General features: G+C 36.2%; 4 protein-coding genes across 4 annotated transcripts; 2 read left to right on the top strand and 2 right to left on the bottom strand.

The window, feature by feature from the left end:
* Window positions 1-3,015: 3,015 nt before the first annotated feature.
* LOC138714761 (transmembrane protein 177) lies at window positions 3,016-13,852 on the bottom strand. Its single transcript, XM_069846873.1, has 5 exons — window positions 13,625-13,852; window positions 12,904-13,132; window positions 6,572-6,862; window positions 5,188-5,328; window positions 3,016-3,334 (listed from the first exon to the last, which is right to left on the bottom strand). The coding sequence occupies exons 1-5, from the start codon at window positions 13,780-13,782 to the stop codon at window positions 3,128-3,130; spliced, it is 1,026 nt and encodes a 341-aa protein (XP_069702974.1). The 5' UTR covers window positions 13,783-13,852; the 3' UTR covers window positions 3,016-3,127.
* A 153-nt stretch (window positions 13,853-14,005) lies between these two features.
* Eaf (ELL-associated factor) lies at window positions 14,006-24,032 on the top strand. Its single transcript, XM_069846874.1, has 4 exons — window positions 14,006-14,559; window positions 14,700-14,931; window positions 18,610-19,142; window positions 23,746-24,032. The coding sequence occupies exons 1-4, from the start codon at window positions 14,424-14,426 to the stop codon at window positions 23,841-23,843; spliced, it is 999 nt and encodes a 332-aa protein (XP_069702975.1). The 5' UTR covers window positions 14,006-14,423; the 3' UTR covers window positions 23,844-24,032.
* Window positions 24,033-33,621: 9,589 nt separating this feature from the next.
* Window positions 33,622-52,645, bottom strand: Chpf (Chondroitin polymerizing factor). Its single transcript, XM_069846872.1, has 9 exons — window positions 51,717-52,645; window positions 49,915-50,066; window positions 49,557-49,712; window positions 48,182-48,424; window positions 45,902-46,068; window positions 42,788-42,968; window positions 39,422-39,697; window positions 35,417-35,603; window positions 33,622-34,079 (listed from the first exon to the last, which is right to left on the bottom strand). The coding sequence occupies exons 1-9, from the start codon at window positions 52,393-52,395 to the stop codon at window positions 33,772-33,774; spliced, it is 2,349 nt and encodes a 782-aa protein (XP_069702973.1). The 5' UTR covers window positions 52,396-52,645; the 3' UTR covers window positions 33,622-33,771.
* A 236-nt stretch (window positions 52,646-52,881) lies between these two features.
* LOC138714759 (polycomb group protein Psc-like) lies at window positions 52,882-67,402 on the top strand. The gene is made up of 6 exons (XM_069846871.1): window positions 52,882-53,166; window positions 53,660-53,807; window positions 58,786-58,938; window positions 59,622-59,785; window positions 62,140-62,322; window positions 63,533-67,402. Exons 2-6 carry the CDS (start codon window positions 53,696-53,698, stop codon window positions 66,917-66,919), a joined length of 3,999 nt encoding a protein of 1,332 aa, XP_069702972.1. The 5' UTR covers window positions 52,882-53,166; window positions 53,660-53,695; the 3' UTR covers window positions 66,920-67,402.
* Window positions 67,403-68,951: the final 1,549 nt, after the last annotated feature.

Here is a 68,951-nt window from a genome sequence, read left to right as displayed (position 1 = left end):
ACTCATCACAGAAGACCTGAAGACTAAAGTGAACGAACAGAATCTTGCAAGACAGGCGCACATCACTCGACGAATTGCATATTGCCTTTCCTGACATTTCTCGTTCTTTGCTTGGTGAAACTGTGTCGCAACATCTTGGCTACCACAAAATCTGTGCACGATGGGTTCCACGGCAACTGAGTGACCAACACAAAACTCAGAGAATGGCCTCAGCATTGACATTCTTGATGCGATGTCACACAGATGGAGACGCCTTTCTTGATCAAATTGTGACTGGTGATGAGACCTGGGTGTCTCACGACACCCCAGAGACCAAGCGCCAATCACATCAGTGGCATCATCCCTCATCACCCAAGAAACCGAGAAAATTCAAACAGACTCTCTCAACACAAAAAGTCATGGCTACTGTCTTTTGGGATCGTTTTGGAAGTGATGAAGAGTTGAAGAAGACAGTGAACACCTGGCTTAATGAACTGGCGGCAGAGGAGTATAACACGGGAATTCTAAAGCTAGTGAACAGATACGACAAATGTTTAAATGTAGGTGGTGATTATGTAGAGAAGTAAAGGAAGCTTCAGTTATGTAACACTTTGTTTTTTCAAATAAATATTTTTTTTTTTTTAATTATTACAACAAAATGGTCGTTATTTCCTGGATCCCCCTCGTATAAAATGAAATTCGTACAACGGCATCATCAGTTCCCTAAAGATGGCTACAGAGTCAGTAGCCGAAAGCTTGGAGTATTCCACAACTTTAACTTGGCTGATAGCCTGTGAATCATCATTATGAATCAATGCCGAGAAAGCCTGAAGTCATACAAATAATATAATGTTCGGTATATCACACATGTTAGTTACTAGTTATGTTAGCCTTTCCTTCCCATTTTATGTAAACCCTCTTTTAAAGAAAACCCTTATTTAAGGGGGGGGGGCGGAGGAAGTAATCCCTCAGAGATTCGTTAAAAAGGTTATACTGTATGCACTTGACAGTTATTTGCGTTGGCAATCCTTCTCATAAAAATAAAATGGATGGTGCGCAATAGCCTTCTGAACAAATCAGAATGTAGCATTTTCTAGCTTCTGCTGCTGCTGTGTTGTCTGTTTGGTACATGCTGTTACTATCACATGCATAATTTGTGAGTTAGTATTATACATAATTTGTAATGCTGGTGTGAAATGTGGCAAGAAAAGACATAACTCGAAGACTAATGATAACTCATGGAATAAGACTCCTTTTGTTTAATGGCATAGCATTAAATACCGTATTTACTCGCGTAATTCACGCCATCGCATATTTCACGCACCCAAATTATTTACTATATAATTTAATAAATTAATTTCCTCGTATATTTCACGCATTTAATATTCGTGAAATACTGTAACAAGTACATACTGAAACTTGAAGTAATGAGGTGTGTTATGTCGAGGAGCCCTGAATGTATGGTATCTTAAATGCCGCAACGAGAGAGTGCATAGCGGTATTTGGGACCGGACAGCTACCTGTTACAGGCGCACCCTTCTCGTCTATGAAAGTCCTTTAAAAATAGGGTATTGACCTCCCCCTACCATTTGAATGGGGGTGGTTTGAAAGCTTTGTGTTGGATCGCATCAGTTGAGTTTGAGACTCGAAAAGGGAAACCTGTCAAAAGTCGTCTGTTAAAAGTTTTAACAATGAATGGTAAATCCCGATATTCGAGTCATACTGCGTCCTTCAAATTAAAAGTTATTGCGTATGCAGAAACACATGGCAACAGAGCAGCTGGACGTGAATTCACAGTTCCAGAAATTTAATATTCGCTACTGGAGGAAACAAATGCATCAAGGAAAGCATTTCGTGGGCCAAAAAGTGGAAAATTTCCTGATCTTGAAGACAAGTTACTAGGATATGTAAGGGAACTGCGTAGTTTTGTCATTTTTACCATTAAAAATATCAGCTTGTGAAATTCCTCGCTTAATTCACGCACCCTTAATTTATATATCGAAATTGCGGGAAAAAAGTGCGTAAAATATTAGAGTAAATACGGTATTCGGCCATTGGAATTGGTGCGAAGAATTCGTCAGCCATTGTGTCAGTTCTCCAGCTACCAAAATTATGCAAAACTGTCGGGTGTATAGTTAGTCATACCTAGAGCAACTGAACACTATTAATTCTAATATACAGGGTGATTCAGACCACCCGTAACAGTAATTTATTTCGGAAACTAGTGCATTAAAATTTTCGAGAAAAAAATATTTTATTACTAAACCACATGTGAACTTTCACTTGAGCTTAATTTCATCAATAAGTTCTAACAGGAAGTAGGGTCAGTGGCGTATCACTTTAAAATTTCAAATGGGAGTATGGGTCAAATAGGGTACCGTTTGATAGAGCGCTTCAAAACAAACAACTTTCATAGAACACGTTTTTATTAATTCCTATTCTTTCAATGAGAAAACGTACGAAAAGGCAATGGGTTATTCGGACCACACGTAAGTCATTTATTTCGGAATCTAGTGCATTAAAATTTTCGAGACAGAAATATTTATTACTAAACCACATGTGAACTTTCACTTGATTTCATTAATCAGCTCTAACAGGAAGTAGGGTCAGTGGCGTATCACTTTAAAATTTCAAATGGGAGTCCGGGTCAAATAAGGTACCATTATTGATGGCATTATCTTTTCGTACGTTTTCTCATTGAAAGAGTAGGAATTGGTAAAAACGTTTCCTATGAAAGTTGTTTGTTTTGAAGAGATCTATCAAATGGTACCTTATTTGACCCGGACTCCCATTTGAAATTTTAAAGTGATACGCCACTGACCCTAATTTCTGTTAGAACTGATTGATGAAATTAAGCTCAAGTGAAAGTTCACATATGGTTTAGTTATAAATATTTTTTTTCTCGAAAATTTTAATGCACTAGTTTCCAAAATAAATTACTGTTACGGGTGGTCTGAATCATCCTGTATGCTTCACAAAATTGATTAAATAAAAAAAGAGACTGAGTTGTGACTGTCAAAATTGAGAACACATAAACCAGTTAGTTAATAATATATATTTACAAATCCTATAACATGTTATTACTAATTTGACACAGTTTGTGCTTTGACATACATTTGCTCGTTGACTACAGAACCAACTTCACATATCACGCAGGGGCTTGTATGTTAGGATCTACACCTTGTGGAATATTTTGAGATTTGCTGTCACTAGCACCTTTCGTGGAACCTGATTCAGTCTGCTTGTTTAGTTCGTCAAGCTGTAGCTTGAAGTATTCCATGCGGTATGTTAGTGGCATGTGCTTTTGCCTCAGCATGTACTGTTCATTTCCTGTTGTCGTATATAGCTTCTCTCCCTGAAAGTCAATCATCACATACATTAATTCAGATATAACATGAAGCTTCGCCTTGACTATCATAATTTCCACTAACTGTTGTTCACTATTTGAAGAGCTATTATACAAATCAAATTAAATCCACTTTTAACTTATTTTGAGCTGAATATGTCATCAACTTCTTACAAACGAATTCCACCACGTGGTAAACCGTATTTTTCAAAAGAAGTTAATTTCACAGCTCTGCAACGTATTCAAGATGTGTGTTTTGGCCATACCACTTTAAATTCTTCCTTCCGTTTGATGCAAAACAAATTAGTTCCTTTTCCAATCAGGTCCAAGCCTGAGGCGCGCATGCTTATTGTGCAGGTACCAACTCGGAGTTTTTAAGATTGGAATTTCACGTTGTGAATATATTTAAATGTTTTTGGAGCTTGTATGTACGTGCGCTTATTATTATTATTTTTTTTATTGTTCATATTGTTATACGAGTCCCGTGCCGTGGCCTAAGGCATCCCGCCTAGGACTCGCGTTACGGAATTGCGCTGGTTCGAGTCCTCATGGGGGAAGAAATTTTCTCATGAAATTTCGGCCAGTGTATGGGACCAGTGCCCACCCAGCATCGTAATGCACTTGGGGAGCTACGATAGGTAGCGAAATCCGGTTGCGAATACCAGCTATAACGGCTGGGGGGGATCATCGTGCTAACCACACGATACCTCCATTCTGGTTGGATGATCGTCCACCTCTGCTTCGGCATGTGGGGGTGAAGCCAGCAGCCGGCTGGTCGGTCTAGGCCCTTCATGGGCTGTAGCGCCACGGATTATTATTATTATTATTATTATTATTATTGTTATACGAGTTAAATATCTAGTAACTGAAGATTGAATAACGAAATATTTAAATTAACTATTTTATTAATTGAAGCTACTCTCGCTGATCAAGTTTATCACTCTGAACATCCTTCAATATGTAAAAATGGCTCATCAAGTTAATATGCGTATTGACGATCAAAGCAATAATATCATTGAAAATAACACTGTGACAATTGGAGAAGTAAATAGAGGATCATGTAAACATAAGCGAGGAGTTTCAAAACAAGCTACTTTGAAGAGGAATCGTTACTCTGATCCATATGGTAAAACATTTATGTGGAAACAACAATGTATACATGGACTTGGACGAAAAAAACATTTCTGTTTTTCAGTGAGGATGATGAGGAAGAAAGAAGCGGAAACCCAGTACTCGCATGTAGCTTACTCCTATCGAATAGCACCAGGGGGCTGCCAGACTTAATGTTCCTGTTCGACAGACGAATCACTATCAACAGTGACATACACCTTCTCTTCATATGCACTGCGGAGAGATTTGGGATTTAACCCAGGCATATTGGTGCACAATCTAGTGATTAGAAGCTGTGCACTGCCACCTCTCCTAATTCCGTGGTAGAAATTATACACGAAAATCTCTGACCCCACTGTGCTTCAGTGGCTGGTCATGATAATATCTTTGAAAAATATTGGAGTGCAAGAGGTCAAATGACTTTATTGTCAAACGCCTGGCATTAGAAAACAACAACAACAACTGGGAATTGAACCCTGGGTCGCTATCACAGCTAACTCAGTGGACCATACTTTTAAAAATCTTGAATAAAGCATAATAACATCGATTTTCATTCTGAATTCTAATGCCAATTTCTTCTTTTGCATTGTTAATTGATTTTGTGTCCCTAAGTATTTAATGTGATCAACTCTTTCGAATGTATTTGTGTTAAAATGTAGGTGATGGAACAAAGGTGGATTTCAACATACTACCACAGAGCTAAATCACTGGACTTTGTTATTAGAATGTGGATAAGAAAGTGTTTTACGTACCTTCTCGCCCATGAGCATCCTCAGAGAAATATTTCTGTTGAGTAGCTTTGTATAGAATTCTATTCCACCTTTAATGTAATTTTCTCCCAATGCACAAACTTCTTTATCCACTTGTGCCTCTAAACAAATTGCTGTGAAATCCTGCAATTAGAAGGTTCAAAATGTATTAAGTCATTGTACACAAACACTAAATTTAATTCTTTGAAATTTGTCAGTATTAATATTATATGTTTGAGAAAATGTAAGTTCATCTTCATCTTTTATTTAGGCATGCATTTATTTTTATAGTTTATCTGCTGCTGATTTATATCTGTGTGTATAGGGTCACAGGTCCTTTGGGAGGATTTACAACTTATCACTACACATTTACAAATAGTGGGACTTCTTTGTCTCGCGGTAGGTTGGTAAGAATGACAGAAGATCATCCCCAACAGCAGACAACATAAGGAACATATACTTGTCCAGCATTGAAGCAAGCAACACTGATTTGGCCTTAAGGGGAGTTGGAAGTTATCGCATGCAGAATAATGATAAAAATAATCTATCTTCATGCAGTCCTAAATATAATACTATTTATCAGAGCTCTTTCATTTTGTAGTGATGTGTGTATACACATTAAGCTTTAAAATTTAAAAAAAGAATGGTTGCTCTAGAGTAAATCTTTACCCTTAAAATAATTTTTTAATTCAAACATAATTTTTTTATAAATTCACTACATGCCTGTGATTAGGTGCACTTTATTCATTTATTATAGCACACAGTGATTTTAAATTTTAGCCACTTACTGCTAATAGGTACTAAAACACACCCTACTACAATTATTAATATATCTGCAATATTATAGGCATAGGGTCTATACCAATCTTCACCATCAATAAATTTAAAAAAAATTTGATTGGTACAAACCCTATGCCTATAATATTGCACATATGTTAATAATTTTAGTAGGATGTGTTTTAGTATCTATTAGCAGTAAGTGGCTAAAATTTCAATTCAATGTGTGCTATAATAAGTGAACAGAGTGTACCCTAATCACAGACATGTAGTGAATTTATAAAAAAAATTATGTTTAAATTTAAAAATTATTTTAAGGGTAAATATTTACTCTAGAGTAACCATTCTTTTTTTTTATTTTAAAGCTTAATGTGTATACACATGTCACTAAAAAATGAAAGAGCGCTGATAAATAGTATTATACTTAGGACTGCTTGAAGACAGGCTATTTTTACCATTATTTTGTGTGCGATAACTTCTAACTCCCCTTAAAGTATGTATTCATATGAATCTTACTATAGGTATATTTCATTTAAAAACTTTTCAGTAATCCATGGCAAATGGTCACCTCATATTGAGTAATGATATATTATCATAGTAAATCTGTTACCTTCATAAATGCCCATGATCCAAATCCAAAGAGACCAACCAAGGTGTACAAGACCACTCTCATTGATAGGGGCTTATTGAACAAATCCAGTCTGTTATTGCAGTTGTTGGTAAATGCGTATAAGAACGTAATAACAGCAACTGGAAATATACTATTGTAGTACACGTATTGTGTCCGAACGTATGCAATTTCACGGGCTATAGCAAATTTCTGTGCATCTTCACTCAGAATCACAGCATCTAGCAACTTCTTTCCTGCTTGGGAGTTCCATGATACTTGATCCATATTCACCTAAGAACACACATTTTACAGTTAGATTCAGCTTACAGTGAAAAGATCATCTAAAATTAGCAATTTTATGGGGTAAGCAAAATATGTAACATACTCATGTTATAAATACTGGGTGTTCATTTCAAAGTGTGTCATGACGTCACTGTTGTGAGTCAGCGATTTGAAGCGAGTTTCAGCTTTTATGTCAGAGAAGTTACCTATTAATCAAGGCGTTCAATCTGAACTTGAAAACGTGTACGGTATAACTTGAATGTGGTAGCAACAGATGGCGGTCTGTGTGCTACCATAACCTCTTTCGAACTGTGTTTTGCGCGGGCAAGTCGTACCCAGGGTATTTGTTATCATCAGTTGCTTACAGCAACATTCCTCAACACAAATGAAATGCTCCGTGTCCATGTTGACCGTCGAAGTTAATGTCAACAAATACTGTACGTAAGTAATCATCTTAACCCTCTCCCCATATCCCAACAGTAAGAAAAAAACTCACCTCAGTACGTGTTTCCAAACAGTTCACATTCCTGCCACTACCGGCGTTACGGTATATATCGGTAAGTACTCTCCTGAATGAACGCCGTACTTGCCAGGCAACTTCTCTGGCACATAGGTAATACACCTCTGCGGAAGTGTAGGAAGATTGAATTCTCTAGGCTCATCAGCTAGCCACATGACGAAATATAGCAAGCCATGACACACTTTGAACTGAACACACAGTAGTTGACTTCACATAATTCTTTTCTAAGTAAAGACATTAAATGTCGGATGATGATCAAAGTGGGTATTACCTAGCACATGCGCTAAATACATGCCTGTCAAAGTCATGCTCCCAAGGCGCAAATGAATACGGAGGGGGTGTTTACTAGTCTCCTAACTGCTACATGTCCCTTGCATTGACTCAACATAAGTTAGGACCGGGCTTGTGAACATAAACAGAGCTGTTGTACTAGTAACAGTGGCGGCTGGTATCATCATCGTTTTTCTCAGTAGGCCTATTGGTCTGTAAAATGTATACAGGGTGATTCACGAGGAGTTATCGCCACTTACAGAGCATATTTCCGAAGACATTTTGAGCAAAAAATGTTATATAAACATGAGACCTATTCTCAATATTTTCAGAGTTACACTAATTTGAAGTTGTTTAAAAAATACCCTTTTTCTTGTTTTAAGAGTGAAAAAATATTACAATTAGAGAATGAACTATTCAGAAGTATAATTTCTTTAATTGGCTAGTGTTCTGAAGCTAAAAGTGTGTTGTTAATTCCATAGTTGCTTTGTACAGACTTTTTTTTTTTTTCAATTTTTAACTAAAAATTACATTTTTCTTACACATTTATCACAACAAATATAAATCACGTCATACTTGTACTCTCTTTAAGACTCTATATTAGGATGCAGAATTGAACTGTGAAGAATCAAGTTGCTAGAAGCCGTGTGATCTGTAACAACTGTTGTGATAAGCATGTAAGAATGTAATTTTTAGTTAAAAATTGAAAAAAAAAAAATTGTACACAGCAACTAAGGAATTATCAACACATTTTTAGCTTCAGAATACTAGCCATTTAAAGAAAGTATACTTTTGAATAGTTCATTCTCAATTTGTAACATTCTTTTACCCTTAAAACTAACGAAAAAAAAAAAAGTATTTTTAACAGCTTCAAATTAGTGTAACTCTGAAAATATTGAGAATAGGACACATGTTTATGTGGCAGTTTTTGCTCAGAATGTCTTCAGAAATAAGTTCCGTAAGTGGCAGTAACTCATCGTGAATCATTCTGTATACATTTTATGGACCAATGGGCCTACTGAGAAAGACGAGGATGATGATAAAGTTATTACAGTAATAAGGTAAAAAAGGTAAAGGTATCTCCGTAACATGCCATGAAGGCACTTGGGGGGCATGGAGGTAGAGCCCCATGCTTTCCATGACCTCGGCACTAGAATGAGGTGGTGTGGTCGGCACCACGCTCTGACTGCCTTTTACCTCCTGGAAAGACCCGGTACTCTATTTTATAGGAGGCTGAGTGAACCTCAGGATCAAACCCCAGACCTTCCAGTTTGTAGCCAGCTGGTCTACCAACTGAGCTACCTGGCTGCCATTACAGTAATAAGTATATACCAAAATATATACCAAAATAATGAGGCAACAGTGAAATGAAAATAGTAGGGAAAATGAACAGTTTGGGAAAAACGTGTTTTACAGGCAATACTGTTGACAAACTGTCGTTTGGTAAGTCATCACTAGAGCAACTAACAGCTGTAGCTGGGCAACATATACTTAAACAAAGACTGTGAGGTTGAGTATCAGCATGATCTCTTGTTGTGAATTCTGGAAAAGATAACAAGTGTATTTAACATATGTCATTATCTTCTGTTATTTATTTACTAGCCGTATCCGTGCGCTCCGCTGCACCTGTTAGAAATAAATATAAAGTAATTACATAATTAAAATAGGACGTTTGATCCAGGGAACAACTTTTACAACAGCGCAAGATAATCTGCTTCGCTCATTACCCAATTTTTTTTTGCATTGCATTTATTGCATATATATTTTATGTATTTTAACACGATTCAATTGAGCATAGTTAAAATTTGAATTATAAAATAATGGATTGCTAAGCTAACGTACTATTACTGCATACTAAATCAATACACTCTCGTTGTTCGTTAATTCTCTGAGATTAAAATGAGTGTACATAAATATTATTTTAAGAAATACAGAAAACGAATGTACAAAATAGCCTATCATATTTCTGTGCATAAGAAGCTATTTTAATCTTATCTGTCCTCGATTTACTCAGACGTTACTGTAATAACATTATAGCATAATGTCCATCTAGAGAAACTACACTTTCCAATGGTGAAATAATAATTAATTATACAAATCGGTTAATTTAGCTTCTGATATTACTTCATGCAAACAAAAACATTGTCTGTAGGCTATGTTTAATAGCTTTCGATTGTTTTTGTCCAAGGCCCCTTATAGACGAAGTCATTTGTTTTTTAATTCATTACACGGCCTTAGATGGCAGTTATTTTAATTTTAAAACTCATTTATCTCATTAAATATCAGTCCTATCAAAATTTTTCAAAGAATAAAACTTATTGCAAATTATGTTTAAAGAAAATTTTGTTATGTATCATTTTTAACAAAAATCAATAATAAGCGAGATATTTCGATTTATTTAATTCAGGCCCCCTTATAACCCCCCTTTTAAATAATGTATTTTGAATGCCATATAGCCTAAAATCTAAGGGAACAACTGGATAATACGCACGGCAGACCAATATCGATAGTCGACTCTACTCGCTGGCCACTAGTCACCGGGCCGTACCGAGCCGTATCAAACAAAATATAATCGAAATGGTGGTAGTCAAATTCGCGACTATATTCTTAAATAATTCACTCCATTAGTCAAGTTCAAGGTTTTATGTAGTACAACGGCGGTTTTTTGAATGCATTAAAAGAAAATGAAGATGTAATAAGATAATAAACTAGGTTATCACAAGGAAATTAACAGGATAAAGGTGTGTTTCACGGAATACAATTAAAATGACGGAAAGTAAATTTCCGGTTAATGTTCGCCAAAGCGTAAAGTACGTAATTATGACGGCGTTGCTGTTTTATTTCTGGCCTATAGAAAAATACTTAGCCTTTTACGAAAAAAAAATTTAAGGACCATGAAATTATTCACCGCTTTCATTATAGGCCTATTATTTTTTAACCAAAGCTAATCTAACCTAACCTATCCTAACCTATCCTAACCTAACCTATCCTAACCTAACCTATCCTAACCCAACCTAATTTATTCTAAACTAACCTAACCCAACCTAACCTATCCTAACCTAACCTATCCTAATCTAACCCAACCTATCCTATCCTAACCTATCCTATCCTAACCTATCCTATCCTAACCTAATCTATCCTAACCTAACCTATCCTAACCCAACCTAACCTAACCCAACCTAACCTATCCTATCCTAACCCAACCTAACCTATCCTAACCTTACCCAACCCAACCAAACTTAACCTAACCCAACCTAACCTAACCTTCTCCCATTCCTCGACCTCATATCACTTATCACATGCGGCTCGCGACAGGATATTGCCTGTCTGCGCATGCGCGGACTTGGCTAATAAAAACCTAAACTAACCAAACCTAACCTTCGTATATCCAAGGTCTGTAACCGGAACAAGAAGGGATCTCAATCATTTAATCTTCAATGTACACGCGAAAATAATTTCAAGGATCACGCTTCCACTGCATGAGAGGTCCGCGCATGCGCTACAGCAAAACTGTTTCTGTCGCGAGCCTCTCATCTAAGCCACTCGTCATAATTTACCCGCAATATTTGCGCAAATACACCTTGTACCTAACAGTGGTGCTTAACATTTAATAAAAAAAAAAACAAAGATAGCAAAACTGTTTTGTCTCGAAACTCTCATCTAAGTCATGTAATAAGTTTCAAACAATTATAAAATACGATAATTTGGTCCAGGGAGCATCCGTTTTTGATGCAAAGATAATTCGTTTGGCTAGTTTCTTAAATGAAATTACGAAATGGCGTTCCTGTGCTTAAGTCACGTAATCTACTTGCAATATATTTGCGCAAATATACCTTGTAGCTAACAGTGGTGCTATCTCTCAGTAATGTTCAGAACGAAGGGGGCACAGAAAGAAAATAAACAAATTTCTCTCTCTAATGACGCCACACACCAACATCGTGTTCTTATGTTGGCGAGATTGTGTATTTAGTAAAATTTGGCGCTAAACGTAACGGCACGGTTCAATGATACCGTGGGAATTCTCCAGTATAGCGAATCTAAGTTACAACGAACTTAATTTATATTCCAATTTTCATCGAAATCCGTTCAGCCATTATCGCGAGAAAAGGTAACAAACATACAGACAGACAGACAGACATAGAAACAAAAATTTCAAAAAAGCGATTTTCGGTTTCAGGGTGGTTAATTATATATGCTAGGACCAATTATTTTTGGAAAATCGAAAATTACCAGAAACATTTCGGCTACAGATTTATTATTAGTATAGATTTATTTACGTACAAAAACTTCCCTCATTAATGGGCTGCCACATGGACAAGGTAGAGACAACTGAAATATTTTTAATGACAGAAGTCTAATATAAAAATACAAGTAATAGCCTTAATACATTAATAACTCGAGGGGGGAGGGGGAAGTAACATGAACTGAAGAATCTGATTTTCTTTACACAAAATCATGAAAAGTTATGATTTCTGCCAAAAAATGGTTTCTTAATATGGAAATGTGCAACAATTGTGGTACCTAAAAAATATGACTTGTCGATCTTGTGAAGCCCAAAACTGCACCAAAAATTTGGATATAATTTCTCGCGCCTCAGTCATTAAGCCAACAATGTCCATACTGTCTAACATGTATCTGTTCTTAAGTACATGACAGTAGGCTCATTATGCTATTCTCGGAGTCCACTTCCTCTGGCTGCCCTTCCTGAGTTTCAAAATGGACAGTAGGATCCAATAAAGCATTATAGTCTAGCATTATAAAATTCTGTAACAACGAAAATTAAAACATATTTCACTTGACGAAATGTATCAGAGGAAGAACATTTGTTTGTGTAGTCTGACTAGTGTAATATATAGCTAGTCGGCGATGTAGGCAATGAAGGGGGAAAGGAACTGGCCACCCTACCCCATTATCTCCTGGCCTAGTCGCCTCATAAGTGGTGCCTTCTTTTTTTTAGTATCACTTGTGAGGTTCAGACCTGTCTTCGGACAGTTGACTAAACAACAACAATGAAATAAAATTATATTGTAATAAAACCTAGAATAAACGTGAAAGTTTAGCTAACTTCACTTCTTCTTATAACTAGTTATATAGTAATATATATCATCATCATCATCACATCCCTCACATTAGACCCTGCAGGATCTGTTACGGTCTCATGTCGTAATATATATATAAAAGACAAATTTAGGCCGATTGTAATATTCATGTAACTTATTGCATTACTGGTAAAATTACGACAAAACCATTGTTATCTTACAAGAAGATGGTTTCGATCCACATCTTCAGGCTTTGAATATCCAAAGTTTGAGGGAATTCCCACAATCGCTCCTGATCTTGTTTGTAAGCATCCTGCATGAAACATGTCAAATCCAAACACTGTGAAGGGTCGAATAAGTTTACGTTCTTTAACAGACAATTTCATATCATTCATGACGTCTTCTATCCGTTTCTGAACTTTGCCTGGGATTGGAATACCTATTCCAAGCCTGTAAAAGAAAGAAAGTATTATTTTATACAACACTATTTAAAGAAAGCATATTGCACTGTCATCACAAATGGACTTATAACGCTTGTCTAATAATATGTAACTGCCCTTTATTCACAATGAAGTGTTAATTATGCTTGTAACCAGTAATATAAGTACAATTCTCATTACAATATGAAGTAAAAGAATTTCAAAAGTTGATGAATACTAGTCAACCAGCAATGATGAGTTTTGGCCTCCAAACTGTTTATTTTCTGATACTACTAAAATCAGTCCAAAAATAAATTGTGGAAATTTTGTATACATAAAGGAAATAGAATAGAAAATGTGAAGGAAAACAAAATAAACTATTATTCGAATTTTCTTTCTGTTGTATAATCTATGGGTCCCTAATCTGTATGTCATAAGTTTATGTTTTTATGTGTTAAATTTAATACTTTGTTGATACTATAATCAATCCTAAATACCAAAATAGATTCATAACCTCACTTACCCATACATTTGGACGATTTCTTTGTATTTGTTCAATAGAAATGTATGAGATAAAAAGTACGCTGATGAAATACCAATACCTAAACAACATACTCCCCCGAAAACAAATTTCCTTCCCGGTTCTGTGGCAAACCAAGAGACTGATCTCCGAATCTTCATTTTTAGTTATTTTACTCTAACCTCACACATCAACCATGCTGAATGATATTCGACAGTCTGATGTTTTCTAATTTCATGTTACCAATATAACCAACTACGGATGTATTTATTTTAATATCAGTTTGCATCAAAACAGACTTCAATACGGGTATTATTAATTTAATCCTAGTTTTTATTTAATTAAAACAATCAAATATATCAGTTTACTTCATTCCCTTTCTTAAATTGTTAAAAAAAATATTACTGAATGACAATACGGTTGGTATGAAGGGGAATGTAAGGTTTTGCGCAGTCTGGTACAGATGGCATGGTTTTTAATAATTGAGAAGTGTGCTTATCTTTGATCCTCTCACCTGTTAAATCGTACGTCATTTGTATTTCGTAGTACACTAATTTGCCGTTTTGTTGAGACCGTTCATGTGTTATTGTGTGAAATAGGTCATGGAATATGGAACAGTAATGAGGTACTTAGAGTGCTAAATTAGTGCTGTAAATTAAATTATAGATGAAGAAGAATCATAATCATCATCATTTATCAGAAGAGTTTGTTAAATGGTAACGTGTGGTGCTGAAAATACTTGTAAAGCTAATGTGATTGTCACCAGCCTTGCCACACGATAGGTATTAGTAGAGATCTATATATGCAGAAGTGCCAACTTAATGGAGTGAATGGCGATAATATGGCTGATAAGCTGGGCTTAGGGCGTGAAGTACGTGAGTTGAAGCTCGGTCCAAGCTTTACCAACAGCAGAGGAAATTCTTTTCACACTTTACGTTGTAAGTTATGACAAGAAAACTGATCAACCATATGACAGTTGAACTTGTAAAGTTTGGGACAATGTTTTTGTTGTAAATTGACATTTATCATTATTTTTATTTAAAATCAGATTTGTGATAATGTTCAACTCATTTTTCAGATGATTTTAAGCCCGCAAGTGTCGATGTTAGTAAGGTGGCCACTGTTGATGTTGGACAAAATCAACAAGTGACAGTAACTGTTCCACATCTAGATGGAGCTGGGACACCTCACACTGTATTCAAGGGTTCTCAACGCCCATATCACAAAGAATGTGTCCTTATTATCGACAGGGTGACAGGGGAAATCACCCTAGAGAAATTGAGTACCAATATCCAAGTCAAGAAAACAAGGTTAGTTTCCTTACGATGGCAACTTATAATCGTCTAAAGTTGTGGAAAGGAATGTATCTGGATCTTGAAAGGAATGTAATAGTAAACGAATTGGCTCAATGAAATAGGGGTGAAATTACATACTGTCAGTACGATAAACAAATGCGGTAGGTATACCATAACATTTTAATTTTTTGTTGTTATTTCAGTGAATTAAAATATATTTTTTCTTGAATTCTAGTTTCTTCTCTTAGTCAACTAGGATTCATTAATTTACGTCATTTTCAGAGTTATCAGTATATTAGAAAAATAGGTTGTATGTAAGAGTTTAAAGTTTATATAGCATATTTATATTTGAAAGTATTCTAAACGAATTGCATTTATTGTATACAAAGAGAAAGTAGCTTCATAATTTTCAGTAAAATATCTAGAGCAATTAAAAAGTGAGGCTTTGTGGCATTTAATTTGCTTTAATTTTCGATTTAGATAAATAATTATATAATTTAAGTTAATCACTATTTGAATTTGTTAATATTTGTGGTAATTTCCTAGTACCCGGTACTCGTTACATAGGTCGTTTTTATGTTCAACATATTTAGTATAACTTGTTGCTCCACCCCCTAAAGCCCCTCTTGGGGACTTGGCCCCCAAACCTTCATGCAATTAATTTATAATAATTAACCGGTCCATCACATTTGAGTTGAAGGTACCGGTACATTCTTTAATAAATCACTGAAAAACAAATGTGAATATACAGGATGTGGAGTGTGTACGAAATTATTATTATTTTTGGCGCATCATTTTTACGTAAATAGCGACAAATAAAAATTAACATGCCACATAACATTATTTTAAGAAATACAGGAAACAAGCATGAATAATATTCACCATTCTTAATGATCGTGGGATAGAAAAAAAAGTATGGAATAAAAATTACATACAAATATGCGTGTAATAAATAAGCAAACCATCTTCGATTAATCATTTCAAAACAACGTGAATATAGCGTGGATTGTGTAGGAAAATAATTTCTTATAATGTTGCTCCCAATGTGCATCATTGTTAACTTATGAAAACAAATTAAATTTAACATGGCATATAAACACTATTTGAAGAAAGATAGGAGATATTAAGTAATATTCATCGTTCTTAATGATCTTCGGATGGAAAATAACAATGAAATATGTACCAAATAGAAATTACATACAGGTGAGCATATAAAAAAAGAGTAAGTAGAATCATTTATTTGATTAATAAGCTTAAATTACTCCAGGTTTAGTGTAAGAATGGTCTATGTAACGAGTACCGGGTACTAGGAAAATACCATATTTGTTTCCTACAGTTACAACAAATTCGGAGTGAAGGTATGAAAACTTGCCACATTAAGTGTAACATAAGAATAAGAACAGCCCGTGAAATCCCGTAAGGGCAAGAGCAAGGGCCTTCTATAACGCTAGTTACAAAGCTAGCTTGATTACTCTCAATTTGGGAGCCAATCCAATTGAGACTTTTTTTCTGCTCTTCCTGCCTCTGGTTAATATCTTTCTCTGCGTTTGTGCATTCGTCTTTCATACTACATTCCATCCTCTTTATATTCGCCGTAATTGTAATATACTGATTGAAAAAGTTATTAACACAATAGACCTATTCAGAATTACCTTACTGATCAGACAAATATAGGATTCGTACTCTGTCACGGAGATAAACTACGTAGAAGTTTTTATGGCTGGCTATGTCGTAACATTTGTTGAAATTTTTGGTTGAAAATTTTCTTGTTAAGAAAAGTACCGGTATCTATAAATCTGTAAACATTTAAAGTTACTTATATAAAGTTTGCTAGTATTGATGCTGTCAAAAATTTTTATTTTTAATTTTGCAAGACAGTATTTTAAAAACTGACATGAAATTAAGGTGGGATGTCATTTGGACATCTGTGACTGCTAACTGATTTATGTGACAGTAACTTTTATCTCCATGTATCTACTTTGAAAATAATATAACGATTTTTTATTCACATGGCTTGTACTCATGGTTTTATCTTACTTTTCTTGTATTCCGGCTTATTAAAACAATTTTGCAATCAATATTAAGAATACTCATAGAAGACCTTGTTTAGATCATACTTTTTAGAAATAATACGCCAATTATTGTCTGTCCTATTGTACTGCAATTCGAGATTTTGCATGAAGTTCAGAACCTTCCTAAGCAGTATGTATTGTTCCTTCATTAAACACCTTTTCATCAAAGGGAAGATTTTATGAACTAAGATTTCACACTCACACACTGTGTGCTCTGTTGTTTCAATTTTTTCCATAAAGATTCCACAGATAGCCTACATCTTACTCATCTTTTTCAAACACATACACACACTCTTGTTCTTATAAGTGATGAATGAAAGGACAAGGTATTGTGTTCTCCATCTTTTTGTTTTAATTGGATTACTTTACGATGCTTTATCAACTGCGACTGTTATCTAGTGTGTGAGTGAGATGGTGATAATGCCAGCGAAATGTGTCCACCGAAAGTTACCCAGCATTTGCTCTTAATGAATTGAGAGAAAAACCCGGTAAAAATCTTAACCAGGTAACTTGTCCCAACCAGAATTTGAACCTGGACCCACTCGTGGCCAGACATGCTAACCATTACTCCACAGCTGTGGACCTTCTGTATCTCGATATTTCACAAAGACAAATACAGTAGAACTCTGTTATAACGACATCCAAGGGACCTTAAAAATTATGTTGTTATAAACGAGTGTCGTAGTAACCGAGATTCACATTATCAGTCTAGTGAGGTGGAAAATGAAAATAACAAACTTAATTAGACTTAGTTTAGATTTATGTATTGACTTTTAAGCCTACAATGAACATAATAAAATACACGTAGGCCTACAATTATAAATACAGTATTCTTTATTAAAACAGTTTGTTCAGTACTCACCAAACTACTTTACTTAGAAGTGAAGTAATCAATCATTTTACTCTGTTGTCTTCTACTTGCCCAATACACACTTTCTATGGCTAAACTACATTCTATGTTCATAATTTCAGTTGCAATTTCACTACTCCCTTCCCTAGCTTCATAGAACATGTTCATAATTCTAATGACTTCTAAAGTATCACTCACTTCTTTTAGTGGCCATACTGCATTAAAATGCGTGCACTTAGTGAAAACTTCCTGTCGAAACTGATCTAATACCGCATGAATTCGGGCAGGTTACAATGGGGTGGGGAATCTGCCTGCATTCCAGAGGTCTATGTCAGAAGGAGACTGTAAAGAGTTTATCAGGATCAGATTTCAACAAAATATTTCGTAAAATACTTTGGTTCTTAGAAAATCTTATTCCAAACTGAGGTTGAAAATGACGTTATATGCGAGGTAGACTCATATGCGTTTGTCGTATTAAGCAAGGTAGGAAAGCATATGTCTTATGGGGAATTAGTTGGGACCACAGAATATTTGACGTTATGGGCGAGGTGTCGCACAAAACGAGGTCGCTATAACCAAGTTCTACTGTACATAAAACTCATAATATAAATATTGTATGCTTATTTATTTCACTCTTTTTAAGTGAGCAATGCCAGTGCTTGTGAACAGCCTATCATTGATCACACAGCTTTCTTATTCTCATATTTCCTGTTGTTGGTGTCGAAGACATGATACTGGTATTACATGTACTGTAACAATTCCTTATTTCAGAATGGAGACTATCCACAAGTTGGCACCTCCACCACCATCGTCTTCACGTCCTTTGACTCCAGTGGACTCATTGATGAATTCCCATAGTAGAAACAAATTACCATCTCCACAACACCGCTCCAACAAGAAGAAAACTTCCCCTAAGCCGAACCAGCTGACGTCTACACTGGGGTGCATTCCACGCCATTCACCCTTGCATGCTTCCCCTTCATACCCCACATCCAGGTCTCCCTCGAGAGGTCTGCCCCCTCAGCACAAGTCACCGCCCTCACTGCCAGGAAGTCTTCCAGTAATCGGCCTTGAAGACTCGGATTTGGGGTTTGGGAGCTCTTACACTCCATCTCAGCCCCCACAGCAGCCAGACGTTCCTGACTATGCCCGACCTGCAGACGATGATGGAGGCGTGGCAAATGCAGAAGATACAGGAATCCTGTCGGACTCGTCTTCTGATTCTTCAGACTCTAGTGGGTCCTCATCAGGTTCTGATAGTGAGGCAGAAACACAACCAAGCAACAGTGCGGTTACCTCAAATGGTATGATTTGTATATAACTTGCAGGTATTTTGATCTTAAGCTAGCTTATAGATGAATTATTGACTTACACCAGAATAACCGTCACAACTACCACCACTGCTGCCACGAAAACTGCCATTGCTGACAACATAATCATCGTCATCATCCATAATGTAATAAGTGTTGGACTTTTGAAAGCTCTCCATTTTGTAATAATCATACACAATGAATTTATTATTATTTATTAGTGGAGTTAAGGCCATCAGGCCTTCTCTTCAACACCACCAGCAATGCAATACAACCACAGTCTAGTATATACAGTCGTGAAGCTTGGGGTGATTTTTTGCATTTCTCGCGATAGTTGCTAGCCGCTTGGAGCGTTGTGTGTACTAGGAACAATAGACTGTATCACTGCCATTGTGATCTAATCATCATCATCATCATCATCATCATCTGTGGTCATAGTTTAGCCTTGACCTTAAGAATTGTCGCCCAATCTTCCCTCTCTAGGGCTCTCCGTCTCCATCTCTTAATTCATCCTGAACATCATCCAACCATCGTAGTTTAGGTCTTCCTGCTCTTCTTTTACCACTTAGCGTGGCATCTAGTAATCTTTTAGGAATATTATTATTGTCCATTCTGATAATGTGGCCCAGCCACTCCAGCCGTCTAATTTTTATATCAGTGACAATACTTGGATCTTTATATAGTTTTTGTAGTTCAGAATTGGTCCTAATTCTCCACTCTCCCCTGTCATAAATAGGGCCATAAATTTTTCTTAAAATTTTCCTTTCCCACATATTTAAGATGGTTATTGCTCGTTCAGGTAGAGTCCAGGTTTCGCTTCCAAAAGTCACCATAGGTTTCATAATTGTTTTATAAATCCTCACCTTCATTTTTTTTTTAGATATATCTGGTTCTTATAATTTTATCTAATGCTCTGAGGCGTCGATTACCAATGGCTATTTTATCGTGATCTAATACAGGCCGTAAGGCAGACCATGTGACTCGCTTAACTCAATCATGAAGGGTGGCGTTTCAACCATATAAATTAATTGGAATGCATAAAAGTAACATATATTTCTCTAAAATGTAGTGTAATTGCATTAATAAAATTTAAAACAATGATTAGGAGACACTTCAGACATAATTCCTTGCGAGTTAAGGTGTAATATTATTTTTGGTGTGAAAATTACGTTGTTGATATGTGTAGTAGACATACCTGTCTTTATTTCGATTAAATATTGCGAAATTCTTGTACATTCATTTATGCACGATTCAATTATTTTCAGTTGCACCGCACGAATATTTAGACATGTTGAAATTATAGGTTATGTTTACTGTCCCAGTTGCCCCTTTCTGTCTAATTTTAGTGGTCTCCAATGCCCTGCCATTCATATGGAAATATTATAGGTTATGTTTGCTATATCTTATATTCCTAAATTCGCAATTATACATTATAATTAAGCATAATGCCATGTATGATACTCCGCACATTCAATTTGTATGTATTTTAACACTACAATTGAGTATTGAATTATTGTATTTATCTACTACCTAAGAGACGAAGTAACAATCGTACGTACACTAATTTCATAAGAGTGGTATGATAAATTTTCTGTCTTTATCAAGGAAGGTAGATGTGGTATATTAAAATCACAATATAAATTCTTTTTTATTAAACCTCAAAATAGCTTCCATTCTAAACTTAAAATGTTGATGCGAAAAGATTATGTTAACATGTAAAATTCTCTTCACATTAAAATAACACAGTTTTGTAATTATTTCTGCAATATATCATGCAACAAGAAGTAAAGGGAACTTATGGACACATTACACTAAATAAAACTTAACTATGATACGCAATAAAGTTATAATATAATAATTCACTGAGCTCCATACACTGAAATAGAAAACCCGAACATATATTCTAAATCGAAAAGGCATTGACTGTGCCGTATTTCGCATTGTTGTGAAAAGTTGTGTAAACTATCAAATGTTCGTTATCGGTTGTAATAACTGTAAATGGCTAAAATACAGTAATTTGAGTAATAGTATGGGACAAGGAAACGTTTGTTGCACTATAAATTCTAAGAAAAAGAGGTCAGAGTTATCCTTCCGAAAGATTCAGGAAGGTGAGTTTATAAAATATAATAAATACTTTATGAAAATAATATATAAACCTTATGTATTTCGTATTTCAATAGTGGAAGGAAGGTGTTAATTTTTCAAAAGAACACGATATCAAAAGTACAATACATTTTATCATCTGGTAGGGAAAGAGTCTATGATGAGGCGATAGTAGCGATCCTGGTGGCTAGCAACTATCTATGGATGCATATTTCAACTGTCTATGTTTGCATATTTAGTAAGTATTGAGCTTCGCAACTGTATATACTAAACTGTGATACAACTACAAGAAAAAATTATACATCACTGCAATTAATCTACTGTAATAACGAGTAACAGAATGAATGTGACATAAAAAAAACAAGTGAACGTACAAGTAGAAATTGAAAATAATAAAAATTGGTCTAACATATTAAATGATGTGAAAAAGAAAACATAAAGTAAAAAGTAAAACAAACACAAAATAACAGTGACACTCAGCATCATTATTATTAACCAAGGGACATTAAGCTGTTCTAGTATCCTGGCACAAAGACAAGAGAAAGGGTTAATCTAACAAAATGAAATTATTGTCAAAATATTAAACATAAAAACTTCGGCATAAATTTAGCAACTTCTCAGAAACGGATTTCATGAGATAAAACATACTTTTCTAGTTTACTTTTAAACTGTGACAGTGTCTGGCAATCCCTGACGTCACTAGGTAACGAATTCCAGAGGCAAGGCAATGATACAGTGTAGGGAAATTCTGTGACGAGGAGTAGAGAGGAGAAATTGATGCTGATTTCGTTAAGTAGTGTCCTGTGCATGTCCTGAATATTTTTTAATTAGTTCTTTTTCTGACAACGACCTGAAAGATGCATAAACATTAAGTCACTTAATCTATGATTGCGGAAAACTACAACAGCAAAGAAAATTGTTAATGGAAATGATCCTAAGAGTTTGCCATTGTCAGAAAAAAGAACTAATTCAAAAATATTCAGGACATTTCAATAAATTCATTAAAATAATGTACAAGGTGATGCACGAAATGTTATACCATTTCTTTTACACATAGTGCATATTTATTTTTATTGAAGTAGTATAAAAACGGTACAGAATTAATCGTTATAGTCTGGAAAATGTTTCCTAAACAATATGACCACCATTTTTCCTCACAACCTCTTGCAAAGGAATGCTTATGTTCGTCACCACTCTCTGACACAAATCTTCAGATAGCACATGGCACAACTCCACTATATGGATTCAGAGCTATACTACATTTTCTGGCTTCGTGTTGAACACTTTCTCTTTAAGAAATCCTCGTAAAAAGTAATCATACAGATTAACGTCCGGACTATGAGGTGGTCACATTTTGCAGTCCTCATGTGTTTCAGGAAACTGATGTGACATCACACGAACCATCAAACATCTCATATAGAAAATCAAGAACAGTGTTTGCAGAATGTGAGTGGGCTCAATCCTGTATGAACCACTGCTTTTGCATAGAGAGACATATTGCCAAGAGACTGGGAATAAAACTGTTTTCCGTCTACACCTGTGGAGTAATGGTCAGCGCATCTGGCCGCGAAACCAGGTAGCCCGGGTTCAAATCCCGGTCGGGGCAAGTTACCTGGTTGAGGTTTTTTCCGGGTTTTCCCTCAACCCAATACGAGCAAATGCTGGGTAACCTTCGGTGCTGGATCCCGGACTCATTTCACCGGCATTACCACCTTCATTTCATTCAAACGCTAAATAACCTAGATGTTGATACAGCGTCGTAAAATAACCCAATAAAATTAAAAAAAAAAAACAAAAACCGTTTTCCAAAATGGCTTTGTACCAAACTTGGTTGATGGTTTCATTCGAGAAAAATGGATGACTCTGTCCATGGCTCGAAATTGCGACCCATACATTTCTTTCTCTTGCAGTATGCGAAGATGTTCCCTCACCTAGAATCGAACATTTTACTTATTCACAACACCGTTTACATGCCGTCTGCTATCTGAAGACTTGTGTTGGAGAGTGATGACGAACATAAGGGTTTGTTTACAAAGACTGTGAGGAAAAACTGCGGTCAAATTGAACATGTTATTCCTTAGCAAACATGTTCCAGCCTATAATGATTAATTCTGTATCATTTTTGTACTGCTTTAATATAAATAAATATGTGTTATGTGTAAAAGAAATGGTATGGAATTTCGTGCATCACCCTGTATGTGCATCACATTTTCTTGAGACTACAAGAAGTAACAGATATCCTTCTCAATTGTTAGAGCATAAAATACTACAGGTTTTTAATGTTTTCAGTTTCCTACAATATTTGTGTGTTTCTATTTCTTTGTTGCATAATATGTAAGATAGAATTCTTCGTACCAACTCATAATGTAAGGATGTTTCGTCATAGGGATATATTTCATTCTGTTTATGTGATTTATACGTATTCTTGTTAAGAATTCTTCAATTTTCTTTTACATGACTCTTACATGATTATTGATTGATTGCTTTCCTGCAGGCCATATCAACGGGACCGCCTCTCCTTCTTTGTCGATGCCAGACCACCTCCTGTCAGAAGACCTGCAGTTGTCTGAGTCAGGATCCGAGAGTGATTGACTGTCAGAACATGATGCAGTGGATGTTGCGATATTGTGAGTACTTGTTGCGTCCAGTCCGGCAAAGTCTATGTCTCCCCTGAAAACAACCCTGCCATTCTACTCAAGGTACAACTCTGTGTAGGTTCATTCACATGCTGTTATTTACTCATATTTTAAGAATCGTTACTGTAAAAAAAAAAAAAAGAAACGAGAAGATAAATGAAATTGTGTTTATAAAATAAAATAAAACAATTATTGTGGTATATAAAATTTTGTGATCATTCTGTAGGCATAATAAACATTGCTCTGGAGGATAATGGAATACTGTATATCACATTGGGACAGTATACAGTACGAGAAATTTAAATCAGTAAGTGTGTGTGAAAGCTGTAACCTGCCCTATAGTATTACACAAGGCCCATGATTTGGATTTAGAGCAGTTAAATAGTACCAACATCATGATACTAGAGTTAATAAGATGAATTTCATTAGCGCAATGTGATGCTGTGTCTGGTTTGTTCAAATGGTTGAGTTAATTTTGTAAATTATGGCAGTACCATATTCATCATTAATAAAATGCATAAGTAGCTACTTTTAGTTTTAAATTTACCTTTTATTATGTTATTACACTATAAACAGTGATTGCACATTAGGACTGATTCTGTTAGGGACTTTCAGTTCACTACTTGGTATAATCTTTTCGCTGTAAGAAAAATCCTAATGTAAACAATAGCACGTGACTGAAGTGAGGCTTCATTGGCCACTGTTTGGCGCCATAGATTCTTAGTATATGTTCCTGCCCACTGTTGTACATTCTGTTTCATGTTAAACATTCCCCGTTACTCGTCAAGTAGGCCTAACCTCACTACTATGCATTTGTTTGCTTAGGAAACATTTACTTTATAATTACTGCAATTAAATTATCACATAATTTATTATATACCTTTAAGACTATTTGTTTTTCTGCTTTTGAGAGGGTTTCCACTCTTATGATTAATAACCACACACACCGAGGATACAGAAGCCATACTATGACAACTACGAGCTCAAGTGACGCCAGCTTGTTACAAGAACAGACTACCGCAGTGTTACTTTTGGTATTCATCCGCGTTCATTGTACATAATAATATATAAAAATAGTTTTTCTTTTACGTAGCATTTTACATATGCGTGAAGTTATATGTTTAATCGTATTTAACAACTAGAATTAAATTTTTTATTTTTAAATAATACAAGATTATGGTTTCGAAATACGAACTATATTTTCCTGCGTCATGTGAGTGTTTCGACTAGGAGCCAATCACGGGTATGACAACAACGTGCTTATGTTTACATTAGGATTTTTCTTACAGCGAAAACAGTATAGAAACGAATCTAACAACAAATTTTATAACAAAATAAAACTTGTTTTTGTCGGCAAAAACCTCGTTTTTTTTTTTCCTCTGACTTATATGATTATGTTCATTCAATCATAGTTTTCTGCCCAAAGGCAGGTCTTTCACTGCAAACCCAGCATTATTCAGCCTTTCCTATTTTCGGCTTTCCTCTTTGTCTCTGCATATGATCCATATAGCCTATCTTAATGTCATCTACCATCTGATATCTTATTCTGCTCCAAACTTTTCTCCCATTCACCATTCCTTCCAGTGCTTCCTTCAGCAGACAGTTTTTCTCAGCCAGTGACCCAACCAATTCCATTTTCTCTTCCTGATCAGTTTCAGCATCATTCTTTCTTCACCCACTCTTTCCAACACAGCTTCATTTCTTGTTCTTCTGTCCATTTCAAATGCTTCTAGTCGTTTCCCTTGACATCGTTGTAATGTTCATATTTCTGTCCCATACAATGTCACACTCCACACAAAGCACTTCACTGGTCTGATCCTTAGTTCTTTTTCCATAGGTCCGCAGAAGATGCTTCTTTTTCTATTAAAAGCTTCCTTTGCCATTGCTATCCTCCTTTTGACTTCCTGGCAGTAGTATTATGCAGATTGTGGTTAACATTACACTTTTACATTCATTAGAAAAATATTTAATGCTGCATTAGAAAAAGTGGGTGGAGAAAGAATAATGCTGAAACTGATCACAAAGATAAAAAGAAAATGGCTGGGTCACTGGCTAAAAAGAAACTGCGCTGGAAGGAATGGTAAACAGGAAAAAAGTTCGCAGCAGAAGAAATCAGATGATAGACAACATTAAATATATGGATCATATGCAGCGATAAAGAGGAAGGCAGAAGAGAGGGAAGATTGGAGAATAATGGGTTTGCATTGAAGTACCTGCCCTTTTGGGCAGAAAACTCTGAATGAAGTTTTCAATAAAATGGACATTGACAAAAAAGAATTGGAATGTCAGCATTAATTTAGAAAGTATTGGGATATTGAGAAACATGTAGGCTAAATTAAATTGTACTTTAAACTTTTTTCTTAAAACTCTTTTCCAGATGGATAAAAGACTGTTTATGCATGGTTGTGAGATATCCACAAGTTTGATATAAATTAAGGTACAGATTATTCTTTCTGACTGTCTAGCAAACTAGCAGAATTCTATAATATAGACAATTATATTCTCATAATAGGTTCCTTTAACTTGCAAGCAAAGGATAAGGATTATAACCATAATTTTATGAGAAAGTAATTCTTCTCCCTTCTTTCAAATGTTTAATTGAATACTGTTTTAATACAATTTGTTCTTGCAACATGCACTATAGATTTCATGACAGGTAATATTTAGCACTAAAAAGTCTATGAAGATTATCATACGCGTAGATAGTCAATTGATTTTGAAATGTCAACTACATTTTTTGGCTGTAAATTATGAACAGAAATTTAAACTGGCAAAAATGTTCAACCTTAGCAAGACAGCTGTTATGTGCTTTTAATACATTAATATATATTTTTTAAATTCTTTTAGCAATTTTCAAAGGAAAATTCTCACCACACTAAAAAGTTTCACGTGATATTGTGATTGAAAAACACCGATCTGCTTGCTTGGTGTCAAAAATATTGCTATTTGTTTATAGTTTCCTAGTAAGTAACGTAAACCAGGATGGAATGGATACTAGCATTATTTATTTAACATGATTATGGATTCTAGATTGTGAAACGGATTTTAAGAAAAATAAATTGTAATAATTTCTTTAATTAGAAGTTTTGTAAAAAGAAAGTTTAAAATTACATCAATTGAATTCAGTAATGATTAAGGTGTTGGGACTGTGGTTTATTTGGGTGGTCTTTAGGGGTCAGATTCAGGGAAAATTGTTCTTCATCACTTTCATCTTGACAGTAATATATTCTAATTTAAAATTTGAAAGTGTTACAGATTTGAGAATCTGTGAAACTTCTTTCAATATATTTAAATGCCTCTCTATATTCTCAGGACTGATGAGGTCAATACTGTATATCAAGTCACAAATGATAATATATATTTATGTTTCATTGGTAAAGTAAAACATTTTTGACACAGTTTTAGTTGTAAACAGGGTCTTTTAGTATATGAAACAAAACAACCAAGAAAATCTTTCTTATTGTCCTTTTTGTCTACAGGGATTGGGTCGAAGATCTATTCCTAGGCTAAACATGGTATTGATCTGTCCATTTCATTTTAAGTCTTCCCAGATCACGTTGTCCAGATGGTTTGTAGAGGAGGACACCACGTGTGTATCGTAGTACATGTTGTCTCCATTTGTCTTGATATGGCTTAATCTCGTCCACAGTGTTTTCCTCTCCTAAATATCTTCTGATTTTATCTCTTGTCTTTTATTTCTTGTCTTTAGGTCTTAAAATCCAAGTTTCACTCGCATATTTCACAGTTGGTTTCAATATTACATTATTGAATCTTAATTGTATTTCTTTCCTCATGCTTTTGTCAAAATGTCTTTTATAAAACCATTTAATTTATTATATTTTTTCATGTTTTCCTGTAAGTCTTGATTTGTATCTACCTAAAGATTAATTTTTGGGCCTACAGAATTTATCTGTTATGACCATTGATTTGTATCATTTCCTGATATGATAACATCCTAAATATTTTAATGTTGTAACTTGTTTCTTATTGTAGTTAGAAATACTTGGACGAAAAAAAATCAAGGTTAAAGGGAGAACATTAAGTGTTCATGGTGATTGGAAACTGTTTTCTGTGGGAACTTCTATCATGGATCTTAAGAAATAAATTTGAGGTTTCACTGTTAAAAGAAGGCTGGGTTCTTCATGTTGGATGAAATAGGTTTCATATTCAGTAATAATCAGAATTTAATGTAGTCTATTAAATAAGAAGGGAAGGGAAATAAAATGGTTTAGTACAGCGTTTCTCAAACTATAACCCGCAGACCACCTGTGGCCCCTGATGTCTGTCCTTGTGGTCCTTGAAAAAAAGACAGAAGAAAAAATAAATTCAATCGAATTGCGTATCACACTATAGCTGAAAATCTCAGAATTTGTAAATGACACATAGCAGTCGCCTTTCACTTTTTCTCCCAGTACTGACATTTTATGAAATTTATTTAACCTACCCATCTTTCACCTTCTCACCCTACTCTCAGCAACAAAAGAGGGAAGCACTATGAATGTGGTGTTTCTCGCTATCTTTTCCGTGCAAATCTGGCACTGTGCCTGTTACGCAGCTAGGGACCACCCGAATTCATAACAGGACAAAAGTACCGAACCTTTTCATGTATTTATGACTTTCTTAATAGTTTCTGCACATTCAAATGGTCACGTACTGTACGTCATACACCAATAATAGAACATGCAAAACTGCATCTTTACTTGTTGAAAATCGGGCATGTTTCTGCATTAATTTTTTTTATTTCTGTTTTTGCAAATGACGATATAAGAAATTTTCTTCTATTAACATTAACTTAATTAATTAATAGGCCTACTAATTAAAATTAATTGAATTAAATTAATTTTAATTAATTATTTCTACATTAAAATTATACTACATAAATGATAAATTTGCTTTCGAAGGAAACAAGAGTAAAGTGGTCTGCGGAACTGTTCTGACTTAAAAAAGTGGTCCCCACTTCAGAAAAGTTTGAGAAACACTGGTTTAGTACATGCATACAGTATTCATATTATGACTTGAGTTTTTATTTATTTTTCTTTGTGAGATATCAGAACACACTTGTCTTATTTCTAACTCTTATGAACATGAATGGGTATGTTTACATTTGCAAAAATAAGAATCTTGGACATGACTTTGGTTGGGAATTTGGCCTGTTTTTTTGGGGGGGGGGGCTTTTGAGTTTTAACACTTCATTATCCACACTAGTCCTGAAGACTGAAATGTCTGATCTGCGGTACACTTTCATTTTAATATTTTGACAGACTTAAATTTTCTGTATCACAAGCACACTCTTCTTAACTAATGACATCTTTACATGGATTACATATGCAGTGTTGTTACTTGATGTTGAAGGGCAGTGTTGTTTTTTTTTCCAACTTTCATGCGACTTGACTCATATTTCTCTTGCATTATATTATACACGATGTGGGAAAGCTTTGAATTTAATTTGATGATACTTGGTGTGAGGAAAGTGAATTGCTATTGTTATCTCTAAATGACAACAGTATGTTCTGATTTTGTATTTTAAAAATAGAGACACTGCAATTCTCATGTATTATGGAATATGTTATACATACTTTGAACTAACAATAAAAGCAATTTAACAGAATTCCACAACCAGGGCTTCATTTTCAGTGTTTTCATATCTTCACAATTGCATACTTTTTTTCTCAAGTGTCATAAACATAATCATAATTACCCCCACCATTATCCTCTTATCATGTCCTCCTTTTGGAAGGTCAGTTCCAAATATGCCTCCAATTAATTATCTCTATTTTTTCATGCTTTTTCCTTTTGTATATTCCTTCTCATTCATATCCCCATTCCTGTAGGTTTCACTCAGTTTGGTCTGTCCACCTTTCCAGTAGTCTTCCTCTCGGTTGCTTTCCTTTCACCTTTAGATTTGACAATTATTTTTGGTAATATTGTATTTTCTGTTCTTTTTATGTGTCCAAACTATTTGTGCATATTGTTTTCTAAGTATGTTGTTAATTTTTCTATGCGGGTCAGTCAGAAAGTAATGCCTCCTATACTGCATGTTTGTTCCAAATCAGTTGTTTGATAATGTTGTATATACATTTGAACTTTTCTATATTCTTTAACTAATTACGTTCTGAATTTTTCCATTTGAATTTATTTTTGATCCTAATTAAATATATAAACTTTTGACTTTTTTTTTATACATGCTAGTTTAATATTTCAGTCTTCATTCTGCACCCTAGACATTTTCATAAGAACTGTCCGCTCGGTGATCATCTTCATTATTTTCTAATTTTTCAAGTCTATTTTCTGTCCTTCCAAAGTTGACCCCGCTTGCACATCATGGGAGGTGGTTAGCTCAAGTAGAGTACTTAGTGCTTGTTAGGGTGAAGTACATCCGAACTTAGTCCCTGGTACCACCAAGGTAGATATGAAGACCTAGCAAGAAACCTGAACGAGTGAGTTAAAGGGGCTCCAGTGAAGCCAAGTCAGGTCCAGCAAGTCTGTGATGGATGAAGTACATGCTTTCAAGAAGCAAGTTTTCTCAGGTGTGTCAGTTGTATTACAAAGCTTTTAAGTGAAACATACATTATACAGGATTTTTCAAAAGTAACGTGTAATTGCAATTAAAATTGGATGAGAGGGTTTTGGACAAAAGGCTCAGACACGTCAAACCTTGTTAAGATATTCCCTGTACATGCCATGAAGATACTTGGGGTGCCATGGAGGGTAGAGCCCCATGCTTTCTTGACTTTGGCACTAGAATGAGGAGATGTAGTAGGCACCATACTCCAACTGCCTTTTGTCCCTGGGAAAGACCTGGTACTCAATTTGATAGGAGGCTGGGTGAACCTCAGAGCTGTTTTGGAAGTTTCGCAATGAGAAAACCCTGGGATCGAACTCCGGACCTTTCATTCTGTATCAGTTGCTCTACCAACTGAGCCATCCAGCTGCCACAATACATTGACAGTACTCAGAGATGTCATGACATCCATGTCATGCTCAAATCCTGTGGTTGACTGTAATCGTCCTGAAGAGGTAACATAATTCAAATTAACTGTCTTTCATATGTTGGGGTGCAAAAGAATTGGTTTTCTTCATTACTCTTTCCATTAGGTATCTTTCTCTGCCTAATACAACTAAAGAAAAACTTTCAAACACAAAAAATTACTTTTATGTACTGCCCCTTTAAGGCCTCATGCTATCCTTGCCACTTTGCCAAGGAGTTCCTCCTGTTTGTGAAACCATTGCCAAGGAGCCTTTCAGTTTGTGAAGACATTGCCAAGGAGCTCCTCCTGTTTGTGAAATCATTGCCAAGGAGTCCTTCTATTTGTGAAGTCATTGCCAAGGAGCCCCTCCTGTTTGTGAAAGCATTGCCAAGGAGTCCTTCTGTTTGTGAAATATCATTGCCAAGGAGCCCCTCCTGTTTGTGAAAGCATTGCCAAGGAGTCCTTCTATTTGTGAAGTCATTGCCAAGGAGCCCCTCCTGTTTGTGAAAGCATTGCCAAGGAGTCCTTCTATTTGTGAAAGCATTGCCAAGGAGTCCTTCTGTTTGTGAAATATCATTGCCAAGGAGCCCCTCCTGTTTGTGAAAGCATTGCCAAGGAGTCCTATTTGTGAAGTCATTGCCAAGGAGCCCCTCCTGTTTGTGAAAGCATTGCCAAGTGAGTCCTTCTGTTTGTGAAATATCATTGCCAAGGAGCCCCTCCTGTTTGTGAAAGCATTGCCAAGGAGTCCTGTTTGTGAAAGCATTGCCAAGGATTCCTTCTGTTTGTGAAATATCATTGCCAAGGAGCCCCTCCTGTTTGTGAAAGCATTGCCAAAGGGCCTTTCTGTTTGCGAAAACATTTCCAAGGAGCCCCTCCTGTTTGTGAAAGCATTGGCAAGGAGCCCTTCTGTTTGTGAAGAGGAAATGGTTTGTAAATTTTGTGTAGAATGCTCTCTTTTAGGAACTGGAATCCATATGCTATAAATCTGACAAGAGGCCTCCCAACCTGACTTCCATTTTAATGGAAACCAAGCTACAAGTGCTTAAAACGGGCTCTTGTTCTTGACCCTACTATCCGTTCGAAAGAAACCTAAATCAGGCCACCTAAGTTGATATTGAGAAGAAGTCTATATATGAACCTTGTCTGCCGTATCTTTCTCAAAAGTACAACGTCCCTCGTAAACAATGGTCTGTTATTGGTTTGCTGTTTGGTAGTAGAGGTTCAATTACAAAATTCACATGGAATTATCTTAAGGAACTTCACATCCCTTTTGATTATGTAATGTCTATTCTTATAAATATTATCAAGGATTCTCTTCAAATATTACATCATCATCATCTCTATTTCAATTAATCCACTTATATTTTCCTTCAACAATTAACTTTCTTTTTTCTTTAATGTATCACATCACATTATATTGTACGTGTTTATTGTATTCAGGACCCTTGTGGTCACTCAAATTCTTTGAGCTGATGGCTATAATTTAGAAAAATATATATATATCATCATTAAAATTCCATCACTCTCAGTCATTTGAACCCATGAACCTTGCACCTAACGACAAACAATGTAACCAGTCATTGCTAAAATTAATTACAAATAATATATACAAACTTCTGTATCTATTACAATTTATTACATTATTAATACAGATGCACAGAATCTCATTCTCATGTGTAAATGACAAGAATATAAAATAATGTTCACATACAAAGATTACATACAAGTTTGACTTTCTGTCCTCTAAGTTAAAAAAATACAGTAACATACGAAATAGGAAAAATATATACCTATATAATACTCTTTGGGGTTGTGAAAAAATAGAATTGTAAACTTTTACGATACATAGGCTACAATCTGTAGTTCTTAGGAAGTTACGGAATCCTATTATAGTAATATTCACAAGAGATTCTTTGTTTTACAGGTTGTTATACTATATTTCACAAACGATTTTCTGATGATTTTAAAAATAAAAATTCCGATCATGATATATTTTCTATTTATTACCATAACAAAAGGTAAGAGTTTTCTAAACAGCTTGGAGTATGAAGAGTGCGATAAAACAACTTCATTTCATCATGTTCAGAAAACTCTACATACTCCAAGCTGTTAATTTGCTAAATTTGATAATCAACTAATATTACAACTGAATCAAATGTTTCAGAAAAGCATGTATTTTTTTCAGTGAGTAATACAATATAAATTTGCAGTATCTAATACTAATTGCTGAGTTTATATGTATCATAATTGTTTCCATGGTATTTATTTACTGAAAGCAGGTTACACTCTTTCATTATAACTTTTGCTGATTCGATTCACAGCGAAATAATTTATTTAAAGTCAGAATAATTAGAAATAAATTTATATGCACAGTTAGCCAAATGACTAACAGTTTTCCGTACCAGATTTTACTCAGATTTAAATTCCAGTGAATCATAGTGGATTTTGTAGTGGGGGGGGGGAGGGGGAACATTTTCACCAGATACTTCCTTCTCCCCTGCCATAGAATCATTTTCGTCGCTTTGAAATGTAGGAGCAAACAACTGAAAGAAAAATGATGACCAAAGACTTCTTACTTTCTGAATGATCCTCGTAACAATGCTAATGTATGCTATTTTCTATTTACATTTTAAAGCTAAAATTCTTAAATCTTCTCTTCAAGTTTCATTATTACTATTCAGTATACGACTCATCTCTTAGATGTGAACTACGTAATAACAATATGACTGAAAACTGGAAGAATGATACTCCTTTCTTTGATTGCGAACACAAAACTATTTCTTCCTAAAACATTTCGGACTATTCTAGAAGAGATCAGAACTCTTTTGGCACTGTAACTTATATTGTGAGCTTACTGTTGATATAAGGCACAAAATAAATGCATACTCAGTTGTCATGCAATATAGGAATGCTATTTTAGGATAAGGTTGTCGCGTGACTGGCAAGATAATCTAATATAAGCGTAGCAAGTTGACTTTTAGTCCCAAGATTTAAGGCTCTGGCTTCGATGCACTGACTGTTTGTTTCTTCACAACTTCTCTCGCGGTAATGCAATCGTAGACCTGGTTCAACGGCTCGCAGGATGTGAAGACTGCCTGCATGGACGAACATGGCGTACAGTGAGGTGGGTGGGTTTGCACGACCGTTGTACTTGATGGACATGAGGGAGTGTATGTCTCTGTCACTGCGTATCATGGGCACCATGTCTTCTATCTGCTTGCGTGCTGTCGAACAAAAAAATATTTAGTTACATGCAATAGTTTTCTTTTTTTTTAGTAGGTTATTTCATCATGCCTTATCATCGGCTATGGTTATCTAACATCTGAATGATATTGAAGGTAATAAAGCCGGCGAAATGAGTATAGAGTCCAGCGCCGAAAGTTACCCAGCATTTGTTCTTAATAGGTTGAGGGAAAACCCCAGAAAAAAACCTCATCCAGGATTTGAACCTGGACCCATTCGTTTCATGGACAGGCATGCTAACCGTTACTCTACATTGGTGAACTATATGCAATCTTAACCTTGAAAACAGTTACAGGCGATTTCAGCAGAAAATCCATATGACTACATGTAACATTGTGCAACTCAAACCAAGAAATGGATTCGGAACACCTCAAAATCTGTGCTTCATTGGCTGGTCATGATAATATCTTTGAAAAATATTGGAGTGCAAGAGGTCAAATGACTTTATTGTCAAATGCCTGGCATTAGAAAACAACAACAACATGTAACATCTATACAGGAATTAGGGTACAGGAATTAGGATAAATAAATACAATTTTCTGCAAGATTAAAAATCGGCAGACTTAAATAAGCTGTGAATAACAGTCAATCCTCCAATAATAATAATAATAATAATAATAATAATAATAATAATAATAATAATAGAGTATTAAAACAGATTGCACTATTAAGAGATCAAGTAAAGTAGGTACTGTTTTGGAGCCATTAACAATTTTTTTAGTAGGTTATTTTACGACGCTTTATCAACATCTTAGGTTATTTAGTGTCTGAATGAAATGAAGGGATAATGTCGGTGAAATGAGTCCGGGGTCCAGCACCGAAAGTTACCCAGCATTTACTCATATTGGGTTGAGGGAAAACACCGGAAAAAACCTCAACCAGGTAATTTGTCCCGACCGGGAATCGAACCTGGGGCACCTGGTTTCGCGGCCAGACGCACTAGCCGTCACTTCACAGGTGTGGACCATTAACAACTAGTATACTGTATATAAGCAAATAAGAATATACTGCAAATAATGTTATTGTTTATCCATCTATATGTAATGCCAAGGTTGTACTATTAACTTTCTGTAGTTACACATGTATGGTGCATGCATCTGTTTCGCGTCCATATCAAAGCATTACTGAAAAAAACACACGCACGCATCCCGCCCTCCTCGCACGTTCTGAAGATGGCTCCCAAGCCGAAACTAGGCAACTAGGTATCTATAACTTAGTTCTATTTAAGACATAAAAGTTATAACATATATTGTATTCAAGTGATATAATAGTGTTAAAAGTTATATAATCAAGATGTATAAACATAATTAATTATTACCTGAGGTGTAGTCACGAGCATGAAAGGCAATATGGCTGAGTTCTCTGCTATCGTAATGGCCATATGATTTGTCAATTTCTAATTCCTTTGGTCTCGCGTTAGCATTGCTATACACAATATCAGGGTGAAACTCTGAGAATGGTGTAGGGCTGAATACTTGCCACCCGGATATGGTGTTCATTCGTACCTGTAAACAGTATGGTATAGTTAATCACTTAACTTGTATTTTAACAAGTATTGTTTCAGACTTTCACAATGCTCAACGAAATAACAGCTTTGTGGATGTTTGTACCATGGCACAGATGTAAGGACATCCAATATTTCAGAGCTATACAGGGTGTTTCAGAAGGAATAATATATACAGAGCCATTATTTTACCTGGACCATTATTTCAGCCATCAAGCAGGGTGCACCTGCCCATAAATGGGCAGCAATAAAGTATGGTATGCAAGATTAGCTACAAACATGATGAGGTAGTCGAGAAGCATGGTGTGTCATCAGTGCGACTAGAATAATTGTGTCGGCAAGCACGGTTAAAAGTGAGTCTAGATAAAATGATAGTTCTGTATTTTAGGAAGTGATAGTATGGGCTATTCCGAGTAAAATATATATATATATATATATATATATATATATATATATATATATATATATGTCCAATATTCAGTGAGCTGTTGCACATAAAATGCCTTGCAAAAGGTATGAAGGAGAGCAGTGGCGTGCGGTGCTATTTCTCGATGGGGAACAGGTCAGAAACAACGCTAATAATAATAATAATAATAATAATAATAATAATAATAATAATAGTCTGTTAATGCATATAGAGTGTTAGTTGGGAGGCCGGAGCGAAAAAGACCTTTGGGAAGCCTGAGACGTAGATGGGAGGATAATATTAAAATGGATTTGAGGAAGGTGGGATATGATGATAGTGACTGGATTAATCTTGCTCAGGATAGGGACCAATGGCGGGCTTATGAGAGGGCGCCAATGAACCTGCGGGTTCCTTAAAAGCCATTTGTAAGTGTAATAATAATTATTATTATTACTATTATTATAATTATAATTATAATAATAATCTGTATTATGATTTAGCAACATTACCAATTCCTTTTTTTTTTTTTACTTCATTTACAACTTAATCAGAAAAAGAATATGTTAATATAAAACAAATTAATGATATTATTATTATTATTATTATTATTATTATTATTATTATTATTAGGCCTAAATATATAATAAATAAACCTCAATTAAACCTACAGTTTACCGCTTGACGAGCACCCAGTTTACCATTTCACAGCAGTATAGTAGCTAGTTTGAAAATGTCTTGTATAAGATTTTATTTTAGTTTTAAGTTATGTAAGGAGAGGAGTAGATTTGCCATTCAAAATAACCGCGCTTTTCTCAGCTGATCGAACTAAACGCTCGCGACTGCAGCTGATCGATAACACAACACTCGCTGTCTTGGTTCACATCAGAGCGCTGTCACTATGCCTCGTTGATGTTGGAACAGGCAGGAGTCTCCTGTTCCATTGCCATTATTTCGTCAGATTTAACTCAGGCCGTGAATGCGTAAATCGAACGGATTTTTAAGAACTATTGCATAATTTCACACACAATATTATGTCACACGAAAAACTCTTCGAACTGAATTGTTTTCCAAATTATCACTATATAAATAAACTAGCTTGATGAAATAGTCTATTCCACACTTCTCAATACTCCGCGAGGGAAGAGGTAACTCTACAGCTTCCAGCGATACTCGGGTAAGTTCGTGTCCGCTCGAGCCTGCTTCGGAGAAAACATTGCTTGAGACTCCCACTCACATCATCACGCACAGCAGACGAGAAGGGCTCGAGTCGTTTTCACTTCACTGCAGTAAGCCTGCTAACGATAGCTGTTTTTGCTTTTCGATAACTGCAAGTAGGTCTATCCTTTAGAATGGAGTATATCTCACAATCTCAGTTACGGGGGCAGGGAGGAAGGGAACAGCCTGTTCTCTCTGTTCCATGGAGGAACCGCCACTGAAGGAGAGACGAATTGAAAACCTTGTAAATTCTCAATATGGCTTCTCTTTAAATGTGTAGTGTGGTGTGATCACCAGCAGTTCATTGGTCTTGCTGTGTTACTGAATCATCTTACAGGCTCCATATATGTAGATTTTCTGCAAAAGGAGCTTTCAATACGCATATTATTGGAGGAGGTTCCTTTTGCTACAGAGATGTATACAGAGCATTCATTTCAAAACTTCCCGGTCTAAATAACTATATAATTTAAATAGGATTTAATTATACAAAACACGTCAATTTAAATATTGAGAGGGAAGTTTAAAACCAGTCTTAATTGCATATTAGTTTTCACCTTCTTACCCACCTTCACCTGGATTGTTGTTATTGCTGATTAGAGCTGACGAGAATAAAGCTACAAAGACTATTGAGCATTTCATGTAATAGTTATGTTTGTGTATTAAATTATTTGAAAATGGTGTATACCCTTCAGGAGTGATCATAAATCATCCTTATTGATTAAATATAGAAAATTACACAAAATATGCTGTTTTTTCATCCTGCAATCAACTGACAATAACAATATAGGTTGCCAGGTGACGATAGAAAACCAATGAATGAGATGTATAAACAATTGAATACTCTTTCAAATTTAAATATCACAAGATAGGGGTGCCATTTATAATTTCAAAGTGAAGGTGGCTGGAAGTGAGGGGTGAAACTTAATAATCAGTTAAAACTGGTTTTAAACGTCCCCTTCAATATCTAAATTAACGTGTTTCTTTGTTTAATTAAATCCTATTTAAATTATATAGTTATTTAGACTGGGAAGTTTTGAAATGAACGCTCTTTATAGTGTTCTATTATGGCAGAGTCTTTGCACATTATGGCTTTCAGGTGACACATCTAAATCTAACATTCCCCAAACGATAGATCAGCAGTGGTGATGTTCATTGGCCACTAATGTCTCCAGATCCTAGGCCTAGTCTATGGAGATGGATGAAAAGCGAAGTCTACAAAAAGAAGTAAACACAAGAGACAATTTGGTCGCACAATTATGAATAGTGCTACACATTGCCATATTGCCGAGATAAAAGTGTATTAAAATCTCTAGTGGTGGGACTTTTGAACAATTACTTTGAACTGTTGCAAATTATTGATATTTAAATAATCAATAAATATAAACAGTAAGTTACTTGACAGCACTTGTAATGATGCATAGTGCTTGATTTTATACTTTCTCAATTTTATCTATATTTGGTTTTTTTTTTTTTTTGCTGTAATAATTGTTTCACAACCATACTGGACAACGGGTTTAATATGTAAAACAATGCCTAAAGTAGAATCAGTAAAAGGCCGTGTACTTGCTAGATTCAACTTCAAATGTTTAAATTGCAAGAAAATTTATACCATTTATTCAGAAATAAAGAAATGTTAGATAAAATCCGATCATCAGAAAAATATTCATGGGAACAAAATTGAACACAGAGATTATGTTAAAATAAATTTCAAACAGTCTTATAAAGACTTTGAATTTTTTTATAAAATCTGATTGGTTTAAATATAATGAGTATTTAAAGTTAAAGTAAATCCGAACAATTCAGATAAATAGGTTATGTACATACCTATCTTTGGCATGGAGTGTTTTCATTTGACGGATGCAATATGGCAATCCTATATGACTCTCCTGATCAGAAAGAGAAAAAAGAATTGGTTGGGTCACTGACTGAGAAGAAACTGTTCACTGAAGGATGCACTGGAAGGAGAAAAGTTCGGAGCAGAAGAAGATATCAGATGATAGACAACATTAAGATATATGCATCATATGCGGAGACAAAGAGGGAGGCAGAAAATAGGAAAGATTGGAGAATGCTGGGTTTGCAGTGAAAGACTTGTCCTTGGGCAGAACACTGTGTATATATGTAGGCCTGACTCTAGTAATATATGTGACTGGGTAAGAGACGCTTCTGCATCAGCAACTCTGTTAAATGGAACTCACACGATTGAGGTAATCCTGCCTAATGTCCATATTGGATTGGCACATGAGTATGAGTGACTCAGGTGAAAATTTCCGGACCACCAAGTCAGCCACTGCGAATTCTAAAAGAGGTTCGTTTGCCAGTCCATTTGATGATGGCACTTTAATAGAGACCCATGCAATTTTGCTTCCATCCTTCTTGTATCTGTCAGACAGAGTTAGAGCCATTTCCTTGACAGACAAGAAAATATCATCCTTCGTGCCTTTCCCAGGTAAACTAGGATCATACAGCAAAACCTGAAATGAAAGAAAACAAATTCAGACAGTGTAATTAGAGATTCTCCACAGTAGAGAAGTATAGGTTTGATAAATGTTTATATGTAGCATTCAATGTCTGTTGTGTACTACCACATCTTACTCCAGCTAGTTTGTTTTATGATTGAGCATCTTTTGGTTGCCTTATTTGTTATTGCTTCGATATGGTTTTTCCAGGTCAATTTTGAGTGAAGAATTATTCCTAGATATTTTGTTTCTGTTGTTTGTCTTAAATTTATTTCATTGTACTGTAACTTTAGATTTGGGATTTTCTTCTTCAAAGCAAATACTGTATTTGGAATGTTTTTTCAGTATTCACTGTCATCACATTGTTGGCATTCCAGTTTTGTAGGTGATTTAGTACCATTTCCATTAATGTCTTGGATTTATCGATTTGTGGTGATGATATCTACATGGCCATGCCATCTGTCCTTATTTCTGAACTTGCCACAGTTGAGGGTAGGTCACTGATATAGATATTAAACAAAGTTGTGCCACAGTCTACTGGGTGTTCATTTCAAAGTGTGTCATGACGTCACTGTTGTGAGTCAGTGATTTGAAGCGAGTTTCAGCTTTTATGTCAGAGAAGTTGCCTATTATTCCAGGCGTTCAATCTGAACTTGAGAACGTGTACGGTATAACTTGAACGTTGTAGCAACAGATGGCGGTCTGTAAAGTCTGTGTGCTACCATAACCTCTTTCGAACTGTTTTGCGCAGGCAAGTCGTACGCAAGGTATTTGTTATCATCAGTTGCGTACCGCAACATTCCACAACACAAATCAAATGTTCCGTGTCCATGTTGACCATCCAAGTTAATGTCAACATATACGTAAGTAATCGTCTTAACCCTCTCGCCATATCCCGACAGTAAGAAAAAAACTGAGTACGTGTTTCCAAACAGTTCACATTCCTGCCACTACCGGCGTTACCGTACATATCGGTACATACTCTTCAGAATGAACGCCGTACTTGCTAGGCAACTTCTCTGGCACATAGGTAATACATCTTTGCAGAAGTGTAGGAAGATTGAATTCTCTAGGCTCATCGGCTAGCCACATGACGGAATACAGCGAGCCATGACACACTTTGAACTGAACACCCAGTAGTATATACAGTCACGAAGCTTGAGTTGTGAGGGTGCTAGAAACAATAGACTGTGCCGGTACTATTTCGCATTGTCTGTAATGAGGCGATATTAGTGATCCTAGTGGTTAGCAACTATCTATGGATGCATATTTACTACGTATTGACTGTATATACTAGATTGTGGTTGTGCTCAAGACTGCTCTCCAAGGAGAAAATAAAGTTTCTTAGGTTTTTAATGTATATTAGAAGATTACATCATATTTACCAGCTAAAGAACCAATTTCCATAGTAAATAAAATCCATGCATATTCCCTATTCATGATATTGCTAAACTATCAAGAGTTAATGTCCTAGTTGACATCTGAAACAGCTAAAAATCAATATTCTAAAGATTGTGGTCCTGAATATCAAAATCATACAGAATTAAATTTATATATTAATAATCATTTTCCATTCATCCAAAAAAGATGGTCTGTTGTATGACTCCCTTGGACTGTGTTGCTATGAGGGAGAGTCAAAAAGTAATCTTAATAATTGTTTTATCAATTGAATATGTACAATAAGACTACAAACAACACTTTTTAACATAGTCCCCAGGACGTTCAATGCAAGTGTTCCTGTTACATTATGTTTAAAAGTGATGAAGTGTTTGTAGTCTTATTGTACATATTCAATTAATAAAACAATTATTAAGGTCACTTTTTGACTCTCCCTCGTAGATTGGCAGTGAGAACAATTCCATTTTTACAGTGGAACACCTGTAACATAATTCATTGCCACCTATGATAGGGTAATGGACAAAGATGAGTGGTGGGACCGAATTTTGACATGAGCAAGAAAATTACTGGTAAATTTTGTCTCATGTCCTATCATTCAGGAACAATTTCTTTTCAGTTCTGTGAACCTATGATATTTTACTCCACTTCAAAAAAGAAAAAAAAAAAAAAGAGTATGCTATGGACTCTTTATCAGCTGGATTTGAACCCGCGACCTTTGGATCTATTAATGTGCACTGGTAAACACTTGACAACAGATGGTTACGTATATATAAATCCCATAAGGGTAGCTGCCCTTCAGTAAGGGTTGCCAAAAGAGACAGCATAGTAAACAAATAAATAAAAATAAACATTTGCGTTATCACTATTTACGATTTTTATTTTCAAATGGAAGCTACCCTTGGGAAAGTACTTTTATTCAATAATTATTAGTAATCAAATAGAATATAAGGAAATTTAGGTATACAGGTGATTACGTAAAATCTGAACAGAATATTTCATTACGTCTATAGCAATAATTTTCAAAATATTTAAAGGAATTCCAAAAGACTTAAAACATTCAACTGAGAATTTTGGAATTATTCCCCTTGCTCCGAACAATAGGCCAAATACTTCAATCTGTCCTTGTATGTGATAATAATCTCTAAAGTACTGAATTGTAGGGTCATAGATGGTCTTCTTTTCTTCATGTACTGCTACAGGTTGTTCAACTGCAGTTTCAAAGCGCACGGTGGGATTGATGATAATTGCTCTGTCATTTCTTCTATCAATGGCAATGATGTCAACTCACCGAGAACTTCCATCTTTTGCAAGGCAGTGGACTTCTTGATGAACCTCGTAGAAGGAAGGAAGACTTTTAGCAATAAGTTCTCGTATTGCATGGTGTCTAGTATTCCGGATGAGAGTTCCATGTTGGCACAATCCCAGGATGTGGGGTAAGGTTTCTATCTCAGTGCAATGTCTGCAATGGGAGCCATCCTGAGACCGACCTGGCATGGTACGCACGTTTGATACTTGTCCTATCATTTTAATTGCCTCCTTCCACTCGGATACAGAGAGACCATCCCTTGTTTTTATCCAAAGGTTAGCTGGCGTGTATTCCTCAAATAATGCCACACATCTTTACATTCTAATTATATAAAATTCATTTTTTTTTAAGTTTAATGCTAGTGTTGAAAAATACATCCAATTACACAAGCACTAACATACCAACATGAGAAACGTCTTATCCCTTTTCTCCATACATATCCTTGCGTAGTTTTCCATGAATTTGATTGCTTCAAGCTTGTGATCAGCTTCGACTGGCAGAACCAAGTTCACACGAACGTTTTCAGTAACATACGGCATTGGAACCACTTCTACTCTGCCTAGCGGTTTACACACTTCCAGCCTGGAAAAAAATAAAAGGAGAAAAATAATGAAGTTATATAAGAAACTAAATGGGATATCAATCTGAAAATAATATGCCTCATTATTCCGAATATGATTTCTGGTCTCAGTATTACTGGAAAAATTAAGTACATGAAATCTTTATTTATTGGTTCCTTTTCACTGCAATAGCCTAGTTTAGAAATGGACATAGCACTAAAAGTTAACGTTGAACCACACCTTTCAATCCGAATCTAATGGTGCCTTTTAGGAAAAGAGATCATCATCATCATCTGGATTCACTGTTTACATTAACAGAAGAAATCTATTAAGACTTCAACTCTATCCCTTGCTCGATTTGATAATACATATTTTTCCCTTTAGATTTGTAATTAAAGACAATTTATATTATTATAATGTACCGAAGTACATATGATATTTCCATGCAGATATTCTGCGTCATCATACGATGAAAGAGTAATGGAACGGAGAAAAATTCTTTCCGGCGCCGGGATTTGAACCCGGGTTTTCAGCTCTACGTGCTGACGCTTTATCCACTAAGCCACACCGGATTCCACCCCGGCGTCGGAAGAATCGTCTCAGTTTTAAGTTCCAACTCTTGGGTTCCCTCTAGTGGCCGCCCTCTGCACTACGTCATAGATATCTATGAACCTAGGACCGAAGTCCACACATGTGCTGAGGTGCACTCGTAATGAGTGACTAGTTGGCCGGGATCCGACGGAATAAGCGCCGTCTTAAATCACGAAGTGATTTACGCATATCATTTATATTATTATAATGTACCGAAGTACATATGATATTTCCATGCAGATATTCTGCGTCATCATACGATGATGTGGCTTAGTGGATAAAGCGTCAGCACGTAGAGCTGAAAACCCGGGTTCAAATCCCGGCGCCGGAAAGAATTTTTCTCCGTTCCATTACTCTTTCATCGTATAATTAAAGACAAGTTTGGGAAGATGATTTGAATTAACTCATTTTATATTAATTTTGCAATTTTGTGTTTTTACTTTCTCTCAATGCGAAATGTAAAGAGAAATTATTGTGCTGCTGTAAAAAACTGATATCGAGATTTTCACAGAAATGAATATTTTTTTATTATCCCTGCCTTTTATGTGTGCCTTTTGATACGTACAACAATTTCTGTAGACTACTGGACAGATATTGTTCACATTGAGTATTTATGAGTTCATTGAATCAGGACCAATGCACTAGAACAATAATAACTTTTTAATAAAAATTAACGAGTCTTTATTTGAAAAGAAAGACCAACATAAAATAGTAACTTACTTAAATTCAATTTATAATTTTTTGATATGGATACGTCATTGTTCGAGTTACAATTGATGAGAAAATGTAACATTTTTAGTGTAACATGGAGTTCAAGAAGTCTCTTTTAGGTGCTGCACATGCCTAAACATATGCATGCTGCCATCTATTGAGAATTATGTAATCTATTTGCACGCGAATGAGCCACAAACATTATCTAATACTAATAAAGCAATCAGCTTTATCTGCATGTAATTGGATACTCTCAAGAAAGCTACAGCAAGTGGATAACTGTGTGGAGCTTCAGCACATGGTGTGGCCTCCTTGAACACCGCATCATAGGACCACACTTTTTTTTTAGGGGACAATGAATGGTGCAATGTTCCTCTCACTGTACGGATTACAATGAGGCTTCAACAAGATGGCTGTCCAGCTCTTTTTTTTTACTCACAGCTCAACAATTTGCTGACCAGTTAATTATTCCTCGAACTGCAGATTGGATGAGAACAACCAATAGCTTGGCCACCCTGATCTCCTGACTTATCTCCAAATTACTTCTTTTTGTGGGGGCGAATTAAAGTAGCCTGTGGGTCTCTCAGAAGTGCTGATGACCTCTGAACAACCCAGGATGTAAGAAAAAATCATAGTATTGTTTACCACATTTTGAGCACTTATGAAAAATGTTGCATGAGAATGAGTGTTCCCAATATCAGAATAACTGAGATACCATATTTAAAATTTATTTTCCTATTTTCTTGGATTATGGATAAAGAATAAAGTTAGAAAAAAAAGTTTTACTAAAAGTTAATTTTTATAAGTCCTATCCAAAGATACATTACATGACATAGGTCCTCATTTGAAAATTTGAAGTTAACTCCGGTTAAATATACTTCCAGTTTTTTCCAGAAAATAGAAACACTATAAATCGATTTTTTATACTGGGTGTTCAGTTCAAAATGTGTCTTGGCTTGCTGCATGCCGTCATGTGGCTAGCTGATGAGCCTAGAGAATTCAATCTTTCTACAATTCCGCAGCTCAGGTGTATAATCTAAGAGGCAGAGAAGTTGGCTAGCAAGTACGGCGTTCATTCTGAAGAGTACGTGCCGATACGTACGGTAACGCAGGTAGTGGCAGGAATGTGAACTGTTTGGAAATACGTACTGTCGAGATATGGGGAGAGGGTTAAGACGATTACTTACGTATTTGTTGACATTAACTTCGACGGTCAACATGGACACGGAGCATTTGATTTGTGTTGTGGAATGTTACCATACGCAACCGATAATAACAAATACCCTGCGTACGACTTGCTGGCGCAAAACACAGTTCGAAAGAGGTTATGGTAGCACACAGACCGTACAGACCGCCATCTGTTGCTACGACGTTCAAGTTATACCGTACACATTCTCAAGTTCAGATTGAAGAACGCCTTAAATAATAGGGAACTTCTCTAACATATAAACTGAAACTCGCTTCAAATCGGTGACCCAACAACAGTGACATCATGACACACTTTGAAATGAACACCCAGTATAGGTTTTGGTAACAAAATTTTGTTTGTGGATACCCAGTGTCATGTTTTCGATAAAAAGGGGTGATACGGATGCTTTGAAGCATCCTGTATATATTTATGTAGTTAATCATAGACTATTTAACTTTGTGTACCTTTTATGCACTTCTCTGCCAGTTGTCGTGTCTCTGAAAGCTAGATCTAGATGATAATCCATACCACGGGAAGGATCAAATCTTCTGTAGCCATTTATCAAGCGACGATACTGTAGGTGTTCACCCCATTCTGCTTCCATTCGTTTAATACTTGCATTCACCACGTACTGTAAGTGAGTAAGAAAGATGTAAAATTTTATTATTATTATTATTATTATTATTATTATTATTATTATTATTATTACTACTACTACTACTACTACCACCACTACTTGTATTATTATTATTATTATTATTATTATTATTATTATTATTGTTACTATTAAATCTATTAGATACAATTACTACTATTACTATTATTATCACCATCTTTCACCACCATCACTACCATCATTATGGGTGCAGTTTTATTAGGAATGCTGACATTAAAAACAATATTTTATATCGAAATCTTGAGGGAAAATAAGGAAATTAACTGTGTTTTGTGTTCATAAAATACAGAATATGATTAAATATTATACTGATCTAAAATTGAATAAAGTAATTTAAATACGCACCCAAAGTAACAATAAAAAGGCTTAAATTTCTAAAATAGCAAAAAATGTCAATAATGTAACATAAATTATGCTTTTGATTGTGTAGAACGATCCATATTATGGCAAATAATGTATAATAAAGGTTACCCTCCACATTTGATAGAAATAATAAAATGCCTCTACACAGATACAAAGATAATAATAAACACAGGAACATCGAAAACAGAAGAAATAAGAATAAATCAAGGACTCAGACAAGGTTGTAGCCTATCACCTAGTCTCTTCAACATATATCTAGATGACTTAATTAAAAAATGGAAAATGGAGGTGAATCCAGGTATAAAGATTAGTAAAGATACATTTTTAAATATTCTAATGTTTGCCGATGATGTAACATTAATACAAGACAGTGAAGAAAAATTGCAATATGCCATTCACAAACTACACCTACTAGGAAAAGAAGACTATAATTTGAGCATATCAACTCATAAAACTAAAGTAATGGCCCACAGTGGTAAATTTCCAATTCGTACAAAAATAATAGTTGATAATAAGCCCATAGAACAAGTACTCATTTTGATTATTTAGGTTGTAACATAACTTATGATGTAGATAGAGATATTAACAACAAAATAAGCAAATTTCAGTGGATATGCGGAACAATAAATAGAACACTAAAAAATAAAACTAGAAAAGAAACAAAACTAAAGTTCTATAAAACTATGGCAGTACCTGTGTTGACATATGGAAGCGAATCATGGATAATTAAAGAACGAGATAAAAGTAAATTACAGGCTGCAGAGATGAGGTTTCTTCGCAGAGTAAAGTGATGTACAAGAAGGGATCTGATAAGAAATGAGGATATCCGTAAAGAATTAAATATATACAACATAAACGATAAAGTTGAAGATTATAAAGGAAAGTGGAAAGAACACCTGTCTCGAATGGATAATGAAAGAATTCCAGCACTGATACAACAATACCAACCTAAAGGCAAAAGAGATGTCGGACGTCCTAGGAAGAGGTGGAGCTGAATAAAATGTGAAGACGGAACAGGCACTAAGCCTAAACCATGAAGTGAAGATGATGATGATGAAATTATGCATTTTGAGTGTGATGAAAAATATAATGTATAAATATAACAAGCGATATTTCTCATTGAAGGGAAAAGAGATGGCATATCAAAACTCAGTGACAACAGAGTGAAAGTGTGTGTAGCCTATTTGTAATTTCTTATTATTGTCGCGTCACTGTTATTTCTGGCGTGACTCCTCCTCTTTGCTTACACCTTAGGAAGTGAAGGCTCTATAAAGTCTAGGTAGGTAGTATCATTCGCCATTTTTGTTCTTTCGTTGTCGAGCTACCAGATGAGGAATCTATTTGCCGCACCGTTAAACATTATCATGTCGTAGCTCCTATGATAATAAATCAAACACACTGTAATTGAGCAGCAAATAACGTCCTCGTGTGCTTTCTGCGAACGTCAACAAAAGAACCAAAATGGCGGGCGATTACATTAAGTATTTATCGAGTCTTAGGAAGTGCATAACGTCATCAGCAATGAATGACAAGATGCACACGTTTAAATGTAGCCGACCTGCAATGTGATTGGCTGCCGGAAGTAAGAGCGAAAGAACTATAGTAAGTAATTAGATAAGCTATCCGTATCTTGACTATAGTTGAAAACCACTTGTTTAATACTAATACTCATATGTTAATAAATACAATAATAATAATTATTTACCTGTATGTCTTTCTTGTCAGCTCCTTCAAGTGGTTTTACATTGGAGAAGTCAGATTGCAGGTATATTTCCGACTCTGTGAAGTAGTCCCACCTCAGGACATCAAACCTGCTACTGGGGACATTCCCTGGAGGACTTCCTACAGGCCAAGTCACACTACCTCGTCCCCCCGGAGTCAGCGTCGACATGTTCACCAAGGAGTTACGCAGAGCTGCAATGTCTTGCTTGTTGTGAACAAGACCCACCTGATTGCAAACAAACATCGTCAGCCATAAGTGATAAAAAATAAGATGATACCTATTTAATTGCTGTGAAACTATAAGCTGTACTTAAAAATAGTTCCTTTCAAATTGGCAAATTTAGGGATGCAGTAATATTATCACACTTGTAAATAAATTTCGTTTCAATATAATGCTGTCACAACTTGCAAAATTGTACAAAACAATATTTTCTGTAGTGAATAGAGTTCTGTCTGTTCCATCTTCGCTCAAACCACCTTCCTATGTCCAATATAGCTCCTTTATATTTATCTGCTTGTTTCCTTATTCGATCATTGTTCTTTCTTTCTGTATGCTGTACCCATTTCTCTGTTTCACTTCATTCTATCTTTAATGTAATACGTGTATGTAAATCCTTTTTTCTTCATTTCATAACTATATTATAGGAGAACGAGTCACTCCTGACAAGTATCAGCCACAATAAGCAGTAAACAGTTGCCATGGTAACCCCATGTCAACCAATGCTGTTGCCTACAAATTTCAGTGAACTGTTTCACCAGCGAATAGGGATCTGTTGTCAGATCAAATAAACAGATACGTGTGATGCTCTTTTTTTTTTTTTATTTTGATAGACAGTTGTAGATCGACTTGCAACAGTCCAGTTATTTGTGATTATTTTATTTTGTTCCGAATGAGCCGTGCCTTTGAGTTTTCTTCCATTTATTGTTAAAAATTACTTTGAATGTGCTATATTTTATTGTTTAAAGAAACTTTTATTAGAAGTTATGTCACACAAAAAGTGACACCAAGAAGAAAGATAAAAAATAGTTACTGCTGATTCTAAGACTAATAGTGCAGTTTGAGTACCAATGACGTTCACAACTGCCAAGGTTATATCAGTGTCGCCGGTGTGCCGGAATTTTGTCCTGCAGGAGTTCCTTTACATGCCAGTAAATCTATTAACATGAGCCTGTCGCATTTAAGCATACTTAAATGCCATCAACCTCAGCCATAATCGAACCCGCAACCTCAGGCACAGAAGGCCATACTAGACCGACTGCGCCACCCAGGGCGACAGTACCAATGTTTACTACTACTACTTTATTAGATCCAGAATAAGATCTTCGGTAGATTTAAAGCATTCTAATAACATTCTTACCTTACAGAAATAGGCATGCAGCTGAAACAAAACATTCGCCTCTGGAATAGGATATATTGTCAGTGCTGAATCAAACGTGGAGTCCCTGGCAAGTCTCTGGATATCATCCTCCATATTGAAGCTTCTATCCAGAATGTAGCTCGTCAATGTTTGTCCCTGAAAGTAATTATGTTTTTCTATGCTATAAAAGAACTAAGATAATACTGAACCTAACCTAGTAGTCCATTCTCTGAAGATATAATTATTTTATTTAAATGTGATAAATTAAAACAAAGTTAAGATGTTGGTTTTGGAAGCCCATAGTCTAAAATCATTTTTGCAGAATTGTTTATTTACCCTTCTATGATTAATTACTTACTTGAATTGATTCTTGACATGAGATGTCTGTGGCATGAAGCACACACCGTCCAAAATTGTCATCATCAGAATCAGAAAACGCGTTTTTCACACACCAGTCAAGTGATGATGCCACTTTATGCATCACTGAATTGCTGAGGAGGAGACCAGCATCTGAATATACATATACAGAAGTAGATCAAAATATTGCATCTTTGAAATTTTTATGAGGAGGGAGGGAGGGTTAAGTTTTGTTCAAAACTTCGACCAATTGGTTATTTGGTTTGGTCTCTAATGGCAGGAGTAGGACCCTATGCAACGACTCTGTCAGTAATTGGTCTACACAACTGACTTCAATTTTAAAGACAGAGTTGTTGCCAGATTGTGCCATAGGAGGCTCGTCTATGCTAGACTCGCCATGAGATGATGATGATGATTTTTCGGTATGCTATGGGATAAGTGAAACTCCTGGAGAAAACCGCTGTATTAGCTGGACCACTCCGTTATGGAAAGGAATTTAAAAATGTTACATCTGATTTAAATTTCTGCACATTTAAAGCACAACTAAAATTCTTTCAGTTATTTATCATCATAATACACTGTTCTGTTAAATTGACTGATTATGTAGGGAATTAATTTAATAGCTTTCCCAAAACACGCTATGAAATGTTTCATATTAAAACAATTTTTATCTCGAAAAGGAAGCAAAAACGAGCAAAATTGTATTGAACTTTTTTGTTTGAAATATCTCAAAGAATAACCTCCTGAAGTTAATGACACTACATACGGTTCACCTTGTACTGCAAGTAACCTGGCATCGTATACACAAGAGGATCTACATATCTAGTGGAATCTATAGAATTAGACCCGAATTTGTTTTGTTTACTTTTATATTACTTCTGGCTAATTTTATGTGCTAAATTAGTGGCAAGTAGCCCCACTGTCAGTAATAAGATTAAGTAGAGTTTAATGAGATACATTTGTGACAACTGTTTCACGCAAAAATGACACAAGTGAACGTCAGGTCCATTTGCCCTCTGTCCCTTAGAAAACAAGGATGGAAGCTGAGCAAAGTGTTCTGGATAAAGTCGAGAAAAGAGGACCGAAATTATATGGATGTCTTCTAAGAATGAATAATAAAAATTGGCCAAATATAATCTATTAATTGGTAGCCTACCATCAGGTTCACATGGAAATTCTGGAAAAGAGAGACATTGGCATTTGGGGATGAGAAAAACACAATACATCAGTAATACCTTATTACTGGTACCTCTCAAGATTTGATACATTTTTACTCAGGTATTTATTTATGACAGAACACAGGCGGAAATGTCAAAATAAAAAGGTATCATGTTTCATGTATAGTACTGAGAAAGAAATCAGTATCATTAACATTTTGACTGAGCTTCTGTTCAGTCAACTTCCAGAGATTCACTGCATTCTCACTTCAGGCCCCCGAATGATGACACCTTATTGCTGTTGAAATCAACATGTCACCTAGGCCTATTTAATTTTCAATTTTTTTCCATTTCACCTTGTTAGGTACTATTAGCTATTGTGCACCAATACCCATTTGGGAGGTGGGAATTATTTGTTGGAGAGTCAGACACAATATTCTCTTTATTTTCTATATTAAGGTAAAAGGATTGTAAAATGAAAGCTGATCAGAAGTGCAGATATTGTAATGTATTAAAGCAAAAGTCATGCTTGAGTTGAATAATAATATGTTACATCATGCAGTCATCTGACAAGCAGAATTTTCACCAGGTAATTTCAGCCTATGGTCATTATTAAGAAACACAACATTCCATGCAGATGTCATACCCAGTGAGCAAAATGAAGTATGTTCATCTCTTTTGCCGCTTCCACCGTGAACATCTTCACTCACGCTAATTCCTTGTACCATTTCATAAAGTTGTCGTGCTTTGACGTAGGTTGTGTCCTTAACTAAGAAAAAGAAGTCAAATTCATCCAAAAAATTGTCTGTAATGTACTTCAGCATGTGAAAGGGCTTTAATATCTGTCTTGTGTCAGTGAAGCCCACAATGCCTCCAGGCATTGAAATATTCAGTTTTCTAGGTCCAGGCGCATCAATGAAAAACATTACTTTGTCTACAAGATGTGCAATGGTTCTATTCAATGCGACACCACGACTGGATACATCATGTTGCGATGATAAAACACCAATGAACAACTTTTCACGTATGCCTAGTTCTGTTGAATAGTATCTTGGTCTGTTGAGGAGGTTTGGAGTCTTTTGAGCCTTTTTAGGTTTGCCTGCTAGGTTGATTCTCGGTTCATATTCATCTCCATGTATTTCAGAATCGCTACTTAATGAACGGCTTCGAGACAGATGGTCACTTGCATAGCCCTCTCCATTATCATTGAAGAGGCAATCATTTTCTAAAATAGGCGTGAGAATTAAACCTGCCAGGACTCCCAAACTTAGGCCTATCAGGAAATACTTATTCTGTCTGCAAAGTGTACCAATGAAAGGAAACATTTTTATAATGACAGGGGAAGAACCCCCCACATTTTATTTCAAACCTATGCGTCCATTATGGCCACCTCACTGTATAATCACTTTTAATATTATGGATAATAATCCTTTCATTGACGTTAACCACATATCCATAACCTATTACATAATTTTTCTATTATGCTCGACTGCAGAATGTTCCCACGATGCCAAATGTGCCACTTGCAGAAATACTTTTTCGCCATCTATGAATGTGTGACAATGCAATATTACCGGCTTCAGTGACTTGGTGGCATGCTACTGCAACTCGACTCGCATTCATTTGGCTAAGCTCGTTGCCGAGTATAGGCGCTGTGTGATCCAGCAGGCAGTGGCTGTAATAAATGTTTTTACAATGTATGATACCTGTCATTCTGTGTTTCCGGCGTGCCATCTGTCGATTTAATATTGAGAATTTAGACCGCCATCTAATGGAAGAAACGTAAACTAAAATTGTTGTGGAGTGATGTAGTTCAAGTAGTTCTGTTTATTTTTCGTTGTATGTTTATAGTGTTGGGCCCAGTACTTGTGTCACAGTGACGTATATTATTAACATTTGTCACGGTGGAAAATAAGTAAATATGTAATATGCATGTCAACTGACGTTTGGCGGGATCACGTGACTCCCTCCAAACAGAAATCGAGGTTGTGTTTGGGTCGACCTCTGTGGTTTAGAAAAACGGGCTCGTGGCTTTTAGGGGCCAATTGGCCAAATGGGATAAACAATAATTAGAGCTTGAACTAGCTCGTTACAAGGTAACTGATTTTGACAGATAATAAATGAAATAAAACTTGGTACACCCTAAGGCTTGTCAACATGAAAATAATAAGCAATTCACACCTGCTGTAATAGGGGTCATCGAAAGCACAAAATAGGCTGTGGATTCCAATATGGCTGGCTTATTTTCTAACGCGTCAGGTTTTTTTCAGCTAAAACTTTATTTTGCGGTATTTTGTAAATATTTACTTCTTTTGTTGTGTGTGTATTCAGTTCACTGTGTTTAATTTTATGTATGCAACATTGCGACCGCTATTTCATGTGCCTGTGTACTATTGACGTCCTCAGCAGAAAAGGTAAACACCACAGCTGTTGTTGGTGTTTACTGATAGAAGGCAAATGTTTTGACGTGTTTTTCACACCTACTTGCTTGGTTTCTGCATATAAAACAATGAACTGCAGTTTAAGGAAGAATTATATGATAATATTTTTGAACTGTCATTTCTAAATCAGTCTTATTTTGTTTAATAGCATTTATGGCCAAGTGTTGAGTGACTAACTTACAAGATGCATCGACCAAGAAGACTCAAGATCACAGATCTAAATCCACATCTGATATGTGTCCTGTGTGGAGGTTATTACGTCGATGCCACAACAATCATTGAATGCTTACATTCATGTAAGGATATTATAGTTTTACACTTCGTATCTATGAAATGTCAGTTTGATGAAGGTTCAGTTTCATTGTAAAAATGCATTTTATATTATGTTCATGTCATGTTTTGGATGGTACTGCGCCGTTTTCAGTACAAATATTTTATTTTAAAGCGTTTCTGTGGTAACCTAGTTTAGAATTGAAGGAAGAAAATTTACATGTCAAAGTTTATAGGTTATTGAGGAAGGAAGACAATTGTGTTTCTTAAAATTTGACGTAAGCCTATGTGTTAATGACATAATGTAGATATTGCCTTAAAGTTGAGTAGTTTTATGACATTAAGACGGACCGAAACGCATGTGGTCTACATTATGGCATTAATAACACAAGTGGATATGATGTTTAGTTACGTCACTTCGCTAGTATCCGAAATTCATATTTATTTACTTAAATGGCATATGGGTTTGTCATATGTGTCGCATACCTTATTAATGGTAGTATCTGATCATGGAGATAGTGTTGCACTATGTTTTACCTTCCTCCAGCGTGTATTTTCGTAAATATTGCAAGTTAAAGGTTAGATTAGGGACAGGAGACGAGACCAAGGAAAGACAAGGTTAGAGTGAGCTAAATGAAAGATAGTTAAGTGACACGAGGCCGAGGAAAATGACAGAATTAGAGTGGGTTAGATGAGGGGATAGCTAAGTGATAGGAGACTACTATGACAAGGTTAAACGAGAGGATAGTATATTTGGGTGCTGCTAAAGTTAGGTATACAAATTGTCAATGTACTTTTCGTTTAAAGAAACAAAATTTATGAGGGGATAATGCCAAATTAGTTTGCTGGCTGCCATACCTAGTTATTTGTACTGAAGTCGAATTTTACCTTTTATAATACAACTTATAAGTTCATCACTGCCGATTTCGAAACTTCGGATCCGTAAGGATTTGAACACGCGGTATTTGTATTTATTAACTGATTGCTAACAGGCTGTCTGATCTCATTTGAAGGGTACACGGGAATAACGATCAAGGTCCATTTTAAAAAGTTTCGAGAAAAACTAATTTTAAAGTTTAAGTACATAATACTTTATGTGTGTATTTAATAGAAATTGACATAGTGGAATGTCAAGAACGATTATTTCTTATTACTAGCTAGACCACATGATAGTACTTCCTTTCCACTATAAGATGGCATTATTAACTCAATTTCGAATTTTGATGGACCTTGATAGTTTTTCCCGTGTACCCTTCATTTGTAGTAGTTATTTTAGAACTGCAGCAGGTAAACACTGAGACACCGCCTGCTTGAACGCATTTGATGGCTGCTCATAAGACCATTCTAACAATACTTTCGCTAAGATAGTAGGTGGCAGCACCAAATATACTATGTTCATCTGTATGTCTGCTCCAAACTATGAAAAAAAACTGTTCTATCTATTTTATGCTAGTGTGACATATCGATAACCACCAGAGTAGTTCAGTCACCTAAGATGCTTGTCTGCTGTTCTGGAGTTGCACTCGGGCTCGATTCCCGCTTGGACTGATTGCCTGGTTGGGTTTTTTTCCGAGGTTTTCCTCAACAGAAAGGGGAATGTTAGGTAATCTTTGGCAAATCCTCGGCTTCACCCCGCCACATACTATCTTGCTAACACTAATTCCATAGACGCTAAAGACCTAGTAGCTGATGTAGCGTCGTTAAATAATCAAGTGAAAGAAATACATATTGATGTGTGTTAGGAATAATAACCATCAGAAACTTGTGTCAGAAACTCTTGTTGATAAATTCATTCATGAAACTTCTACTTAGTACTGTAGGGAAGTTCCACACAGAAAAAGTTTTCCGGTTTTCTTGTTCTTTCAAGAGCAAAGAATATAATGGATTAACGAAGAGGAAGAAGAAGCTATTAGAGTCGCAGAACAAAGTAATATTTTAATCACATTCTACAAACATAAAGCATAGGAAATATATCCACAGGCGATTTCATTAGCTGTTAGGAGCTGCCATCTAGCGACAATTTTTTTTTCTCTTCATGTTATATGTTTGACCATTGAATGAGGAGTCAGTATAAGCAGCCATTGGATGCATGGATGTTTTTGAGGAGGCAGTGCATTGAGACTTTTGAGTTTAGTAAATTCATTCATCTGTCACTCTCCATTGTATTTGTTAAGACAGCTATGGAATTTAGTCTTGCATATCAGGCCAAAATATGTTTTTTAGCTTATATTGAAATGAAAATAGTTAGTTTATTGGAAAACATATTTTATATGATGTAGGCCTAGCCTTAGAATATTGTATTAGGAGTGTTAGCAACATAAGCTGTTTCTTCTTATAGTTTTTGCGCCAGAGAGAATTAAGATATGCTTTCAGTTTTTTATTTTTCCGACAAATTAGCTATACACGCATTCTGGTAAACAATTTATTATATTGTTATGTAGCAGTTGCTTTTCAGGTTAATTTATGCTCTTTTACGTAAATCATTTACAGTTATAATTAGAGCTCGGATTTCCAAGCAAATGCATGTTTTTATAAGCTTGTTACAGTTCTCAAACTTTGCAAATATTTGTTTTATGACTTATCAATTCCAAATAACCGCACTTTTTCCATGCATGTTTCCATGTTTTGGCTTTTCTGGGAGTAAATTCATGCATAACGCATATTTTGAAGATTTTAGATTTAATAGGTCATATTTAGACTTCTGTATTGCGTATTACGTCCTTTTCTTCTGACTTTAGTGCATATACATATTATAATGCTAGCTTGCATAATAGTGCCTTTTATGAATATTGCTTCATAGAATCTGGTATTTACACGTTATTTGTCTATTGAAAGAAAAAAAATAAATTTAAACAACTGATAATATGTTGTTGTTGTTTTCTAATGCCAGGCGTTTGACAATAAAGTCATTTGACCTCTTGCACTCCAATATTTTTCAAAGATATTATCATGACCAGCCACTGAAGCACAGATTTTGAGATGTTCCGAATCCATTTCTTGGTTTGAGTTGCACAATGGACAGTTAGGGGACTGATATATTCCAATTCTGCGCAGGTGTTTGGCCAAACAATCATGGCCTGTTGCCAATCTAAATGCAGCTACAGACGATTTTCGTGGTAAATCGGGAATTAACTGTGGATTTTGATGCAGAGAGTTCCATTTTTTCCCATGGGATTGTGTTATCAAATTTTGTTTGTTGAAGTCTAAGTATGTAGATTTAATAAATCTTTTCACAGAGTAATATGTAGATTTAGTAACAGGTCTGTAAGTAGCAGTGCTGCCCTTCTTTGCTAAAGCATCTGCATTCTCTTTTCCCAGGATTCCACAATGGGATGGTATCCATTGGAATACAATTATTTTATTGCGTGATATTAATTGAGAAAGCATTTTATTTATTTCTGCTGTTTGAGATGAAGGTGTGTGTTTAGAGACTATTGAAGAATAGCTGCTTTGGAGTCTGACAATATAACTACATTCTTAAATTTATTGATGTGGCATAGAAGATTCCTGAGACTTTCACTTATTGCAATGATTTCACCATCAAAACTTGTTGTTCCATATCCAAGAGATCTATAAAGTGAGAAGAGACAGCACATAACACATGCACCGGCACCTTGTTCTCTAGAGATCAAGGATCCGTCGGTGTATAAATGAAGTCAGTTTTGTGGAGGGTACCTAATATTAATTGTCTCTAAAGACAATTGTTTCAGTATTTCAGTGTTTACTTTTGATTTCAGTATTTCTTCTGTTAAATTTAGATTATATTCTATATTTAATAGAGTTAAAGGGTTTGGTTTAATTTGTAAGTTTTCTTATAAATTCGGGATATTGATTTTCTGTTTTAATTCTTGAACAACTGATAATATGGTTTCGTGGCATCCTACCTGACAACTAGTCTTTGGACTTTCCACTAAATTTTCCCTTTGTTACACTGAAATTTTCAATCCACAACTTGCTCATTACAAGCCGGTGGTCAAAATATTGAAAGAAAGGAAGGCAGAAGCGGCATACTTGCAAACTTTTGTGTCAAATTGTGAAATGTTGTTGTAGTTCCTGTTAGAACTGCAAGAAGAGATCTTGTATCTAAGTGGATTGAGAGAAGGGGATTTCTAAAGATGGATGGTGATGTAATTTATTATGACTGTTGTAATAAATGAGTTCGATTTCCAATGGTGTCATGGTCATGCGGAAGTGCAAAAGACTTACAATTGGACTTCACCTTGTCCCAAATTTCTTCACTTAAATATGCAACTGCCACTTCTTGTGATGTCGAAAGATCATGTTCTTGTTTTCAAGAATGTGCATCAGAGCTTAAGTGAAGAAAATTTTGAGAAGTTAGCTGTAACATGTTTCAAAATAAAATCAATCAATCAATCTTCTTAATGTATCCAGCTGTTTGCTGACAACATAAAGTCCACTATAGTCCACTGTAGTCTATTCAGTTGTTGTTTTTCACGAGAAATGAGTGGTATTTTGATCGGTGTTCATTATAGATGCCTGTTGCTAGTAGCCAGAGTTGGGGTGTAGTTAATATATACTGCAGGGCTGTGTCTTCTGCAACTGGTACTGATGATTTTAATTTACTTCTTTTTCAGAATAAAATAAAAATGTAACATAATGTAGAACTCAATTTTAATAGTGCATATTTTTACTGTTTTTTCGCTTCATTGTGCATGTTTTGTCATATGAGAATGCATGCATGTTTTAAGATTTGATAGTACATGAAAATCTGGGTTCTAGTTATAATGCAATAAAATGGATCAGTAGGAACTTAACTATGTTGTTTGCACAATATATTGCAACTAATGTACTGAATATTCTCGTTTGCTTTAAATTATGTTGTTGCAGATCGTTGAAGTGAAAGATACTTCAGCATTAGATAGTCTTTGTGAATTAATTATTTTTCTTTTAATAAGATATGAAAAGCGAAGTATTTGAATGATAAATTTTCTTATTTAAAAGACATAATAGTTTTCTGATTTGTTGTTTTTAATTTTGTTTCAGTTTGCAAGGCTTGCATAGTGCGTTACCTTGAGACCAACAAGTATTGTCCAATTTGTGATGTGCAAGTACATAAGACGAGACCACTTCAGAATATACGGTCAGATCAGACATTGCAGGATATCGTCTACAAACTAGTGCCTGGCCTCTTTCAAAGTTAGTATATTGTTTGTTATTGTTTTTTTGTATAGTGAGTTGTTTCTCATTGAGAAATAAAGCTGGGTAGGTTGTGCAGAGTGGGATCAGGCATGTAAGATGAAATGGGATTTAAGAAGATTTTTAGATGACGAATTAATTCATTGCAACGAAATTTTGCTACACCTGAACCGTCATGGAAGCACCACCTACTATTTTCATTGTGTATTCTATATACTTAAGACCACCTACTATATTTTACGTTACTTTTGTTTAGAGAGAGTGAGAGAGAGACTGGCATTATATGGCAGTATAATGGCAGTTGACACTAGACATATACGTCAACATATATGCCAAACTGGAGTCAGGCCACAAAGGGAAACACTGAAGGAGGAAGATTCGATCCGGTGCTGTGGATTGAATTCGGCATAGCTCAGTGGTCAGAGCGCTTGGTACGTGGAACCAAGGACCCGGGTTTGATCCCTGGTGCCGGAGCGAATTTTTCTCCTCAAATATTAATGGAAAATAATTATCAGGACAGGATGCAGTGGTATTATATTATAAACTCAGCAACCATGGTCTTTCATAGCTTATAAGGCTTTATAATAATAATAATAATAATAATAATAGTTGGTGATCCTAGGGAAATATGACATGTATATTTGAATTTGCAAGCTCGTGAAATTGTTAATTTTTCCTTGTAGATGAGATGCGTTGCAGACGAGAGTATTATGCCAAGCATACAGAGGCACGACCGACAAGCCTTATGGATCAGGGTGAAGTTACTGAGCAATCACATATCTATACTCCTGATGAAGCCTTCAGCTTGTCTCTCGAATATTACAATTCCAACAAATCTGGTGAAGAGGTAATTATTTTATGCTTCATATACAGATTAATATTTTGTCTTGTATACCGTGCGTTTTTTTTAAAGCAAGACGTAAAGCGCTGCAGCAAGACCATTCTTTTATTACATTTGCTTCACCGTCGCTGTAGCAAGCGTGCAGCAAATCAAAACTTCGCTTTACGAGTTTGCTGCATGATCCATCATGGCAGAATGTGTGTTTTGGTCTTTTGCAACGTTTATTATTGTCAAAATCGATTAGTAATAATAATTCCATGTCATTATCATGGAAGTCGAAACTATTTAACATGTTTGGTTCTTTTATGGTTAAATTTATTACGGCAGAAATAGAAGCCAATATTAATTGTCCACCATTTTGCAGTCAGTTGACCTACTTACGTTTTTTTTCGACCCTCATTTTGCTGCAGCAAAGGCATGAAGCGCTTTAAAAAAAACGCACGGTTATTTATATTAGAGTGCTACAATATTGAAGATCATCATCTGTCCTCATTATTGTTAAGACTATGAACCGACGAGACTCCTTGGTTATTCAATCAGTATGGTAAAGGGCCAGCACTTAATATCGCAGAGAACAAACATATAACAATAGATGTACACCCAGTCCCAATGGTAGAGAAAAAAATGTTCATTACTCTACCAGGAATTGAAGTTAAAATTCTATACAGAAATTATAAGATATTTTATTTCTAGATTATGTAATTTTAATAATTCTGTGGTTCCAAGACAAAATGTGATATGCCAATTTTTGGCTAAAATGACATTTTGCAATATGTTACGCATCCTGATGGTATCTTTATTGTGGCTGAAGACGACATGCTTATTTCTGTTATTTTTCTCTCTAACCTGTTATGAGTCCACACCTGTGGAGTAACGGTCAGCGCGTCTGGCTACAAAACCAGGTGGACCGGGTTGGAATCCCGGTCGAAGTTTTTTCCGGGGTTTTCCCTCAACCCAATACGAGCAAATGCTGGGTAACTTTCGGTGCTGGACCCCGGACTCATTTCACTGGCATTATCTCCTTCATATCATTCAGATGCTAAATAACCTAGATGTTGATACAGCGTCGTAAAATAACCCAATAAAATAAAAAATAACCTGTTATGAAACATGATTACTATGATTTTATACAATCGTTCATACTTTAAATTCTCACTCCTGAAAAACTGCAAAAATAACATCATATTTTGTCTTGGAGCCACAGAATTTCACTCCTACTGTCGGCCGTGATGCTGATATTTATAGGGGGAAGGAGAAATATATCGACAGCTGTGGAAACTGCTTGCAAGTTATGAAGCATTGCGTATCACATTTCTGCCACATCTTGGTTCATTTTGTTGTTAGAATGGTGATGTATACAGAAATATTATCTGATGATGAAGTGTAAGCAGCAGTTTGCTTATCAAGTACTTTAATTATGTATAAAATAGGGAACGAAACATCTAACTACAAAAAGAGGAAGATGGTTGGAACAAAATAAGGAAAAATGTAGAATTACACACTTGTTTTTTTTTCCACTTCCCCCTTCTCTATTTCTCCCCCTTTCTTCCTCTTTCATCTCTCCTTCTCTGTCTTTCCCTTCCATCTGTCGCATTCTGTCCCTTCTTCCATCTTCCCTCCCTCTCTTTCTCATTCTCCCTCCTTCCCCTTCCCCCTCACCCCTCCATTTCTTTCGCTCTCCCTTCCTCTTCTCTATCTCTTCCTCTCTCCTTTCCACTCTCTTCCTGAATCTCTCCTTCCCTACCTCTCCCTTTCTCTCCCTCCCCTTCTCTCTTCTGTCTGTTTTCTCATTATGTTGTTGTTGTTTTCTAATGCCAGGCGTTTGACAATAAAGTCATTTGACCTCTTGCACTCCAATATTTTTCAAAGATATTATCATGGTCAGCCACTGAAGCACAGATTTTGAGGTGTTCCGAATCCATTTCTTGGTTTGAGTTGCACAATGGGCAGTTAGGGGACTGATATATTCCAATTCTATGCAGGTGTTTGGCCAAACAATCATGGCCTGTTGCCAATCTAAATGCAGCTACAGACGATTTTCGTGGTAAATCGGGAATTAACTGTGGACTATGATACAGAGAGATCTATTTTTTCCCTTGAGATTGTGTTATCAAATTTTGTTTGTTGAAGTCTAAGTATGTAGATTTAATAAATCTTTTCACAGAGTAATATGTAGATTTAGTAACAGGTCTGTAAGTAGCAGTGCTGCCCTTCTTTGCTAGTGCATCCGCATTCTCTTTTCCCAGGATTCCACAATGGGATGGTATCCATTAGGTTTTCTCATTATAAGCTCTGCTGTCCTTGTATGAAATGTACAGCCTTTTGTCAATGAGCTGCTATCTTGTATTCACTTCTTACAGGATTGTCCCACAAGACGTTATCTTCGATGTCCTGCGGCTGTGACTATAGCTCATCTGCAGAAACTTATACGTGCCAAATATGGCCTCTCACCAGAACATCGTATAGATGTCATGCACATGAACGAGCCACTTAATGAAGAATATACTCTGATGGATGTGGCCTACATTTACAGGTGGAGAAGGGTATGTATTAACAAAATGCTACTGACTATGATGCCTATACACACCCTCTCAGATACTTACAGGGAGGGATTTGTGTATGATATGGTGACCAGACGTCCCTTTTTAAGGGAATTGTCCCTTTTTTCAGCCTCTTGTCCCCAGTCCCAAGAAATGTATGCTCTGGACGCCAATGTCCCGTTTTTATTTTAAATGGCATTCCTTTTCCCTAAATTGTTAAAATATTCTTTTTTCTATAATTTTATTTAATAATTAGGTAAAACATTGATTAATTCTATACTATTTTCATCAGATGTCACCATAATGAATCCAATTCAATTAATCCAGACTTTTGCAATATAAAACATTGTCAACAGTGACTTAAGCCAAGTATCCATGCCACTCTGTTATGTACTTGCATAATTATTGTAGCCTAGTTATTGTAAACAATGTAGTACCTGTATTTATTACTTTAAAATAAATAAAACCGGACCTTATTGCTCACTGACATTATATAAACAGAAGTGATAATGTTTAGATAAAATGTTGATTCATGTTAACTTTAATAAGTGTTCCGTTTTTTTCATTTTGGAAATCTGGTCCCTAGTGTATAAAGGATGCTAGACGAGGGAAAGGGAGAGAGATGTGTTTTGCAGGGTTTCACTTGAAGTTGTCAACTTATAGCTGTCCAAAGACAGGTTTGAACCTCATATGTGACACCAAGAAGGTATCAATCATGAGGCAACTATATCAGGAGATAATGGGGTAGAGTGGCCAGTTCCTTTCCCTATTGATTGCTTTACTTTTTTTTTTTACTTCGTTATTTAATGACGCTGTATCAACGACGAGATTATTTAGCGTTGATGAAATTGGTGATAGTGAGATGATATTTGGCGAGATGAGGCCGAGGATTCGCCATAGATTACCTGACATTTGCCTTACGGTTGGGGAGAACCTCGGAAAAACCCAACCAGGTAATCAGCCCAAGTGAAAATCGAACCCATGCCCAAATGAAACTCCAGGTTGACAGGCCTTAGCTGACTGAGCTATGCCGGTGGTCTCGATTGCTTTATTATTATTATTATTATTTTTATTATTATATTCACCAAAGAAACTAGTTGAACTTGGCAATTGTTTTCATTCATTCATCTATTCGTTATTGATTATAAAATTTTACTTATGTCACGATCTTGAATTAGAGAAATGTGTATTGAGTGTTGTGTTCTGATTTCAGAAAGGACCACTTCACTTGAGTTACCGGATCTTTGAATGTTGTCACTTGAGCAACAAGAGGATGAAACTGGATCACAGCCCTATCCTCACTGCTGCCACAGTCACGTCTATCAAAGAAGAAAATCAAGCAGTGGTGAAAGCTGAACCAATGGAAGTTGATAATATCGGAACTGCTCTCGACACAAAGCAAGAGAAGGTGGAGAGTGCACAGATCGTGAAGGGCACAGCTTCTAAGGAAGAGAACAACAACACTGGCACTGAGTCATGGAAAGAAGTGCAGATCCAAATCAGCGAGAATGGCGTTATGAGTGTCACAGACATTACCACACCCCCAGTAATTGAGAATAACAATAACACAGTGACGAACTGTATACCAGTGCCAGTCGAGTGCTCGAAGCTGTCGTTGCTTCCATGTGGCAATGAGGAGAAGGCCAAATTCTCAGAAGCAGCTCAGAAACAAGCCAAGCATAACATTCTATCGAAAGATGTTGAACATTGTAAGCCAAACGCAATGGAAGATGTGCCAAGAACGCCAACAACAACTACACTAGCAGCAACTACTGCGTCAACTCAGATGTCTTCAACTGTGACAAGTTCAGCTGTTACAGTGTCATCGGCAGTGAAGACGACTGGTGCATCTAAGAAGCAGGACTCTGTGAAGACAGCATCCGCACCTGCTGTTGAGAGTTCTGTCAGGCAGTCGACAGCAGAAACTGTTGTATCTAAATCTACAGACACAAGTCTTTCCGTGAATAAAAATGATCTCCTGTCCCCGGTTCCCATAACCTGTGCTCCACCCACCAGCACACATGCAGTGTCCTCTGTTGTGTCATCAAGTACCGTCTCCACTGTAACGTCATCACAACAAAAGAATGACTTGACCACATTTTCAAAGAGGTCGACAGAGAACAATAATAAGAACATAAAGCCTGGGCCTTTATTACCTGAAACTCAGAATTCAGGGGTTGTAACACCACACCATAAAACTCCACAGATTACACAGTCACAACCATTGGCATTAAAAGTTGGTCAAACATCATTGCCCACCAGTGGTAAGGAGATGAATAAACTGAAAGATAGTGCCAGTAATGTAGCAAAGAGAGATGCACCCAAGATGGCAGTCGTTGCACCTACTCAATCGATGGTGACGAATCCTGCAGCTAGTAAGAAGCCTCTAAATTCGAGCAGTAGCTCTTCTCCGATTGGTTACAAGACACTTAAAACACCACCTAAAAGTTGGAATCAGAGTATTACGAGGTTGAGTTTCTTGTCATCTACCAAAAATCATACGTACATGGCAAACACATCAGGGACATCATGTGAAGGACGCAGACCAGGTGACGTAGCTAGTAAAGGAGTGGATAATCCCACTGGGGTCGGTTCAAGCAGTAAACCTGCAGGCAATATAAACAGTACAATTCCAGCGAAACCAAATAGATTTTTTAAAATGCGAAATATGCCACGATACTTGGGAAATCCTGCTTCTGGTGTAAAACCAATGTACCAGGTCGCGTCTATAAACAAGCAGGATCTGGTATCGCAGGCAACAAGTCAGGCATCGGCTTCAAAGCCAATGTACCAAGTAGCATCTGTTACAAGCCAACAAAATCCTCTTCCAGCTCACAGCTCTACTAGCAATTTGAAACCTTTTCATGTCGCTGGCTCGGGTGGGTGTAACAGCATATCATCATCCTCTGTGACACACACAACTAGTTCAAAGCCAGTTGTGGCTAGCTACCACATGGGGAGCCAACAGCAGAGCGGTAGGATGGATGCTGGTATTCCTCACTCATGTGTATCACCATCAGGTGTAAAGCAGTTGTCACAAAGTACAAATCAACATCATAACAGTATTTCAACACCGACTCCATCAGATATGAAACCTATTTCTTCCGGTGTTTCAGGCTCATGTCAGCCACACTACAGTAAAATTCAAGATCCTGGAACTGTTCCCATAACAACTCTCGCTTCTTCCTCGGCCAAGTCTATGCCTTCCACAAGTTCTGTCCACTCTGGTGGTTCAACTCCTTCAACAGCGTCTGCTGCTTCTTCTTTATCTTCTTCTTCCAGTGGAAAGTCCAGAGGAGGTAGTGTTAATAAGCAGGACCCTGGGGCAGCGCACATGTCAGGAATCAAACCTGCTCACCAGGCGGGATCTGTCACAGCAAACAAGCAAGATTCTCTGACTCCTCCAGTGTCGAAACATGGTGTAACTCTGATGAAAATTGACCCTAAGACATTAAGTCCCCTTGTGGGTACGACTTCTTCTCCGGGAACACCGCCGTTGCCTCATTCTCCCTCTCCTCAATCATCCCCCAATCCTTCCTCTTCCATGACACCACAGAACCTCAAAACACACCCTCAACCTTACCCCCTTCCAGCTCACGCCAACTCGAGTAGAGGCACCGGATCTCCAAACAATCCACTGGGGTCGCCTTTTCTTCCAAATCTTCTGTATTCAAGCTTTTCTTTTCCTGGTATGGGTGTGGGTGTCGGCAATCGAATGGGGTCTGGCCCACCCCCTCTGGTCCGTGCTGGGAGTGGAATGAGTCTTGGAGCATTTCACCCCTTACCACCTTCCATTAACATGCTATTCAATCCTCATCACCGCACTCACACCCACAACTCTGCAGCGAGTCCCGGCCCGCAGTCCACTGTGGTGCCTCCGCCAGCAGTGCAGAGGATACCGGCCTCCAACACACAGCACAAGAACAGTTCCAGCACTAACAGTGCTGCCGGCTGTAACAGTGCTAGTACTCCAGCTCCCAGCAAGCTTCCTGCTAACACACCGGGGCAAACATCTTCACACCAGAGGACTCCACCTCCGTCACATCACGGCCCTTCGATCAATCAGCAGCTGAAGTCACACCCGTCGTCGTTATCCAACCAGAACTCCACAAGTCCAGCACCATCGTTGCAGGCAGCGATGGGAGGCAGTCACCAGAAACCGGCGGAAGGGAAACTGCAGCAGAAGACAGTGGCGGAAGGTGGCACAAGAACTGTTAATGGAGAACAGAGTATGGGGGAAGTCTCGGGGAAGAAATCGGACAACGGAACTGTGAGTGGAAACACAGCCGAGGGTGGGAACGGAGGTAAGGACACTAGGGAACAGGGTAGTAGTAATAGTAAGGCCAGTAGTTGCAGTGGTGGTGGAGGGGTTGTGGCAGAACAGGGTAACGCTAGTGTAAATAACTCCTTAAACTCAAAGAACAAGGCCTCTGTGAGTGGCGGTGAAAATGGACAGCGATCGTCTATGGGGAAAAGGGAAGTGGCGGATGTAACGCAGAATCAAACAAAACTGAAGCAGGATTCAAGAGAAACGGGTAGTAATAAAGGAAATGATAGTGGAGAAGCATTAGAAATGAAAAAGCAGCTGGAAAAAACATGAAATATTGCTATGTTGCATCTAATTATTTTTATCGATTCTAATTATAATTACGGTATTTAAGAAAAAGGTCTGTTTTAACTCAATATTGCATAAATATAACACAGTTATTATTATATATTGCCTTCCACATAACTGAACGGCCTGTTGCACCAAAGCCGACTATAATTTATTCACAAATAGAAGATAAATGAACTCTTGCAGATTTTAAATAATCAGGTATATTACTGAGTACACCTGTCTGTGTGCATTGTTGAAGTGTGGAGCAGGTTTGGTGCATCCGGCCCTCAGTACAGTGAATCTACACATTGTTAGAGGATAACCCTCCATGGTAGTTGACGATCAAGTGCAATTCAAATTGCTGTTGCCATTTGGGGTGTGTGATGATAAAGAAACCCTAGTCTGTATATAATTGAAACGTCAGGGGCATTCACATTTGAGATAATGTAACATCAGTTTTTTTAATACTCATGTGGTTAAAGTATATTTTGGAATTGTTAATGTTGATAATGTTTATTAGAGTTGAGAGAATTTCTTGTTTTAGTATATACTCATTGTTTCGTTATGAGTGGGCATGCTTTCCCTCTCTTCCCCCCTTCCCGCGGTTTGAATGTGATGATGATTTCCAGTAACCCGGATCTTGGTAGTTACACCATTTTCCTCCTTGCTTCCCAGTATGGGAAACCTATAGGCCAACTTCCCAAAGGTTTGAAAGTAATATGCACAGTTTTGCCCAGAAGCACATCTGGAAATATCTAATTTGTTGTAAATCACTGTCTTTTACATTAACAGCTGTTGGTACAGTCTACTGTATATAAACACAAAATAGTCATTATATATGGGCAGAATGGAAAGAATACTGTATCATCATTAAGAAATGCTTACACTTTACGAATCTGGTTTTATACATCATAGGATAAAATCATGGTCATCTTACTTCATATTGTTCCAATACTGTTGTTTTCATTCATGAACAATATCTTAACCATTTAATAATAATAATGAACTGCGCGTAATGTGCAAATAAAAGTTTTTTTATATACATCTTCGTTACACAACTTTTAACACTATATCACTTCGGAATATAAAGTATATATATATATGCTTTATACTTACAGCAGACCTCACTGTTCGTCATTCATTCATATGAAGCCAATTTTGTAGTGCAATTTACCGCACTGTATGAGGTGACTGATATAGTTCTCATGCTCTACCATGTTAAGTGATATCTATCACAGAGGCCAGAGACTGCAGATACATTGTTCATCTGGAGTGTGATGTCACTTCACCACACACAGCGTATTCCGAATCTCACCGGCCCAGTGGCATCAAAGACGTCACGCTGCAGCGAAATAAAAAACAAAACTGCTGGAAGGATCGATGGCTGTCATGGCGACTGTACAACTTGTTGTCTGTGCTACGCTAGCAAAATTTTGCGAAATTTTCGTACTCCCATCTCGTTCAAAGAGAAGATAGCATAAACAATTTATTTCTTGAACCGGTAGTAATAACGGGTCCATTGACATGTTCGCTCATAAGCCATTAACATATTGTTTTTTTACGTTGTGCTCATTACAAACAATATAGCAGAGCACACCGCCATGACACAACAGTGCACGATGTCATTCGTCTGCTAATTCCCGCCCTATACAAGAACCAATCAGATTCACTGATGGAGACTGCCACCACCTCTGCAAGTTGATGGCACTGGTGCGACACCGGTGGAGCATCAATGATGTCATCGGTGGAATTCGGAACACCTTAATGCCATCAGATTGCTCACCAGTGAGATTTGGAATACGCTCACAGATATTGAGGTGGAAGTCATTCTCTGCAAATCAGATAACAATGTGTATCATATCGTATCCAGCCTACCATTTGTGAATAACACTTTGAACATCACTTAGAGTAAAAAAAAAGTGATTTTATGAAGTTAAAAAATTAATAAATTTTTGCACAAGTTATTGTATTTACTGCCTGGCACCTTTTACCTTCAATTTAGTGCTAGTGTTCTTTTTCCAGTGGTCAGTGGGTG

This window comes from Periplaneta americana, chromosome 15 (assembly GCF_040183065.1).
Source record: "Periplaneta americana isolate PAMFEO1 chromosome 15, P.americana_PAMFEO1_priV1, whole genome shotgun sequence".
NCBI lineage: Eukaryota > Metazoa > Arthropoda > Insecta > Blattodea > Blattidae > Periplaneta > Periplaneta americana.
Note: the sequence above shows the minus strand (reverse complement) of the source record. Positions and strands in the feature narration are given on the sequence as shown.

Excerpts from the sequence above, each read along its gene's own strand:
- Eaf (XM_069846874.1), top strand. The coding sequence starts at position 14,424 with ATGCAGAAGTGCCAACTTAATGGAGTGAATGGCGATAATATGGCTGAT. Across the intron at positions 14,932-18,609 it reads ATCCAAGTCAAGAAAACAAG|AATGGAGACTATCCACAAGT; the intron begins GTTAGTTTCCTT and ends TCCTTATTTCAG. Across the intron at positions 19,143-23,745 it reads CAGTGCGGTTACCTCAAATG|GCCATATCAACGGGACCGCC; the intron begins GTATGATTTGTA and ends GCTTTCCTGCAG.
- Chpf (XM_069846872.1), bottom strand. The coding sequence starts at position 52,395 with ATGTTTCCTTTCATTGGTACACTTTGCAGACAGAATAAGTATTTCCTG. Across the intron at positions 35,604-39,421 it reads GGCAGGATTACCTCAATCGT|GTACGAATGAACACCATATC; the intron begins GTGAGTTCCATT and ends TACTGTTTACAG. Across the intron at positions 34,080-35,416 it reads TGCTCGTGACTACACCTCAG|CACGCAAGCAGATAGAAGAC; the intron begins GTAATAATTAAT and ends TTTGTTCGACAG.
- LOC138714759 (XM_069846871.1), top strand. The coding sequence starts at position 53,696 with ATGCATCGACCAAGAAGACTCAAGATCACAGATCTAAATCCACATCTG. Across the intron at positions 53,808-58,785 it reads CATTGAATGCTTACATTCAT|TTTGCAAGGCTTGCATAGTG; the intron begins GTAAGGATATTA and ends ATTTTGTTTCAG. Across the intron at positions 58,939-59,621 it reads AGTGCCTGGCCTCTTTCAAA|ATGAGATGCGTTGCAGACGA; the intron begins GTTAGTATATTG and ends TTTTCCTTGTAG.
- LOC138714761 (XM_069846873.1), bottom strand. The coding sequence starts at position 13,782 with ATGAAGATTCGGAGATCAGTCTCTTGGTTTGCCACAGAACCGGGAAGG. Across the intron at positions 13,133-13,624 it reads GAAATCGTCCAAATGTATGG|GCTTGGAATAGGTATTCCAA; the intron begins GTAAGTGAGGTT and ends TTTCTTTTACAG. Across the intron at positions 5,329-6,571 it reads GATCATGGGCATTTATGAAG|GATTTCACAGCAATTTGTTT; the intron begins GTAACAGATTTA and ends TTCTAATTGCAG.